The sequence below is a fragment of the Rhinichthys klamathensis genome, unplaced genomic scaffold, assembly GCF_029890125.1.
Source record: "Rhinichthys klamathensis goyatoka isolate OS25496 unplaced genomic scaffold, OSU_Roscu_1.1 h1tg000011l_1, whole genome shotgun sequence".
Taxonomy (NCBI): domain Eukaryota; kingdom Metazoa; phylum Chordata; class Actinopteri; order Cypriniformes; family Leuciscidae; genus Rhinichthys; species Rhinichthys klamathensis.
In genome coordinates this window covers 8189708-8261796 of record NW_026606564.1, presented here as the reverse complement: position 1 = coordinate 8261796, position 72089 = coordinate 8189708, and the positions used below count along the sequence as shown (strand labels likewise).

The 72089-nt window shown below is 39.4% G+C and overlaps 4 protein-coding genes across 6 annotated transcripts in view; 3 read left to right on the top strand and 1 right to left on the bottom strand.

The window, feature by feature from the left end:
* Positions 1-8260, top strand: part of serbp1b (SERPINE1 mRNA binding protein 1b) — a 20802-nt gene extending 12542 nt beyond the window's left edge. The window contains exon 9 of one of the 2 annotated variants that reach the window (XM_056264880.1): positions 8163-8260. In XM_056264880.1, the coding sequence (XP_056120855.1) occupies positions 8163-8222 (60 nt within the window). In that variant the 3' untranslated portion in view covers positions 8223-8260. Of the gene's footprint in view, positions 1-5990; positions 7375-8162 lie in introns of those variants that run through there. The other variant, XM_056264872.1, reaches the window with a different exon arrangement.
* A 3725-nt stretch (positions 8261-11985) lies between these two features.
* On the bottom strand, positions 11986-35184 carry zyg11l (zyg-11 family member, cell cycle regulator, like). Its single transcript, XM_056267447.1, has 16 exons — positions 34938-35184; positions 34283-34334; positions 33979-34072; positions 30328-30493; positions 28738-29510; positions 27318-27458; positions 26235-26411; positions 25076-25140; positions 24893-24992; positions 23853-23903; positions 20258-20419; positions 18410-18457; positions 16092-16295; positions 15742-15794; positions 13498-13595; positions 11986-12267 (listed from the first exon to the last, which is right to left on the bottom strand). The coding sequence occupies exons 1-16, from the start codon at positions 35182-35184 to the stop codon at positions 12086-12088; spliced, it is 2613 nt and encodes an 870-aa protein (XP_056123422.1). The 3' UTR covers positions 11986-12085.
* Positions 35185-44073: 8889 nt separating this feature from the next.
* pik3r3a (phosphoinositide-3-kinase, regulatory subunit 3a (gamma)) lies at positions 44074-51526 on the top strand. The gene is made up of 8 exons (XM_056265053.1): positions 44074-44501; positions 45704-45791; positions 45878-45976; positions 46593-46773; positions 46878-47000; positions 47111-47232; positions 49124-49300; positions 51050-51526. The coding sequence occupies exons 1-8, from the start codon at positions 44444-44446 to the stop codon at positions 51225-51227; spliced, it is 1026 nt and encodes a 341-aa protein (XP_056121028.1). The 5' UTR covers positions 44074-44443; the 3' UTR covers positions 51228-51526.
* Positions 51527-56610: 5084 nt separating this feature from the next.
* Positions 56611-71861, top strand: ipp (intracisternal A particle-promoted polypeptide). Of its 2 annotated transcripts, none has more exons than XM_056264810.1 (10): positions 56611-56709; positions 61680-62052; positions 64254-64465; positions 65157-65376; positions 66411-66566; positions 67134-67301; positions 69883-70038; positions 70280-70402; positions 71245-71465; positions 71556-71861. In XM_056264810.1, the coding sequence occupies exons 2-10, from the start codon at positions 61716-61718 to the stop codon at positions 71778-71780; spliced, it is 1818 nt and encodes a 605-aa protein (XP_056120785.1). In that variant the 5' UTR covers positions 56611-56709; positions 61680-61715; the 3' UTR covers positions 71781-71861. The 2 variants fall into 2 exon arrangements, with proteins under 2 accessions (XP_056120785.1, XP_056120786.1); XM_056264811.1 differs by having other exon boundaries at positions 56614-56709; positions 69901-70038.
* Positions 71862-72089: the final 228 nt, after the last annotated feature.

Sequence of the window (72089 nt, the reverse complement as noted above, 5' to 3'; positions counted from 1 at the left end):
CTATTCCGTCAAGATGGCTGCTCCAAATGGCGTGACGTCACGCGGGACGTCCCTATAGTCCAGTGCGACTTAAATGTTTGTTTTTATCCTCTTCATGACACATTTTTTGACTGATGGGACTTATACTCCGGAGCGATTTATAGTCTAGAAAATATGGTATATCAAATAAAACTCTAGTCTGCCCCGATAGCATTATCACTATGCATTATATAAATGTTTTACTTAGAAAATACATTGTTTTTAAATGAACTAAATTCACTTACACCCCAACACAAAACTTTGTATTATTACTATTATGGTTTAAACTAGGGATGCATCGATACCAGGATTGGAATCGGGCCCAATATTGCGCTCGCTCACTCTTAAAATACTCCGATACCGACAACCGATACCACGCAGCGTGTGTACAGTACAGTGCCTGTGACAAAGAAACACCAACATCAGCGCAAATAGAGAGCAGAATGGGTATATAATAGAGAAGGATGTATATGAAGTAAATGTATCTAATTGACAGATTATTAAACAAATTGAATATTCACTCTCTAGCTGCTAAGTCAAGTCATCTTCATTTATATAGCGCTTTTAACAATGGAGATTGTTTCAAAGCAGCTTTACAGATATAAACATACAATTTACGGTAACAGAGAAGCAAAACAGACACAGACATCGCTGGAAAAATTGTAGTTCGCTCGGATATGTCAATGGCAAAGACAGTAAAACAAAGAGCATATTACTAACGTTACCTTACGGTAAAGAGAGAGCGCTCTTCTGTTGCTCTTAAAGGGTTAGTTCACCCCAAAATGAAAATTCTGTCAGTAATTACTCACCCTCATGTTGTCCCAACCCCGTAAGACTTTCGTTCATCTTCGGAACACGAATAAAGATATTTTTGATGAAATCTGAGAGCTGGATCACTCCTCCATAGGCTTCTTAAGGGATCGAAACTGGCCGGCCCAAAAGTTATGAAGACATCGTTAAAATAGTCCGAGTGACTACAGTAGCTCAATCTTAAGTTTATCAAGCGACGAGAATACTTTTTGTGCGCAAAAAAACAAACAAAAATAACGACTTTATTCAACTATTCATTTCCTTCTCTGTCGGCCTCGAGATTTCACGTAGTGAAACTACGCAAAGCTTTTAGGTTGTACGTCACACGCAGGCTCACTATTGGCCGACGCTGGTCATGTGTGTGATGCGAAAAGAAATGACTTCTGTAATTTCAACAATGATTAATCTAGATTTATACAGTTAATACTTATTTTACATTTGATTACTTAAATCAATTTCAGTGCTTGAAAATTGTGATATTGTCTTGGAAAGTACTAAAAATGAAAGTATAGGTATAGGACTCCTGGGAAAAGTGGTGTCGGTTCTTCCCTAGTTTAGACATGCATCTTCTGATACTAGGACACGTCTTCACGCACTTCTGAACTTTATAGTCATTTGTGTGGGATGATTAACATTCACTCGTCGTCAGACCCGTGAATATTGCTGCAGTAGTGAACGCGCGCGCCTATATGGATTACATAATCAAACTATTTATTTTGAATTGTTTTGTTTAAAAGTAGACATATTTTGACCGTCTATAAGGCCTATTTCTCATGTCTGTGAGGCAAGTATCCTATACGCTGAGTTTCGGTTCATTTGTGACGCGCTCCAGTTCTTGCAGTCGAAGACGGATAAACTTTCTAGTCTCAAGTGTATTCTGTGCGCTGTTAAGTGCCTTGTCAGATTCATCGTGTTGCCGGTAGGGGTGTAACAATACATCGATATGGATCGATCTAACGATACGATGCATCGATACCACACATAAAATATCGATGTACGGTACCTTTTTCACACACTCCACATCCTCGCGTAACTTTTCTCCACTGAAATAGACGCCTGACAAGATTGACTGAACCCTTTGTCACAAAAGCCGGTATTTTCCACCGTCATCACGAGTTCATGTTTTACAGCAGAAACAACAAGTCTGTTTTAGCAAATCAGTGCGCAGTATTCAGGTCAGGTGACAAGGCTGCTTGTCACTTTGAAAAGACGTGCTAGCTGAGAGGAGTTTCGTCAAAGCTGACTAAAAGTGATCGAGGATGGATTTCAGTGAACTTGAACCCGTGATATCTTCTTCGGGGTGTAAAATAAAAGCTGAAACTTTTTCACGGAATCTTGCTAAAACGGCACGTTTAGTGGTGAGTGAAAAGCTCTCTGTATCGCGTGTACGTTAATCACAACAACAAAGTTTGACAGGCCTCTATGTCAGCTGAGGAGATTAACGTTACAAAGATTAACCAAGTGTTTTATTATGTATCATAGCAAATACTCTGAAACATGAAATGTGGAGTTATCTGCTTTTGCCACACAAATATATATTTTAAAAAAATCCTTTCAATGAACTTTAATATAACAGAAGAGTTCATTTTTAAAAACGGATAACTACGTTCTTGTTCATTTTCATATATCATTTTTTTTTTTTTTACTTGCAACAAACAACTTGTAAATGTCCCAATTGGGAGAGGGTGTGCAAGTTTCAGTAATATTTTTTAAAAAAATTGGATGTATTGTGAGTTAATAAACAACTGGTTGTGTACACTTGGCACATAATATCTAAATATCGATTAATCGATCGGTATAGCCCTGAATCGAATCGAATCGTAATGGTATCGTAGAATTTTTTTAGGTATCGGCAAATATCGTATCGCTGGCTGAGAGAATCGATATCGTATCGTATCGTGATTAACTGTCCGATTTACACCCCTAGTTGCCGGTCTTGGCAGCAATAATCTTGTCGAAAATATTAGCCCGTAGGCTAATATTAGCCCGTAGGCTAATAAAAGCCCGTTGGCTAATAAAATATTAGCCCGTAGGCTAATAAAATTTCGGTTCAATAGGTATACATGTACCATTCCAGTACCCCTATACAACGCTGTCATTAAGTTGAAGTTATCACATTATAAAGTACAGTCCTCGCTCCAGACCTGCTCACTCGCTCTGTTTGGTTTCATTACAGTGTGCTCCTTAGCACTGGAGCTCCCTCTGCTGCCCATAAGGTGCATCTGCACCAGCCATTTCAAACCCAGCCTCAAGTATTTGGGCCACGCCTCCTTATTTGCATATACTCCTCAATCCTCAAATGCCCAATCCTAAATGGCTAAATGATTAAATGACCAAATGCCCAATCCTAAATCCCTAAATGCCCAATCCTAAATCCTAAATGCCTAAAAGACCAAATGCCCAATCCTAAATACGAAATGCCCAATCCTAAATACGAAATGCCCAATCCTAAATACGAAATGCCCAATCCTAAATACCAAATGCCCTATCCTAAAAACCTAATGCCCAATCCTAAATACCAAATGCCCAATCCTAAATACCAAATGCCCAATCCTAAATACCAAATGCCCAACCCTAAATACCAAATGCCCAATCCTAAATACCAAATGCCCTATCCTAAATACCAAATGCCCTATCCTAAATACCAAATGCCCTATCCTAAATACCAAATGCCCTATCCTAAATACCAAATGCCCAATCCTAAATACCAAATGCCCAATCCTAAATACCAAATGCCCTATCTTAAATACCAAATGCCCTATCCTAAATACCAAATGCCCAATCCTAAATACCAAATGCCCAATCCTAAATACCAAATGCCCAATCCTAAATACCAAATGCCCTATCCTAAATACCAAATGCCCAATCCTAAATACCAAATGCCCAATCCTAAATACCAAATGCCCAATCCTAAATACCAAATACCAAATGCCCAATCCTAAATACCAAATGCTAGGGGTGTGACGAGATTTCTCGTCGAGTGAAAAAGCTGTCTCGCGATATCCCCATTAATATTCCACCGCTACACTCACATTCGCCTAAACTATCGTTTTGTTGTTTTTATAAAAAAATAAAAACCATTATAAACTAATGCAAAAGTCTGCTCTGCTCATCCAGCGCGAGTTGCCGTTGCAATCAGTGCAGCACGAATCACAGTTCACTGATCGCGTGACGATGGCGGAGGATTCGTTGCGCAACAGACTAAACATCTGGTAAATGTCTTATTTAGAATGCGCGCTCAGCACCGCTGCTCCCTATACGCGCGGTCACGAATTTGTAAGTGAAAGTAAAACACAAGCTCCCTGATGTGCATTGCGCACAAATTAGGCTGCATACATAAAATAATCCGTCTCCCAATACCCATCTCTGGACTGTTTATTTGCGGCTCTGGTCTCTGTTGGCACTGCGAATATTGAGAGAGCACTGTAACGTACAAAGGACAACAGACAAGGGAGGCTCCGTTTCTGAACTTATAATCGGAACGCAAGAACAACTGTAGAGACAAACAGCCTCGTTTCTCTCGACCTTTTCCGAACTCACCGCATTAACCCTATAACTGCCGGTGCAAAATAAAACCGCAATTTCACAACAATTATAAAGAGTCTGTGTGCTAACTTTGATTATGGTTGCACTCGCACTTATTGTTTGCACTTAATAAGACTAAGAGAAAACAGTTATTTATTTTTGTTATTTATACGGTTTTTATTTCTCTGTTAAATGTGTGTTAAAAGGAGTTCAGTTAGGAGGTCACACACAGCCTCAATCAGAAGTTCTGAAAGCTCTTAAATGTACAGTAAGGTCTGAAGAGACTAATGTGAAATTATACAGGAGAAAAGCCAGTCAATAAAAACCTTTTACAGTGCTTGAATATTGTTTTCTTTCAATGCATTTGATAATTCATACTCATAAAGTAGACCTGAAATGACATGCATTAGAAGATTATTAGTTAAAACATTGAAAAATGCACCTGCATTCTATTTTTCCAGCCATGAATTTTGTCATTGAGGATTTCTGAAAAATTGTGCAAAAATCTCGTCTCGTCTCGTTCTCGTGAACCCAATCTCGTGTCTAGTCTCGTCTCGTGAGATAAGCGTCTCGTCACACCCCTACCAAATGCCCTATCCTAAATACCAAATGCCCTATCCTAAATACCAAATGCCCTATCCTAAATACCAAATGCCCTATCCTAAATACCAAATGCCCAATCCTAAATACCAAATGCCCAATCCTAAATACCAAATGCCCAATCCTAAATACCAAATGCCCAATCCTAAATACCAAATGCCCAATCCTAAATACCAAATGCCCAATCCTAAATACCAAATGCCCAATCCTAAATACCAAATGCCCAATCCTAAATACCAAATGCCCAATCCTAAATACCAAATGCCCAATCCTAAATACCAAATGCCCAATCCTAAATACCAAATGCCCAATCTTAAATACCAAATGCCCAATCTTAAATACCAAATGCCCAATCCTAAATACCAAATGCCCTATCCTAAATACCAAATGCCCTATCCTAAATACCAAATGCCCTATCCTAAATACCAAATGCCCTATCCTAAATACCAAATGCCCTATCCTAAATACCAAATGCCCAATCCTAAATACCAAATGCCCTATCCTGAATTCCAAATGCCCAATCCTAAATACCAAATTCATTTTCGACTTAGACTTTTAGTTTTCGACTTAGACTTTGTTTCAAACTAGACTTTTGGACTTTTAGTTTTCAATCTGACCCAATAATCCCTCCATAGGTAGGTACACGTCTGATCTTTTCCACATATTTTCTATCTGGACGGTAGGGCGACGAGCCACGTGTCTGGACAGCCAGGTAAACTAGTGTTTTACCGCCACAGCCAATCATGCTGCATGCATGTTTCACTGACGTTGACGAGATTAACGCCTTAGGTATCGAAATTTGGTACCGAAAAACAAGACATGTTTCGATACTCTGTAGTATCGAGGCAATTCGGTCGGTACCTAAAAAGTATCAAACTCGATACCCAGCCCTACTGAATACATCTATTTTCCAGATTTCACAAGTTTAGTAGGTGTTTGATTTACAGGAAAAAGAGCAACACATGCACTACTAATAATAAATGATTGTTTTTCATTGCTGTGTAGTCCTGAAAGTGTGTTGCTTTTGAATTTGACAGGGTGGAGGCATTTCTGTTCCCAACGTGGACGATCCCGAGGCTTTTCCGGCCCTGGCTTAAACCTCAGCTCCGCCACCTAACCTTCCTCCAGGCTCCCCTCCTCTTTGACGCTTGCATGCTTATGGATCGTTCGACCATAGAAACCGGAAAATAGAAATACATGAGACTGTCATCCATACATACACTGAGAACTGACTTTTACCTGCGGAAAAACACAAAAAGGACTTCTTGTTACACTGAAGCAAATTATGGGTAGAGGTTTTGTATTTCGAGACATGATAGCAGGGATGTTCATACAGTATTTTTTTCCCTTTTTTCCAGAGATTATGCATTCGCCATAAATATTTTTTTATTGCTGCTTGAATGTATGCATTTTCAAGATAGAAGTTGAAGTGTGTTGTGAACGCTTAAGCTTCCCTCGGGACACGGCGGTGTCCGCGTGTAATTGAGTGCACTCACTCTCTCAATGGCTCTACCAAAAGCAGATTTTTCTTTCTTTCTTTTTTTTTCCATCTCTCACCACTAAGTGAGAATACAAGACTTGTAGTGATGATTTTACTATTAACATATACATGAGTAATGTATATTGACTATTTTAAATGTTTTGAAAGAAAGCTCCACGGTCAAGCTACCCTCTTGTTATTTGGATTTTTATTTGATTTTCTTGACCGGTAGCAAGAAGCAAATGCGTCGTCTTGATCTTGCTTTGGTGTTTTGTCGTCCTTTGCGGGACCTGTGATATTAGTATGCATAGTTGTCTTTGTTCCTCAAGAGAGATTACTTCCTTATCTTGTTAAATCACCCAGGGCTCAATGTAGATCCAGGCTGGTCCTCAAGTCATACAAGTTCATCTCTTAGAAACCTTAGGACCACTTTCAGAACTGTATACATAAGTGATGTGTTGTGCGTGCGTGCGTGTGTGTGTGTGTACGAGAGAAAGATAACCTGTTTTATTTCATCTGCCATAAGTTTATTTTCCTGAGCTTGGATGGTAAGTTTCAGCAAGTCATGTTCTTCTTAACATGAAGTTTCGTTTGACTTTAGTGAGTTTTCTCTAGCTAAGGTTGTTGACATATCTTGCACTTAGATTTTTGGTGACATTTGAAATATAGCTACTAAGCACGTGGTCTATTTGCATCAGTACCATTTGTTTTATTTTTATTCCCTCTGTGATCTTTGCTGTGTTTTTATTTTTAATTATTATTATGATGGCACTACTGCTTGCATTTTCTGAAAAATGTGTAATTCAGGGTGGGACAACAGTGTGCTGCAAAAGAAAAGTTGGAACCAGCTTCTTGTGTATGTGAAATAGCAAGACCTCCAAGTGTGATGGCCGATGTACTCTGTATTCGTAGGAGGGACAATAAAATGGAAGACGACACTATGTTTGAGTCCATGCTTCCGGTTTGTTAATACTCTGCTTTTGTCTCTCCTTCACCCCTCCCTCTGTTACCTGTTTGTCTGGTACCAAGAATATCCGCAGGATCTCCTGTTCTGCAGTAAAATTGGTGAATTAAGACCATATTCTGAATAACAAGCCTTTTCTTTATACATTTGTTCAATTTGTCCTTAGCAGCATTATACACGAGTCCCATTAATACACACTTTCTTAGTGTTGGATCCAGGAATATTTTTCCATAGTGTTTAGCTCCCAACTCTGCATTAAAACAAACGTTGTTTATATGTAGTTTGCAGATTATGTTTGATAATGGAGAGTGCAGTGAGTTCTAAAACATTGTAAGCAGCTTATGTGTGTTTTTATATCATAGCAGTAACGTGGCTTTAACAGTCACGAGTGTAGCGAGAGTAGGATTCAAATTGGTGACACTTGTATTGATAACACTGGGACTGGTTGTGAGGTACTGCTGTAGTTTACCCCATCCTAAGCAGACGGTAACGGTGTCAAATATCCATCTAAGGGGAATGGCAGATGGGAAGCTGGTGGAGGAGCTGCATAGTTTGATCGAGAGAGCTCGCATTAACTCCTGCACCCCCAAAGCAATGGGTTGGTGGACCGCATCAACGGCACTTTCACCACCAGCTTGTTATCTTGGCCAAGCAGCACCACATAGTCACCTGTGGATTTAGTGTTTTGGGTGCTACCAGAGGCCTTTTTTTTTACTTTTATGACTTCTGTGTAGTCCTGAAGTGTGTTGCTTTTGAATTTGACAGGGTGGAGGCGTTTCTGTTCCCAACGTGGACGATCCCGAGGCTTTTCCGGCCCTGGCTTGAACCTCAGCTCCGCCACCTAACCTTCCTCCAGGCTCCCCTCCTCTTTGACGCTTGCATGCTTATGGATCGTCCGAAAATAGAAATACATGAGACTGTCATCCATAAACAATTCTGACTGAATATTTTTGTGTTTACCGACTAAGTATGAACCACTTCATCTCCACGCCATGTAAATAAATACATTTAAAGCGACCCACGTATATTTAGGCGGTCACTCGCAGATACACTGAGACTGACTTGTACCTGTGGGAAACACAAAAAGGACCAGAGGTGCAGCAAAAATTGGGACTGTGTAATTTTGCCCTTCTTCAGGTTTCCAACTCCCAGCATGCACTACAGGACCCAGCACACCTAGTTGTACATTGTTGTTAAAAACATCAGATGCTGAAGATACTGTCCTTTTGGAAATAACAAAGTACAACGACAGAATTCACTTTAATGAATCTGTTTGAGATCGAATTAATGCTAGATTTTTTGCTATAAATTACGGACATGGCATCTGAGAACTAATTCTCATTTTTCTTAGTCATTTTGCTTTATTTCCAGATTCATCCATAGGCACGTTCTTACGTACTAGAGCATGTTCGCACATGTGCACTCTTCAAAAACTGCTTAAAATCTCTTGACAAACTAAGACGTAAATGACATTTTTTATATAAGATATGGATTGTGCTGAATTTCAACTTGCTTAATTTGCTTGAGATAAGGATTTATTGAGTCCACATGTCATGCAAACAAGAAACTGCTTCTAACCGCAGGTCGAGAGCTGTCGCTCCAAACACACAACTTTGTGATGCTGTTTGCGGATGTTCGTTGGATCTGTGGTTTCAGGAAACAGACTCTTTGAACTATAATGATAACGACAGAACTTGCGACCATAGTTGGCTAACGATGGTTTCAGGAAACACACCCCTGGATGGTCAGCCTCATGAAACAGTCGTTGAAAGCAGCAAACACAACCTGCAGGTGTGTTGGCAGTGTCGGCAGCGGAGGAAGTTGTCCGTCTGCAACCTCACTGGTTAAGGGCTACAGACGCTGTTGAACTCTGTTACCAGTTTTTAACTCTGGGTGTTTTATTGGGTGGAGTATGTCGCTGCATTTTAGAGCACAGGACGCCAAGCCTATGAAGACTGGAGGAGGGTCTCTGGAGGCTCAAACAAATTGCCTGGAGATGATGGTGGTATTTCTGACTTTGACTTTCAGACATTTGAGGCTCATGTGGTCATCAGAGCAGACACCATATCGGTTGTCTTGTACGCCAGGGGGGAATGCGATTACGCCCCACATGGAAGTTTCCGGCAGAACTTGCAAGAGTGCGTGAAGACTGTGTGTCTTCTCCTGGTAGCACTGTTTTGGCCTTCCAGCATTTGGTTATCGGATCTGAGTTGTCAAAAGTACCGACTTCGGTACCAAGTCGGTATTGAAATTTAAAAATGTGACGATACCAGCTTTTCCCTCTAGCAGAATCCGTTCAACAGCGCTCAAAATGCTAGAGGGAAATGCTGGCATCGTCACATTTTTAAATTTCAATACCGACTTGGTACCGAAGTCGGTACTTTTTGACAGCTCTACTCGGATCAGGTGCCAGTTTTCATTAGGAGATCCCAATCAGAGTAGATCTACTTTCCCAGGCTCGGGGCTCCGTGTGGCTTCCCTGGCCAGAAAACTTTTGGTTTTGGTCCTCTGACTATTTCTAGTTACAGCATCCATTTTGAATGTAAGAGCTCCTCCTACTCCTCCTTACTATGCTTTAAGCACTTTCCCCGCCATTTTTCAAGTTTTTCCGGCTTTCGTGTTTTCACTGTTATACGGTAGGATCCACTGCTACAGATCTTTTGAAAGAGTGCAGCATTCAAAACCAATTGAAGAAGATGAACTGCATAAACCAGGAGCGCACAGAAGAACGTGATCATCAAACATTCAACAGCACACATAAATCATAACTACCTAACGAAATGTCGAACCCACAAAGCAGTGTAAGAGATGTGCAAGCTTTGGGGGTGTTGATGAACTCGATAAACTCATCATTCTGAATCTGAGCCAGACAAAGAGTTAAACAAAAATGCGATTTTCTTAAGAGTTTTGCTCAAAATGTTTTATTAATGACACTTTCCACATGTTGATTAAAAAAATATTCTAACTTTATTCATTCTTTTTAAAGCAAAGGCTCTGTTCTTTCTTTTGATATAGTGACATATTCTTAAATATTCTTGGGTCCATGAAAGTTTTATGAATATGATTAAAAAAAAAGTAAAAGTTATCAGCATTTTTTTAAAGTTAAGTCATGGTGCAGAGAGTGCAATTTTGGACATGGTTCACTGCCCTGTTGATTCAGTGCTGGCATTCCTTTCAGTGTTTCTCTGCGGGCCACACTTTAGGAGTATGTGGCGCTGATTGCAGCTGAACACACCAGGTGATGGAGCTTCTTACTTGAGATTTGCAGCCTTGCTTCTATTTTTGGGAAGAAGGAAGAATCTGGGCTGAATCTGGGCACCGAATGAGCCACCATGCTGTCAGGTCGCTGGAAATGTCAGCTTGACGTCATTCGTCTTTGCGTGGTTACATCTCATCCGTAAACAGAAGGATGACCTGGCTACTATATGCCATAATCTGAAGATTCATTTGCTTTGAATTTAACCTTGTCATCTAGATGGCTGCTTTTATATCTGGAAAGGTCTTAACAGCAATCATCGTTGACTTCTGGTGAATCACCTGTTGCCAAAACCAAGAAACCTCAAACTACGGAGAGCCTTGCAGTCAAAAAGGGAAAGCGACTAGCGCCAAGCTTTGGTTGCAACTTTGTTCAACTGCAGCCTGCAAGGAGAGATTCTTGGGTCTCCAGAGACACTTTATTTTTTAAAGCTGCCCATTTTTTATACAATTAATTTGTTCGTCAGATAAAGGCTCAAGAAAGATTCTGTCAGAGTTCTTCTGTGCTCTAAATCACTCACAAATCTTGACAGTTTTATCATCTCTATGCAACATAGTTCTGCAAGACTGCATTATTTCATGCTTTTCATCTTCAGAAAGATCTTTCTTCCTCCCTATATTGCATGAGAAATGTGACTTGCTTAATAATGTGGAACAACCTTTTTAAGTAGGTTTTCCATTTATCTAAGGAGACCTGGAAAACTATTCAACAAACTTGTCTGAGATTAATACCAGTTATCTAAACAAGATATGAGAAATAAAACAAACTAAAATCTGAATGTTTATTTTACTTAAATCCTGATGTCACTTGCATAATAATTTGAAACAGTATAAACCAATATCTGCTAATTGTTTTTGAGTATTTTATTTTGCTTGTGTTTATATATTTTTTGTATTACTGATTAAGTGCTCACTGACCAGCTTTGACCATTCCAACATGGGGGACGGCTTATGGCGGCCCATAGAAACGGTCACTAATGAGGCATCTGTGTATACATAGATTATGGTAGTGTAGTTTTTCATCAAGAAACATGAATTTTAAAGGCTTGAAGAAGTTTAAACCAACAGTACAACTTCTGTATCAAATGCACGTTTTGCTTTTCATATGCTGGTTGTTTGAGCATCCGGGTCAACCTACACAGCAAGACTGGCTCCACCAATGGTGTGAGTTTGGGGCGGGAATATGTGTTTCCCAAGTTCATAAATGAAACACTTTAATAACAAACTATAAAAAAAAAAACACTTAGTTTAGGCAGAAAAAAAAATATATATATATATTTTTTTATCTTCAACCACCAGATAAGTGCTTGTGCTCTACTGTTGAATCTCATTTGTATTAACATGAGTGTTTTAAATTCTGACAATACAGACATTTAAAGAGTTATTCCTAAAATGATTAAATCACAAGTAATGACAACATTAACAGAACATGTTCATTGCAGAGAGATGTTAGCACATTTTGAACCTGGGCTGGCGGAATGAAGGTTTCGCTCCAGGATCTTAAGGATGTTTTCTACCAGACACTTCACGTCACTGTGGGTGTCTGGATGGGTGCTCAGGACTCTCAGTAGGTCTGTTCCTCCCTCCGTCTGGAGCATACTGCAGTACTGAGGGGCTACAACAGGAGAACAAGAGATCAAAATTTCACCACTAAGAAAGATGACATTTATTCAGGACATGCTCAGTAAGGTTCTCAAAGTGTATAGGCACTCCCCTATTCCAAAACCATACAACATACACGCATACATCATACAACCACATCACATGGGCTACTACCAACCCTAGCGGGCACATAAGTGCTAGTGTGTGTTAATCGGAATGACCATGCTGAATCGTCTTTTTATTTATTCATTTATTTCCTATCTGAAGCTATAGCAGCAACATTAGCTATGTTTCCATCCTAACTTGCGAATTTAACTTTTGCACATAATTGGAATGTCACATAAAACATTTGTGAATAAAGTAGTGTTTCCATCCCATCAAAATCACCACTTTATGAAAAATTGCCACAAATGATCTGTAATAAAAAATGTTGTACATCATAAATGACTTGCGTCTTAGAGCGTGCAGACGAAATGCTGTCATGTTCTTTTGCATTCGGATTTCCTTCCCTCGGCGTGAGGACGCACCTTTCCCGAGGGTGGGCGTACTGCTGGCAGGATTATGTTCTGTTTATTGTATTTGGTTCTGTCATTCTAAGTTGTCCTAATTTCCATGTCTGTTTCATTCTGTTCACCTGTTGTTAATTAATTAACTCATTAGTTACCTCGTTTAGTCGGAGTATTTATACTCCCTGTGTTTTCAGTTCTTTGTCCGATCTTGTCTGTTTAGTGGTTGTGTTTTCTATGTTTATCTCCTGATTTTCCTTGTGGATCTAAAATAAAGACTATTGGTTTGTTTCTCTTTCGCTGTGCACTCATTACAGCCACCGTTACGTGACAAAGAGCTTCTGAGTGTCTAAACTCACACGGTGTACGCCCAGCCTTAGGTACACTTATTGCAGATAATTGACTTTACTTTTAATTCGGATTCCTTAAATTGGAATTACAAAGATACCTCCAATTTCCAACATCAATTGAAATTTTAAAGGAATTCCGGTTCAGTTTTGAACGGAGCCTGGTAAGGAAAAAGACTTTGTGTAAATGTACTCTGAAATGGTCTAAATGTGTATAATGGGCCAGTAGTGAATGTCGCTATAATCAAACTAAACTACATTAAACCATTATCTTTTCTTTGTTTTCCTTTTTTTTTTAAACTTAGTTCTGTGAAAAGCAAGGGATTTCAGGGATTTGCTGTGTATCTCAATGAACTTGCCGTTTATTAGTCTCTCGGGCTTTTTTCTTACCGTTCTGAGAGCAGACAAATTGAATGGCCCAGAGAGCCCACAGCTGAACACCAGAACACTGAGAGATGTGTAGCAAAGGGTAGAAGGGCTGGAGCGTCCTGGAAGACAGAGCGAAAGAAAGACATCAAAAGTAGGGGTGTGCAAAAAAATCGATTCACATTTGAATCGCGATTCAATCTTTACCGATTCAGAATCGATTCATAGAATTCCAAAAATCGATTCATATTTTTTTTTTTTTTTTTTTATGGCGTGCACGGGCGGAGTGGCAATCGGGTGAGTCGGGACTTTTACCGGTGGTTCGGTAGTGTTTCGAGGCTGCGAGGGCCGGTCTGATAAATAGTTACATTGCAAGTTCTTGCCGCCCGCTGGTCAAACTGTGCAGCCTCTCTGCTCAACCCGTGAATAAATGCATCGATCCGCTGCATGTTTGAGTTCTTAATGGTCTGTAGATCTTTTGCCAAGCGTGTCAGAGGTTACGGGTTCTAAACCGCACTCGTATAGTTTTTTCTCTCTCTCATCAAAACCGAATATGTTCATCACGTTTGTGTGCATTTTATTTTGAGATTTCACCAGAACCACAACGGCGATATGAAGCGCGCGTCCGAGTGAAGACAGCGCGAGCCACAGAGAACACTGTATCCATGACACTGATAGCAGCGGCAACGAGCGCTCAGCTTGATTTCAAAAACAACAGATCTCTTATTTAATAGCGAACTAAATAAATGCTCTGCTAGTTAACTGGAGATACCCGCAAATTACGCCTATGAACGACTTCACTGGATCTAAAGAAATCAATCTAACCATAGATGTTACCAGTAGCGGTGGCTTTTTAAAATCTATTTAAAATTATTTCGCAAGGGTTCTATGACATTAGTATATTTTTAGGAAGTTCAATGTGCCCAGTCGAGTTCACATTTCAACAGTCAGCCTGCTGAAGTAGTCCTTAAACCACATTTAGCATAATTGTTTGTTTGATCTGACTACAGCACTTTAAAGCTAAATGTAAAAGCTTTTTATTTAAGTTTTATTTTAAACTTGAATTAAATGTATTTGAAAGCTGGCCAAAGCTTGGCACTTTGCACTTTTTAGTTGCAAAAGTTTTTATTTTTGTTTGAAGACAAAGTAATATCAAACTACATTTAATTTGTTGTGTTTTTCTTTTCTTTTAAATTGTGTCTACTGCAATCAATCACATAGGAAAAAGTAAACTACATTTATATACTGCGAATCGTTTTTTGAATCGAGAATCGTTTTTGAATCGAAAATCGATTTTGAATCGAATCTTGAGACAAAAAATCGGTATCGAATCGAATCGTGACATTTTCTGAATCGTGCACCCCTAATCAAAAGCTTTCTGTGCCTCTGCAATGTTAAATTAACAGTTCCATTACAAATTTGTATGATTGTGTTGAATTTTGAAAACTGTTCCTAGACTGTTTTCCATTTAAATACGATAAACAGTGTGGAAACAAGTGACCAGCTCATTCTTTGGATTTTCTCCTCCTTTCTTCAGGACAAAGTCTTTCTTGTTTGAAAGAAATAGAAAAGAAGATTTTAATTAATAGATGGTTGGGTGAATTTAACACAATGGCTGCACATCACGACTCACTAATAATAAAAATGGCTTGCTGATTATTTTTCAAGTGCATCTATTGTTTTGGTGAAAAACAACTTGATATTTAAAGGGATAGTTAATTTAAAAAATAGTAATACATACAGGGTTGGAATGACAAGAGAGTGAGTAAATGAAGACAGAATTTAAATTTTTGGCCAAACTATCCCATAATTGTACATGTAAATGGTGACTTCAGCCGTTGTTCTCCTGTGCACCATTTAGCGCTACACACTCCAGTCCAGTAGGTGGCGTGAGTAAATGATGGCAGAATTTACTACTACTTGCCAGTAAAGTTTCTTATAATATACAGTTGTATGCTTCTGATCAAAAAGCTTGCAATGGCTGTATATCATGGCTTTAATTAATGTGAAAGTAAGCAAAAAATTGCAGCTCTGGTTATTTTTCAAGGGCTTTAATAGTTTTGGTGAAAATCTTTGGTCACGTCATAATTCCCATATTTCCATTTGTGTAATATTATAGTTACACTATGTCTGAAATTTTATACATAATAATAATAATGATAATAATAATATGGAATGATTAGGCGTGTCCTGTCCTTTGACTGATTATTGTATAATATTACATAAATACAGAATAATCAATAAAAAAGTAAATATTAGAACACTTACCGGTAGGAAACCATTGCATGGTCAGGAGAACTCCATGATAGGATAGAGGAGTGCTAAAAGTGAGAGATTTAAGGTACAGAGTTGAGGATATAAAAAAACATACATTTGAACTAATGCGCACACACACACACGGTTTACAGGGACTCTCCATAGGCGTAATAGTTTTTATGCTGTACAAACTGTATATTCTATCCCCTAACCCTAAACCTACCCATCAAAGAAAACTTTCTACATTTTTTTTTTATTTCTACATGTTTTTTAAGCCAGTTGGTTTACGAGGACACAGGAAGTGTCATTATACACATTTCCATCCTCATAAACCATATATCCACAAGAACACACACACACACCAGTTTCTCCTGCACTGTGCAGTGCAGCTCAGCATCCAGACCCCACTCAGGCCCCCTGACTGAGGTGAGATGTGCCAGGATCCCTCCAGCAAAGTAACGGACATCCACCTCCATCTCTGGGTTGATTAAGAGTGAGAGAATGTGCTCCACCAGGTCCTCATCCATCAGCTCCGTCCGCAGCTCCTCCACCTCTGCTATATTATTCTGGAGCACAGAGGAGATTCGCTGATATCAATGTTGAGCAAGCTATTCGTCATTTGAAGTAGATACGCTTCTAGAACAGAATATAAAACCCACACGATTCCACATGGTGAAGGTTGAATAAGGACATGATCTGATTTTCCTTGCAGGATAACAAACTGCATGAAGATTTCTAAGATTTCAAGGAGTCCAACGAGTCCAAAGTTGATTTCATCACCATTAGTTCATGCATTAGGTATCATCAACTAACAACGAACAATTGCATTAGTCTAGGTTAATGTTCATTTATAAATATACTGTTCATTGTTTAAGGGATAGTTTACCCAAAAATTAAAATTCTGTCATCATTTTCTCACCCTCAAGTTGTTCCAAACCTGTATGATTTTTTTTACTTCTGCTGAACACAAGAAGATATTTTGTCTGTAACCAAACAGTTGATGGGCCCCATTGACTTCCTGACTGAAAGACACACAGGCTGAATCCGAAATCGCCCCATATATCCTCAATTAGGGCGTTATTTGAGGGGAAAGCCATTTGTAGTGTTGTCCGAATCCATAGTGGACGTTATTGAGTGCACTTATTCAATCCCACATTGCACTGCAATAACGAGTGTACTGTACAACCGATGTACGCTCAACGGCTGTCCGAATTCGTTCACTCCTCTTCATTCACTCCTTCAAGTGAACAGTATTAGTGGACTAACATAGGGAATAGTGAATGAGGGTTTAAGCAATCGATATCCATAATAAAGGCTAGATGTCTTACGGCGGAGTCTCTATCGTCATCACTGGCGGCCATCTTGTCACAGGCAAGCTTTCTGGCGGGCTCTGTGGTGCCTGATGTAAGATGAGTGATCAGCACGAACACAAATACTCTTATCTCGTTGAAATCTTGACGGAATTACAAACGGTTTGGTTTCTTACAAACGTTATTAACGTGGCTATAATTCTGGATGATTATTTATTTATACACTTATTATTCATAAGTGTGCAGTGTCATAACTGAAAATTGAGCAAGTTATGGTTATTTAAAAAGTACATGCTCTATCAAAACACAATGTTACGAGTGAGCGAGCTGCCTGTGACAAGATGGCCACCAGGTGTGGACGTCGACTTCCATTGGCCAGCAGCGCGGACGAGACATCTAGCCTTTATTATGGATATCTATGGGTTTAAGGGGCGATTTCAGGTTCAGCCGGGTTAACAAGGTAATGATGCACAGGTGGATGCAATCACACAATATTGAGTCCAGGCAAAGGTTTATGGGAAACGTAGTTTGTGAAGCAATGGTAAAGGACTAGGAAGGATTGCCCTCTGGTGGAGATTAAGGGCACTTCAGCTGGTGGATATGATGCTTTCATAGTATAGAAAAAAATACTATGGAAGTCAATGGGGTCCATCAACTGTTTGGTTACCGACATTCTTCAAAATATCTTCTTTTGTCTTCAACAGAAGGAGGAAATTCATACAGGTTTGGGACAACTTAAATTCTTTGTGTGAACTATCCCTTTAAGTCATGTTTGAATCATAATACATTAACTAGTGTTTTCAATTGAACACCTATACATTTTAAAATGTATTTGTAAATGTAAAAATTATCATTAACTTTTTACTTTTCATTGTTACCTAATGATAATGTATAGAACCTTAATTTAAAGTGTAAACCAGCCAGAAATTTCGAGAATGGATAAAAAATCCTTCACAGGAGTTTGAATCAAAATCTCCCACTAAGAGATACAGAGGAAAGCATATCGAATACCATTTACTTACACTATCAACAAGCAGCCAACGCTATAATATTAACATACTATACATTTAAACCAAATCATATTAAAGCCTCTTCACATTTATGCATTTCTGAACATTTTTAAAATTACTTCAAGAATATTAACTACAATAAAAAAGTAAAAATCATATTGTGAATAGTTTATGGTAGTTTATTTGTTACAAAATATTATTCCTAATAAAAAAAAAAAATGTATTCCTAATATTCTCTTTTGAGTTAATTTAGATTCTTGCGTGACCAAAAGTGATCATGTCAGAGTGGGTGAGTTGTTTGCTTTGTAATTAATCCATTCACTTCCAACTATTTTTACATGACATATACAATATATTTACCAAAAGGCCCAGGAGCTTCTGCTGGATGGAGAACTCGGAATAATACGACTGTGGAGGAGAGGAGAGAGTGATGAGAAGATACAGAAAATTAAAGGGATACTCCACCCAAAAATGGAAAAATTCTGTCATCATTTACTCACCCTCAAGTTGTTGCAAACCTGTATGAGTTTCTTTCTTCTGCTGAACACAAAGGAAGATATTTTGAAGAACGATTGGAACCAAACAGTTGTTTGGCACCATTGATTTCCATTGTAGAAAAAAAAATACTATGGAAGTCAATGGTGCCAAAGTTCCAATCGTTCTTCAAAATATCTTGTGTTCAGCAGAAGAAAGAAACTCATACAGGTTTGCAACAACTTGAGGGTGAGTAAATGATGACAGAATTTTCATTTTTGGGTGGAGTATCCCTTTAACAACCATTTAAAAGCCATTTTTCTCCCAAAAATTAAAATTATTTTACTCATAATTAACTCAAACTTATGTCATTCCAAAACTGTTTTAATTTCTGTATTCTGTGGAACACAAAAATAAGATATTTTGAGAAATGTCTCCGTGATTTTTTGTCGATAGAATGGAAGTCAATGGTAACAAAAATGGTTTGGTCATCAACATTATTTAAAGCATCTTCTTTTGTGTCTCACAGAAGAAAGAAAGTCATACTAGTTTGAATTGGATCAGCAAGAGGGTGAGAGAATGGTCACAGGTTTATTTTTGGGAGAAGTATTACTAAGTTCAAGAATCTATGTCATTGTTGTAAACAACTTGTTATGATATCAATCTATAATCTGACTTGTGATGCAGCCTGTAATTAAACCACACCATGTTCGTTCATTTGGCGAGAGGAGAACTGGCCCCCGACTGAGCCTGGTTTCTCCCAAGGTTTTTTCTCCATTTCTCTCAACGATGGAGTCTAGGATCCTTGCCACTGTTGCCTAGAGTTTTCCGTTTCCCCACTGGTCCCACCCCCCCAGCCTAGAGTTTTCCGTTTCCCCACTGGTCCCACCCCCCCAGCCTAGAGTTTTCCGTTTCCCCACTGGTCCCCCACCCCCCCCCCCCTAGAGTTTTCCGTTTCCCCACTGGCCCCCCCCTTCAGCCTAGAGTTTTCCGTTTCCCCACTGGTCCCACCCCCCCAACTTAGAGTTTTCCGTTTCCCCACTGGTCCCACCCCCCCAGCCTAGAGTTTTCCGTTTCCCCACTGGTCCCACCCCCCCAGCCAGGAGTTTTCCGTTTCCCCACTGGTCCCACCCCCCCCAGCCTAGAGTTTTCCGTTTCCCCACTGGTCCCACCCCCCCAGCCTGGAGTTTTCTGTTTCCCCACTGGTCCCCCCCCCAGCCTAGAGTTTTCTGTTTCCCCACTGGTCCCACCCAGCCTAGAGTTTTCCGTTTCCCCACTGGTCCCGCCCAGCCTAGAGTTTTCTGTTTCCCCACTGGTCCCACCCAGCCTAGAGTTTTCAGTTTCCCCACTGGTCCCACCCTGCCTAGAGTTTTCTGTTTCCCCACTGGTCACCCCAAGCCTAGAGTTTTCCGTTTCCCCACTGGTTCCCCCCCCCCCCAGCCTAGAGTTTTCCGTTTCCCCACTGGTCCCACCCAGCCTAGAGTTTTCTGTTTCCCCACTGGTCCCACCCTGCCTAGAGTTTTCTGTTTCCCCACTGGTCACCCCAAGCCTAGAGTTTTCCGTTTCCCCACTGGTTCCCCCCCCCCCAGCCTAGAGTTTTCCGTTTCCCCACTGGTCCCACCCAGCCTAGAGTTTTCTGTTTCCCCACTGGTCCCACCCAGCCTAGAGTTTTCTGTTGACTTCAAATGTGTCCAACTGTGCATGTTAGTTGTGCATGAGTGCGTGTCTGTGTACCTCTAGCAATTCCATGTAGAGTTCCAGTCCTTGGCACTGAATGAAATGGCGACAAGCAGTGGGTGTCTCATCTGTCAAGTTCCACAAAGCACTTAATGCAAACTTCAGAGTTGAATCCACTACACCCAGTGAGGCCTTCTGTTGAACGATGCTCAGCAACTGCTGAAGTTCCACAGAAAGGGGAATAAATCTATTGTTTTGGTCTATTCATGTAGTCATCTGTCCATTCAGGCATTTGCAATAGAAGCTTAAGAATTTAGCCATTTACATATACTGTAGTACTTTAGGGGAACAGTATGGTTAGTGTAAAAGACCCCATTAAATGTTCTGAAGAATTTGTCTTTCCTGTGCTGACGTATTTGCTATTGAAACAGAAGGGGTGGGACATATTAAAGGCCTGTCTTTTTTAATAACTAACATCCACAATAACTAACAAATAGCAGACTCGAGAGAGATGGATCAGTAGCCTGGTTAAAACCAGACCATTCTCAGTTGTAACTGAGTTATGGTCTGGCAAAGCGTCATAGACAAATCATTTCCAGAGGGGCATCACCAACGGACGTCTCAGATAGACCTAAAACCAATCAGAGCGATGAAGGAGATGACGTATGCAGAGCGGCGAGTGTTGTTCTTTGCTCGGTTTTTAACAAAAAGGAAACGTTAAAATCGCTTAAAACAGACGCAATAGCTGATTCGAATGAGTGATGTTCGACGGCAGCATCCATATTTGTAATGTAGGCTACAAAATCTGCTTCAAAATCCCAGCGCTGTCGTCATCGTGTAAAGCCCGCCCCAATGTTTCTGATTGGTGCCTCGATTTCGGCAGATTGGAAATGGGCTTGACAGAGCTCTTTGCCAGACTAACTTTCAGAGCAAATCTAAATTTGCCGGAAGTTGTCTGGGTTTTCCCAGGCTAATGGATCAGTGAAAAAACAGTGCTTTATTTGAGCAAATTCCAAACACGGGAGTAATGACAACCCAGCGATGATGAAGCAGGTATTAAACTTCAGTTCTTAGGTTTTGCAAGTGAAGATAGAGATTGTGACTTCAACAGGTGAGTAAATCCACACACACACACACCTTAAGTTGCTGTTAAGCAGACTTAATAGTAATCAAAGTTTTTGTCTTACAGATCTTGAGGAAATGCTGAAGGTAATGCTGGAGAAGACAGAACAGACGCAGGAGCAAGGAGACAGGAACTTAGGAATCGGTAATATTCGCAGGTAGGGAATACAGGTAATATTTGCAGGTAGGGAATACAGGTAATATTCGCAGGTAGGGAATACAGGTAAGTAATCAGTGCAGGTGCAGGTGATGGCTGAGTAAGTACAGATGAGAAAGAGGGATGCTGGAAAATGTAGTGTGCTAAGGTGATTGGGATGGTGGTGGGACTTTGTGACAGCCCAACACACTAGCAGACAGTTGCCATCACAGACAAAGAACATAACCGTGGCATTAACTCTGGGCCTAACTGATTCTGATGTGTTGAGACTATTGGGTTAAGTAGCTCGGAAACCACTGGACTGGACAGCGCTGTAACCATTTGACTTGGCAGCACGGAGATCACCGGACTGGCTAGCGCTGAGACCATTTGATTTGGCAGCACAGAGCATTGGGCTTGAGTGTGCAGAAACCTCTGGAATAAAAATTCCCTCAGGATCCTTATGCTCCTTCTTTGCGGGGCTCAATGTGGTGTTCAAATTGGAGGATGCAGGGGATACTGGTCTGGACTCTTGGTGAAGCTCCGTATTTGGAGCGAATTCTGGAGATTCATGGGCCGGAACGGCTTCGGGAGAAGACTCCTAGACAAGCACAAACTCTGGGGCACACTCGGGCCGGAGCGGAGCTTGGGCTGGAGAGGGCTCTGGGGCGGACTCGTGGGCTGGAGAGGGCTCTGGGGCGGACACGTGGGCTGGAGAGGGCTCTGGGGCGGACTCGTGGGCTGGAGAGGGCTCTGGGGCGGACACGTGGGCTGGAGAGGGCTCTGGGGCGGACTCGTGGGCTGGAGAGGGCTCTGGAACGGACTCGTGGGCTGGAGAGGACCAAGGACTCGTTTTTCCTAACTGGCTCGCTGTAGATGTCACGAAACAGAACACTAAAATGCAGTTGGTTCACGCCTTCTCTTCATCTGACGGTATCCGCTTTGAAATCAACGGACGGTGTCCGCAATCTTCAGCTCCGGTGTGGGAACATTTTGGCTTTAAGCCGAATGAGAGAGGAGAGCTAATTAACGTGAACGAGCCGGTATGTCGACTGTGTTTTAAAACAGTAGCAACAAAAAGAGGCAACACAACAAACTTAAAATCGCACCTAAAACATAACCATCCCACCCAGTTTTTCAACCTGGGAACAACAACTGCAGCTGGAGAGGGGCCTTCTTCCAGACAGTTATCTGTTGCAGATGCCTTTTCCCGACAGTGCAAATATAAACGTGACAGCGCGAAATGGTGCACACGGATAGCGTAACTCGCTATATAGCCAAAGAAATGCAGCCATTATACACGGTCGAAAAACCAGCATTTGTGTGAGACACTTTAAAAGTTTAAATTGACATATTACTTTGTTTTGATCTAGTTCTTGATACCTTGCACTTTTTTGTTACCGAAAGTGTATTTATTTAGGCTACTTGTTTTATTTATTTGGGATATATTTTGTTCACATTTCACAATGTCTAAATATTGAATAGAATAAGAATAAAATGTTCTTTGTAACAGTGTACTTGCATTATTATGCTATTATATTTTCATTATGTAATCAGTGGCATAAAATGGTCTGAAAATTACAATAATATCGTTTATCCCAATTAATTTTGGTGCAATATATCGCACAACAAAATGTAGTTATCGTGACAGCTCTAAACACAGCAGTCATTTTAATGTTCCCAAATCCGAACCGCTGAAGACGCAGTGGCTGAGTTTTGTTTTCGAAGGGAATATTCCCCATGAGCAACGTCAATGCTTTCATGTTTGCCGTTTGCGCGAATCATTTCTCACCAGACTGCTTTATAAAGGAGGAGGGTCAGTATAAAGCTGGTTTTGCTAAGAAGCTGCTCCTGAATAAAGGATCGGTACCAACTATTCGTGTTCCTGCTGAACCTCCAGAAGAACTGAAGTGAGTGTAACGTTTTATTAACCTTTATATTAATATTTATATTAATCTTTGCAAATTGCTAGCTGCTAGCTTCACGATGAATGCGGCTAAGGTTTACACTTAGGGTACATTACGGCATGTTTTCTATGTACGACGTTCTCAATATAATTCATAATCCCCCGTTTATAATGAACAACGTGTTATGGTTATATTGTGTTATTGTGTTACAAACGGTGTACGCACAGAACAGAGGGGCGGAGTGAGCAAAGCTCATTATCATTTAAAGTCATATGCACTGAAACAGCGTGCTGAAAACAGAGCTGTTTTTGACCAGGTAAAATAAGTGTTTTCGTACAATACTAATGATAATTTTTTTAATTAAAGTATATTACAAACTTTTAATTTAGACCCTAATGAATCATATTAGCTTGTACAAAAATGGCATTATATGACCCCTTTAAAACAGCAACAGCAAATAAAGGCACCTGTGAAGGAAAACATTTACCTTCATTATAAATGCCTCTGCACCCAGTTCTGAGATCTCCTCTGTACTCAACTGCAATGAAGTGTGAAAGAGTTAAATTCTCCAGCCTCAAAACCTTTTACACATTAATAATGTCCCAGAGATTAAAATTATTTGATAATGATTTTTGTTCATATAAGCAGATCTCAAAATCTATGGCAATATGTTTTTCAGCGGCGATGGTTCCAAAAGTATTTTTCCCAGTTATTTTTCCCATAGGGATTTTAAAAGTCGCATGACCATATTGTATAACTAATAGACCATTAATTAATGTTTTCCCTCAATAAAGTCTGAATGACTGCTTATTGATAGTATAATAAACAGTCAATAATATGCATGCTAATAAGCAACTTGTTAATAGTGAATGTGTACCTCAATATAAACTATATAAAATAATGCAACAGAATCTGACAGATAGCATCAACAAGCATACCATACCTTGGAGCTCATAACAGGTCTGTCTTTAAGGGTTTACAAGTCATTGTTACAAATCAATTTTACCATGGAGAAAATGAATGGAGTTTTTACTTCCAGAACCTGACTAAGCACTCTATACGCCACTCACTACTTTTTACTGCCTTCATTTTTTTCTTTTACTTTTGAATCTACTATTATTAAAAAACACCGCAAAATTATTATATATGTTCTTTAAAGTCTTCAAAATAACGTTCATAAAGTTTAAAATGACTTCCCCTCCCCCTTGCAACGACATCTCTTCTCTGATGATGCGTTTACTGGTGCAAGTGCGGGACAACCAGTCACTTACATGAGATCCGCCAATAGCAGACCACAACCATCCAACCAACTCCCCATGGACAAAATCAAGTACCGTCCTAGATTTTTTTCTTGCTTGACAAATCGTTTCAGTCAGATATACGTCACAACAGAGAAAAAATAGCTAGCGCAACTTCCATTTCATGCTGACTTTAATAATACTAAACATCTCTGAACTTAACAGCTCAGCACAGCATCATATCTTCTCCTGGTGGTATTGAACAGAATGCTGGTGGTGATGTAATTACCTTAGACACCAGTATGGAGACTACAGCCACCGCCATTCTTTGCACCGTCTGATCTCCGTGATTCCCCAGCAACATCATTATCAGCTTAGCAGCTTCGTATCTATCCGGGAACAGGGGTCAAGACTAAGTTAAGCCACATCGACAACAAGCTGAAGTGCGCTGAGGAAATGTGTATGGACTGACCTGTCAAATGGGACAACCTGTAAGATATGGTCACTGCAAAGGGTAAGCAGGCAATTCTTCTGCAACTAAAAGCAGACAAAAATTAGACATTGATAGTCAATAAAGGGTGAATCTTACAAAAATTGCCAAGAATAATCTTAGGTCATATTTAATGGCAGAATATAAATAAAGAAATAAAAAAATTATATTTTACTGATTCCAAAAATATATTACATATACATGATTTAAAATGTATTTATACGTCATCATGGTAGTAAATGTTGTACTTGCTTAAAGGTGCAGTGTGTAGATTTTAGCGACATCTAGCGGTTCGGATGCAAATTGCAACCAACGGCTCAGCCCACCGCTCACCCCTCCCTTTTAAAGAAGCTACGGTGGCCAAAACAGGACAAACATGTCGCCGTCTGAGACACAAGAGAGTAGCCAGTCAAGCAACGAGGTTTTCTTTTCTTTGCCAACGAAGATTGACGCTCTGTCGGCTCTTGTGCAAAATAATACGTGTGGTCCTCCATTTGTTCAAAATTTACTACTAACGTTACTTCTACTACTACTACTACTACTTCGTGCTAATTCAACATAGTGACGGTGCAAGTTGCCTCTAAAAACACCAAAGAAGAAGAAAAACAAAAAAGAAGAAAAACAACAGTGACGAAACGCGTTCTGTAGAGAAGTTTGTCCGTTTAGGGCTACTGTAGAAACATGGCGGCACAAAATAGCAACTTTTTTTTTTTTATATACTTTTGCCTATGCCAGTTTAAAACACAGAGGAGAAGCAACTATAAAAGTAATCCATTATGTAGGTTATAAAAACTGTGGCGCTGTTAAAACCACGCTCTGTTTGACTAGGCTGAAACTGTCTGCAACATTGGCTCAATCAATGGCTTGGGCAGGACTGCAGACGGGAAGGGGGCTTTTGGGGAAAACCAGTTCGAAAAACTGGAAGACCAGCTCGAACCAACTAAGACCAGCTTAAGCCAGCTAAGACAAGCAAATCAGAACCGGTGATTCATGGCACTTTTTCTCAGCAGGGCCAAAAGGGCCTGTGGGCAACATTGACCCCCAATGCATGGATGGATACAATACTATCTGGGTGGGTATCATACAAACCGTTGGATGATGGATAAGATGAATATCGAATGCAGCCTGAGTGTGTTTATACCTGCTCGTGGTTTGGGAAGTTCTTCATGGCTGTGAGAAGCTGTTGAACTACAGTTCCCGCCAGGTGTAAGGACATTCCCAGCACCAGCTCCTGTACGGTCAGGTTAAACACGCATGCAGTGGCCACAAGCTGAACATGGAGAGAATCGGTGTGGTGTTGCATTCCAGCCAATACCAGCTGCAACAGGAAGAGCCACATGTACATCGGCTGTAAATGCCATTTAGCACACTAGAAAAATTAGTTTTTAAACATGAGTCAAGATCCTTTACAGTAAAGGGAGGTTTTAAGGGATTGTTTCTTTTATTAAGCTATGATATCATTATATAATTTCTGCCATCTTAAAAAACTGCCCTTACACTCGTTTAAAAATTAAAATAAAAAAATTAAATGTATGCATAACAATGACTTTTCTATGACACACCTCTTCTATGATGACGTAAATGATCTATATTCTATAGCATTCTATGATTATACAGAAAATTAATTTCTGAAGAAAAAAACAATTCAGAAGCATAAAGTAAAAAATCTCACGGAGATACAACTCTCCTGACATCATCGTAAAACTAATCCATATGAATTGAGTGGTTTAGTCAAAATCTTCTGAAGAGACAATCTTCTAAAAAATTCAATCCGTACATCATATAAAGCGATTGAATCTCTTCAGAAAATTTGGAGTAAATTGCTCGATTCATATGGATTAGTTTACGATCTCTTTATGAATTTTTCGGAACGTCAAAATGGTATTTGCTTGGACTGTCAATGGAGGAACAAAAATATCTCCATTTGTTTTTCAAAGATGAACAAAAGACCTACAGGTTTGGAACGACACGAGGGTGAGTAAATGATGACAGAATTTACATTTTTTGGGTGCATTATCCCTTTAAAATCTCAATTTGAACTTTTTATAACAAGGCAAGGTTGGTTCAGGCTGTAAAATGTGATATGGTGCGATTCCTCAAAACTTAAAAAGGATATTTATGAAACTTATTTACTGATCCTGGTAAGAAACCAGCTTAACATATTTTGTTCACAAATACAGATGATGAGACAACAGAAGAACTGCTAAAGAAGAATTGTTTGTACCTTTAATATGTTTGGCTGAGGTCCTTCCATGTTGTTGGTGTGACTGTAAAGATGTGTAAGAACCTCCCGCATGAAACTCTCTCGGTCGCTGTATCTCCTCAAGGCTTCACACAGTTGGGTCAAATTGGACTCTCCAGCCACCTGGATGTGTTCACACATATCTTATCTTCTAAGAATTTGCAGGTCCTGCCAAAATCTGCTATTAATTCTGATTTTTACATTATGTATTATTTGTCACATGCTCAATGAGATGGCAGTCAAATGTAATTTTCTGCAAGCTATCATGTTGTTTCTAGTCTCTCATAGACAAACCTTTGAATAGCAGCATAAAGTCTGGCCCACTTTGCTGCTTATTCTGGTCAGGAACTGTCAGGAATTATTGATGTGCCGTTCAGACTCCGGCTAAAACTAACAGTAACGCTAGAGGATCATGTGAGCTTCACTGTCTGCTCTCCTATCAACAGCTGCCGCATCATGCCACTGACTGCATATTAGATTAAAGGGGTCTTGAATTGCATTTTTGTTTTATTTTATGTTTCCAGATGTGCTGAATTCAAACGTGATGGACGATTTCAAGTTAACTAAGGATGAGGAAGTACCGATGTGCATTTTTAGCGATCGAAATAAGCCTGTTGAAAGTATGACGTGAAACAGTGTGTATTGTCAAAAATAAAATGTAATGGAACACCAGCGTTTTCATATTTTTATAACGTCCACTGTGCGCTTGAATTAATGATCTCATGCCAGGCTTTTGTCTTGTCCGCAAGAGTGACTGTTTATTGCGGCAGGCTTGGCTGTTTCCTCCCATCTTTCAAAAGAATAGCTTTTTTTTGTCCTTGGTCCGTGTTGGTTTAGATTTCTTGTTTTCGGTACAGTAAAGTATTTTACTACATTTTGTGTTGTGTACTTTGGTTTTGTTATTTATTTGTGGATTAAAGTTTATGTTGAACGTTTTTGTGGCAAGCAGGGCGAGGCTGAGAGCCTTGGGAACGGAGCGGGATTTCAATAAAAGCTGTTTTGGACTAACAAGCAAGTTTTTTTCAATTATAAAATTACCTCTTATATGTCAAACGATCAAGGGAAATTCAATTTCTCAATTCCCCTTTAAGATTTTTTTAGTCAGTCAATGCTACGTTTACATGCAACCAAACAATCCGTTAGTAATCGGATTGACGGCTCAATCGGACTGAAAAAACTTCATATAAACACCTTAATCGATCCGATCGAGCTCGATCCGAATGAAGCTTGTGACATAAACGCGCACATCAATCCGATCACTTTATTTAGTGTTCATGTAAACACAACGTTCGGATTCATTAATCGGAATGAATTCAGTCCGATTGAAACAAAAGGTGTGCATGTAAACATAGTCAGTGTGAACAAAGACACCTTAGCTTCTTAGACACCTTAGACACCTTACCTTCAGGTGTCCATCTCCACACAGCAGCTCAGAGCCACCTGCACCCGTGGCCAGCAGCCCAATGAACCTCATCCCAGGCCGCACCTCCACAAAGGCTTGGACGGTAGCATCGCTTACACCTCTCCAGCCCGACACATCCAGGGACACAAGATGCAGAAGGATCCCTGGGCGCTCGAGCAGTTGCTGCACTAAGTTGTCTCCATCCATTACCAGCTTGTCATTAGAGATGTCCAGGTGCCTCAGCAACTGCAGCTTGGAGAGCACTAAGATGAGGCTGGAGGTCGGCATCTCTAACTTCTGAAGCCCATGCGTAGTTAGAGACCTTAGCCGAGACTCACAGTTCAACAGAGGTCTTAGATCTGTGATGTTAGTACCAGAGATATCCAAGCTCTCCAGCATGGGCATTGTGCAGATATCCTCCAGACCTCTGTCCTCCAGGTCCGTCCAGGCCAGAGAGAGCTTCTTTAAGCCCCGCAGCGTGCTGAAGGAGGCCTGCAGGGACTCCTCACCTGCTTCCCCATACAGATGCAGGCCATTCATCAGCAGTGTCTGAAGGCCCTGTCTGCACGCTTTGCTGGAGGAAATGCTGTGGAGAATATCTGAGATTGTGAGGTCACTGTGTATATGTGAAGCATTCAGTTCTTGAAGCTTGTGAGGGCAGAGAGCCCGTCTGAAGGCCTCGGCCGAGAGGTGCGAGGACTGGATGTGCGCTCGCCGCAGACGCAGGTGCTCCAGGTTCTGGAAAATGCCGACGGTTCTGTCGTTGAGGACCCCTGAGTGGAGCAGGAGAACAGATCACAACATCATGACACAGATCTACATACACAGATCTTTGTTCACTTGATAAACTGTGAATTAATTAAGTGAATAATTTATATGTATATATTCATTTTATAACTGATTTGTATAACTTTTTATAATCTTTATTTGTTTAAATTTTATAACTGAAATATTTGGACATTTAACACTTAATTTAACACATCTGTCCAAACTTTGTTTCATTATCTTCCTGTTATCTCTGTAAAGCTGCTTTGAGACAATCTGTATGTAAAAAGCGCAATAGAAATAAAGGTGACTTGACACACAGTATACACTACCAGTCAAAAGTTTTGGATCGGTAAGATTTTTTAATGTATTCAAAAGAAGTCTCTCATGTGCTCACCGAGGCTGCATTTATTTAATAAAAAATAAAAAATAAAACAGTAATATTGTGAAATATTATAACAAATTTAAACAGCTGTTTTCTATGTGAATATATAGTAAAGTTTAATTTATTCATATGATCAAAGCTGAATTTTCAGCATCATTCTCCAGTCTTCAGTGTCACATGATCCTTCAGAAATCACTCTAATATGATGATTTGATGCTCAGGAAACATTTCTCATTATTATACAGTACATTTGAATATTGTTCCTTTGTGTACAAAATGTTCCTTTTGTGTTTAAAAAAGAAGAAGCAAGTGGTCACTTTATTAAAACACATTTTTCCCTATAATATATATATATATATATATATATATATCACACATATCATCAAATAAAATATAATAAAATATTGAGATTTTTGGAAAAATATTGAATTGCTAGCTACCCTCATGAGCCATCGTGTGCAGCAGCTGATCAGCCAACTCTTGAGGAAATAAAGGACAGTGGCGGAGCTGCAGCGATCCATTGTCTTGTTCAACACAAAGCACTTCCACGTTGTGACACAGCCAGGCCAAACTAATGTCAGTCAGGGACGAGGGACTCTCTTCATCCTGAAACAAAAATACCACCGTATAATTCTTGTTAGAGTTATGAATTCTTGTTAGAATTATCTAATGAAGTAGATGGTTACATATGAGTTTAATGAATCATATAAAACCATCAGTAAAATATTTTATTATGCAATGCAAATTTAGAAACATTTGTCATGTCTACTTTTGAGGAAATTGTATTCAAACCATTACCATGTTAAACAAGTATTTAAATGTGTTTATAAACTGACAGGACAAGATGAACACAATCTAATCAAATTTGGTGTCTGTTAAAAAATTATCTGTGAAACTGAATTATGATGAATACAAGTGTTTTTGTGTCTATTTGTAAATGTTTTTAGATTTTTTGAGTAAAAAATACTGCTTTTTTCTTTTGAAGTGAGAAGTTAGACCATTGTGGTAAGATCCAGGGTGGCATGTTGTTAATATTGTAAGTATTTTTTAAATTTAATACTGTAATTCATGGGGTTATTACTCTACTTTGCTATTCATTAAAACCTATCTAATTGAGTGAAATCATTCAATTTGAATTCACAATGTTGTTAAGACATGGCTTTGATTGATTTATGGGCCGTTACAAATATTTATATAAATACCTGTAAATAAGTCATATAATAAACTTACCTTTCCGATTAATCTATTTTACTGGGATTCTGCGTTGTCTGTTATTGTTTATTCAATTAAATTGTCAGTTTCAACTGAATTTTACAATATCCACAACAAAATGTTTATAGATAATTTGATGTGTTCTTTGATGCAGTCAAATGATAAAATGACATGCATGATATCAAATACATGGTATGTGTATGTCAACTAACTATTTGCAGATATGATGATTAGGGTATTTGGCACTTTTAAGTTGTTTTTTTAACTGTGTACAGTTTACAAAAAATATAAAACGCTGTAAAAAAAAAACTTAAAAGATTACACGTAAAAAATGCACGAAATATTCACTCTTTTTTATTTGAGAATTATAATAACTTACCCAGATAACACTTAAGGCTCATACTACAATTTTGTTGTTGTTGTTGTTTTTGTAGTTGAGATAGAAAGAGATAGTTTAGTTAGTGAGCAGTAAATAGAGTAACTCACCATTATAGTGTGCTGCTGCAACAGGTGCCAATGTTCAGTTAGCTTCTCTAGTCTAATGCATATGGGCCTAGATTTCTCTCTGTACAGGACTAATCTTATTACTGCAGCTAACGTCGAGCTCTTAAAGAGAAACTACTCTTGGAAGAGGAACACAGTATCTACTGTTGGTCCAGTTTGCGTACAGGTGCGTTTTCCATACAGCGCAACGGTCGCTTTCAGTTTGTTTGTCATTAAAAACTAACGAGCAACGTGAAATAATCTTGCACGCCGTGGTGGGCGTGTCTTCAGTGACGTCGGATTATTGTGGTGGGCGTGTCTTCAGTGACAGACGACCTTAGCACAGACTTTTGATTGGTTGCTTGTTAAACGTCGTCAAAACAGCACTTCGTAAGGACAGCAGGCAAAATGAATGGACAACCGTAATGTGGTTGCTTAAAACTTTTAAAAATATATTTATTTTTGCTTGTAGGCTACGTTACAAAATTTTACCATATCATAATTCCTACAAAATACTATGGTTACTTACAACAGTGTTAGAAAACTACAGAACAAAAGGCACATTTTAAAAAGGGATTAATCGCCCTGGTGGAATAATAAAAATATGCAAAATTTACTTGCAGTCAGACTAGTTATCAGTATAATTCAAGTGTGTTAATGGTTAGTTAACTTGAAGTGTGCATTTTGAAACAACTAATTTTGTACTAGTTGTAATTAAATTGTAGTAGCCTAAAGCATAACTAATTACATGCTTGATTAGTGATATAAAAGTGTACTTTATTTGTGTTACAAAACATTACAAATGTATTACGAGTGTTTTCGAAACATACAAGCAATATACCATAAGTGTAGTATATTTGAGTAAAAAGTATGCTCAATAATACCTTTGGCTTATTCGAAATACTACAAATGGCACACTTTGTCTTCAATAACAAATCCACATTAATAAACAAATATTACTTAGCTATACTTTGTACAATATACTATTATACTATAACGTATTTTGAAAGTATACTTTCAATGCATTGTTAAAATGATCATTTTCAGCACACAGTTAAAAATATAGCATACCTAAAAATATATTTTAAAGTAAAGTGCAAATGAATGCACTTTTAAAAAATAAACTGAATTTTCACTTTAAGTATATTTTTCTAAAATATACTAACGTACAATTATTTTAAAGTGTGTTAAAAGTTGTATTGTGAAAATAGGTAAAAGCATGATGCTAATAATTGTAATATATTTAAAGATAGAAAAAAAGTACTATTGAAAAAGGGAATATATTTCAAATACAATAAAGTATACTTTTTTCACTAGGGTCTCCAATGTCATAAAAAATTATATTAAAAGAATAATATTTTAAAACCTCTTGGATTTCCTACATTCATTCATTATGAATTTATGGAAGAAACAACAACACACACACACACATTTCATTGTAGTATAAACTCTCAAGTATCTATCCGTGTCAGGGAATGTAGATATAAATGCATAATTTAAGCTGTTGTTTGTTTTCAGGTCATCACATTCTGTCCCAGTGTTTCTGTATAGACTTGGAATGTTTATAAAATTCTGGAGCTTTGTTTGCATCTTCTTCTGTTATGCACTTGTGTCAGATTGAGTTGTGTATAGTGTATTTTTAATTATCAGAACAATTTCCTTTGCTGGCTCTGCATCAATCCTAAAACTATGATTTGAGGAATGAAATAAATGGTAAAAAGTATTCTTAAACATACAATTGGTCCCCTCACTTTTGGGTAAGTGTATTCAATAATGGACCATTTATTCCACTTACATCACAAACCACAAAAAGATACTAATCATACAGTGATTCCAAAAGTGTTTTAAAAACAGCAATGCTGCCAAAATAAAGTGTATCTAAGGCATAAGACGCCCAGTATTGTATTTAGGTTTAGGATCCTTGAGCAATATCAGTAGAGAGCAAGTCACATGCTTTCCTAACAAAGGACCTCTACTTACGTCAGAATGAACCACAAACAAAGCCCCCGTACAGTTATTTTACCCTAAATAATTTGTATTGGAATAACTTGTTCTCATTTAAAGACTATGACCTGTGCTAGAGACATTACTTTATCAAACACACTACAAACGCACATCCCATCTCAGAATGCAGCTTGCTCTTGGAGCAGATGTAAAAAAAAAAAATCATATCTCAGTTCTGTGTATTTGCTGAAAAGTTTAAATTGCTGGCTGTGATGAGGTTCAGGGTTGGAAGGAAGAAGACAGGTCGGCATGACGGGGACTGGTACGTTTTTATTAGGATAACTTCAAAATAACAACAAACAAAAGCGCATTCACCGTAGACTCGCTACAGCACAGACAGTAGTTCACAAAACGGGCTCTGTCCCTCTGTCCAGCAGGTTATCTCATGATACTCTTTCCCCAGCGATATTGTACGAGTCCTCAGTCCTTCTCTCTCTTCCGTTCTCTTTCCAGAGCGGCTTATATCCGGTCTCTCCACACCAATTACTGCAACAAGACACAGGTGTTCGTCATCTGCACTTGACCTACTGCTCGTCTCCTTTCTCTCTCTCCCGTTACAGACTTTGCTGAACCACGCCCCCCTTGCCACATACCCCCACCGCCCGACTCAGGCCGGGGAGCCATCCGGCCTGCAGACACCGCTCGTCTCTCTCTTCGAGAGCTTACGACTGATGTACAGCACCAGCCAGTCCTCACCCTCTATCTTCTGGGACAGGACCGCTCCAAGCCCCCTGTCCGATGCGTCCGTCTGTAACAAAAAGGGGAGAGAAAAGACAGGGGAATGTAAGAGCGGTCCGCCACACAGAGCAGCCTTTATCTGGGTGAAAGCCTGCTGGCACTGCTCCGTCCACTGGACCGGGTCTGGTGCTTCCTTTTTAGTGAGGTCGGTCAGCGGGCTGGTGAGGTCCGAATAATTAGGTAAACCTTCAAGTCACCTTCGTTTATATAGATTGTTTCAAAGCAGCTTTACAGTGATGATATTAAATTAAAGTAACAGAGATTGTTTTGGCTTTACAGCAGCTCTAGAATAGAGTTATTATAGCTAAAGTTAGTTTTGATTGATTCACTTCCGTCACAATGATCATTAGTTATTAACTTAGGGGCCGCTAACACGACACCGTTCTAACAGAAAACTCTTAATGCGATCCAGCCGCTCATTTGCACAAAACAGTGCCTGGTGGCTCAAGAACGTAGGCCATGAAATAGGTTCCAAGGTACAAGTCTTGAAAAATCTATAATACAGAATTTTTTATCGCTTCTGCGTAGCCACGTGAACCGGAATTATCCTGACAACGATTTATCTGTACAGAGGTAAAGGGAAGGAGGCCTTCACAGGGAGAGACTAGTTCACATTTCAGGACTGTGTTGTCGTTGCGTCCAGGCGCAGGTGGATCTGGATACGGCGGACTGCGGTAAACCTCGGGATAAACAGGCCCAACCGGACACTTCTTCGGGTTGGCCGTTAGTCCAGCCCCTCTCAGCGAACTCAGGACAGCCCGCAAGTGCTGCATATGATGCTGCCAGTCATTGCTATAGATGATAATGTCATCCAGATAGGCCGCAGCATATGCAGCATGCGGACGGAGAATTTTGTCCATGAGACGCTGAAAAGTGTCCGGAGCCCCGAACAACCCGAAAGGAAGAGTGACAATTTGGTGTAATCCAAACGCCGTTGTGAAAGCTGTCTTTTCTTTGGATATAGGAGATCTGCCAATACCCTTTCGTTAAATCCAGCGTCAAATAAAATCGAGTATTACCCAGGTGATCAAGCAATTCGTCAACCGGCGGCATTGGAAATGCATCGGATTTCAATACAGTGTTCACCTTGCAATAATCCACGCAGAACCGAACCGTCCGTTTTAAGCCCCGTTCACACTACAAGCGACTTTGTCGCTGCATGTCGCCAGTGGCTGGCGATGAGGTCGCTAGTGGGAGTTCCCACTACTGGTTGCCTTTATGAATGACATCCAATGATGTGGAGAAGGATCATACGCGCTCCGCTCCTATTGGTTGTCGCTCTCGAAAGTCGCTCCTCATTTGCATAAAGTTAAACAGATCTCAACTTTGTCGCGTCGCCAGGAAATCGCCAGCTCCCCATTTAAATGAATGGTATCGCGTCGCTTGGTCGCGTGTAGTGTGAACGGGGCTTAAGGCACCAAAACTATCGGGCTCGCCCAATCACTGCTGGATTCCTCTATTACTCCCATGTCTAGCATCGCCTCTAATTCGCTCTGAATTACCTTTTTTTTGTGTTCAGGCAAGCGATGTGGCCGGCTGCGCACTACCACGCCCGGCTCAGTCTCAATGTGGTGCTGGATAAGGTCTGTTCGACCAGGCAGGGATGAGAACACATCAGCAAATTCTGCTTGTAAATTGGCCACATCAGTGAGCTGGGAGGGTGTGAGGTGATCTCCTCCTGGGGCCAGCGCGAGAGATTGCCTTTTTATGTTCGCTTCTGGCCCGAGATCCTCCTCTCCGCTCACCACCGTCGCCAGCATCACTGACTCCCTCCACTGTTTAAGGAGGTTGAGATGGTAAATCTGATGTTACTCGTTCCTGTCTGTTCGTATTACCTCAAAATTAAGATCCCAGTCTCGCCGTGTGACCTCAAAGGGTCCATGCCACTTCGCGAGTAATTTAGAGCTAGAAGTTGGGAGCAATACAAGCACTTTATCTCCCAGTGCAAATTCACGTAGTCTAGTTCCCCTGTTGTTTGTCCTGAGCCTGTAACAAATTCTCCATAGAGAGCCACCCCAAAGTGTGGAGTTTTGTTCTCAGGTCCAGTACATATTGAATTTTGTTCTTACTGTTCGAAGGTCCCTCCTCCCAAGTCTCTCTAGCACCACATGGGGTTGACGCCCATAGAGAAGCTTGAAAGGAAAAAAGTGGACCGTAGACTCGCTACAGCACAGACAGTAGTTCACAAAACGGGCTCTATCCAGCAGGTTATCTCACGATACTCTTTCCCCAGCGATCTTGTACGAGTCCTCAGTCCTTCTCTCTATTCCGTTCTCTTTCCAGAGCGGCTTATATCCGGTCTCTCCACACCAATTACTGCAACAAGACACAGGTGTTCGTCATCTGCACTTGACCTACTGCTCGTCTCCTTTCTCTCTCTCCCATTACAGACTTCGCTGAACCACACCCCCCTTGCCACACTGGCATTTTAAGGAAATATTAATACATATCGATGCTTGTTTTCTAATTTGTTCAGCATAATAACTGCAGCTCATCTCAATTTGCACAGGTAAACTAAGCAGCAGATTTTGTGCCCTATTATCAGTGTCATTCCATATCAATTAGAAAATAAACCAGAAGTCCAAACATCATTTTGGAACTTCACTAATTAAAAAATAAAGCAGAGTACTGGCAACTCTCCTATGATCCTGTAAAATAACTCAATTTAACCATGTCATCTGTTAACTGTGAGTTTGTGATGGACAGGGAAACACTATAGGGATTTCACTAAACGAGATAATTAACAAGACACAGGTGTAATATCAGAAACCATGGCAACTAATGAACAAAGAAAACATGAAATAAGGGTACGTTTATACGACAATGATATGCTTAAAACAGAGAGGTTTTTCCTTTGAGTTTTCGCGTACAGACAAAACGATCTTCATTTACAAGAATCCGTAAAACCGACTAAAAATGCTGTATTCTGCTGCCAGGCCATTATATGGCGATGAAACACTATAGACTGAACACGTAATACGCATGTACATGACGTCATCGTTTTCAGAGATTCACATTTGTAATTTAACGGCCAAAACCCATAAAAAGTTGTATGTTTTTAGTTGAAAATGGTGTCGTGTAAACAGCCCCCGAAGGGGCAAACTTGCAAACTTTTGAAAACAGGGTTCAAAGTGCAAGTTAAAAAATAATTAAATAATACCATTATTGTCTCTGTGTAAACATCAATGTGTGTTTCTCAAACGGAAGGCTGCATATCTCGGCGGCCACGTCATCAAACGTCGCTGAAGGCCGTCTCAATTTGAAGGATCCTTGGAAGGCCGCCTTCGTTTCGCCTCCTTCTTTCGGCCTGTTTTGAAGGATGCATCGGATGTATCCTTTGTGGTTTTAAATCACCCACAATCCTTTGCACACATTTTAATACACAAAAATAAACTGACGGAAAAGAAGTCGGTACTGAGCTTGTCTGAGTTTATTATGAAATGTAAGACAAAAAATGTTCAGACATAAAAGTATAGATGTTATCTTTTGTTTTGGTGTAATCACTTAAAGCGTTTTTAGGATCCGTGTGAATCCCATCCGGGATTGTTTTGACAACGTTGTTGTCTCTACTCGAAAAACGCAAACTTTTCCGTCGTGTAAACCTAACACTGGAACCTGAAAATAATGCAAAACCAAACAAGAACTCATCTCAAACAAAAACTCAAACCCAGATCAAACGTAACATTAATAAACAGTTATAGTAACATTATAGATTTACTGCAGTTGTGCTCGATCGCTTGGAGAGTTGGTTTTGATTATGTTTGATCTACAGCCCTTTTCTTTTTTTGTGAGTAATAAATTGCTTCCTGTGAACAGAGGAATTACATTCCAGAGAAAGAAGTTTTAAATTGCTCAGAACCAGAGAAAAGGAAAGTTTTGCAAAAAACAAACAAACAAAAAAGCGTAAGAATGATTACATGAATTGAATCAGCTCAGATCATTGTCAGAAAATAGTGGAGACAATCCCACTGACTGGGGTTGTCACAGTGAAATCCTGTTGTTTATTGACATTGACTTTGCAGTAAAATCCACACAGTGAAACAATTATGAAACACAAAATATTTAATGAAAGTGTCCCTATTATGCTTTTTCGAATATTACCTTTCATGCCGTGTGTAATAAAGCTGTTTGTGAATGTCAAATATCTGCAAAGTTTTAAAGATTAAAGTGCACGATAAATAAAGTTTTTGTCTCCTAAAAGAAAGAATCGATTCTGAACTGCCGAAATGAGTCGTCAGGAGTTCCAGTCTCCTTTCCTGTCACAAACCTATACGTAACAATGTAACAAATTTGCATAATGCCAGTCTATGGTCTTCACTGGCTGCCCTCGAACAACTTTGACCCTCAAACACTGTATTTGTAGCTGAGACTGGAAGAGTTTGGTTTGAGTTGCCGACATGTCAAGAAGCCGTTTTCAGCGCTGCAATCAACTTTCATGCATTTCCAAAGGATGAGGACTTTATACGTCCGATAAAACCGACGGCATCATTACTGTTCGTATCACTGTATATAAAGCGCTGAGGAAGAGCTGAAATTCAGATATGGCAATAGTCCTTTTGTTTTCGACTCGTGGTCGACCAATCATAACAGAGACTGGGCCATCTGACCAATCAGAGCAGGCTGGCAGAAAGGAGGGATTTAGAGAAACTGAATCTTTTATCGAACCGTTTCAGACACTGTGAGAAAAAAAGGTGATGATGCAGAATTATGGATTCATGTAAAGCAATTTTAGGAGACCTCCAAAACAAAATGATGAGCCTTTAGAATAGCATTCTAGGGGCACTTTAATGAAACAGCTAAAACATGTCAAACAAATTCAAAATATTTTTTTAATCAACTATTTACAGCACAGAAACCACAAATCATTAAAAATCAACATTGAACCACAGCAAGAGAAAACTTTGCACTGTTTAACTGAGGTTTGCTCTTAAAACCAACCAAATGCAGTGCACTGGAAGCCATAGCACATAATAAATGATTCATATTCTCTAATCTTTGTTTGCTAACAGAGACAGAATGAAGTTGTGATGCTGGAAACACAATGGCCATGGCTCTGTATACGCACATCTTGATCTTGGCATAGTTTTTCCTAACATAAACGACCAGAAATAGACACTGTATCTCTTGTGGAAAAGTGCAATGTGATCTGGCCACAAGCAAATTATATTTTGTTCTATTTTAAGTGGATTGTTTGTATTAGACACCAAGAGATCTGACTATTTGAAAAGGATATGAAATGGAAATGTTTATTGTTTCAGTGACGTGTTTGGAAATTGTGTTGTCAGTGGACAGAAAACCAGTATACAGCACATATTATATAAACATCTATTCTGACTTCTCAATATGTCAAGATGTTTATTAACATGAATTGCCACATTACTGAAAATGGGAGTTTATGAGCAATCACATTCCAAACATAACAAAATGTCTTTACTTGATTCTATAGAGCGGGTCAACTTTTGTTTGTGATGAATTAACTGTAAATTAAAACAAGCGGTTGAAACAATATTGGTTTGGTCTGAATGATAGAGATGCCAATTATGTATTTCTGCCCAGAGACTATTCCATACAGAATAGACACAGATCTCAAAATTAACAAATATTTATTTGTATATATTATTATTGTCATTGTTGTAACACTTGCAAAGAGCAATAAAGAACAGAAAACTGGCAAGTTGTGAGGCAAATTCATATATTATCAATATCTGAAGCAGTACCTCATATGTAGGCCTATGGCAGACCTTGCAAATCTGTTATATTAAAACTTTATGTAAAGTTATATTAAATGCACAACACTATGCAGTGATTCAGACGAAAAGTGAATAATAAACTAAGACTGTGTTTTTTATGATTTCAATATAGGGTTTGTCAAAAACATGTTAATTTTTGCAATTTTAATCTGTATCATGATAAAATATTGAACGCAATTAACGGGTAGGTGATTTGTTCCAGATTTTTTTTTGTTATGCTGGTTGAAAGTCTCTTCACATCCTGATAGCAATCACTAAGTTAAGTGGTCTAATGTAATCATATGTATATATACAGGTCCTTCTAAAAAAATTAGCATATTGTGATAAAGTTCATTATTTTCCATAATGTAATGATAAAGATTAAACTTTCATATATTTTAGATTCATTGCACACCAACTGAAATATTTCAGGTCTTTTATTGTTTTAATACTGATGATTTTGGCATACAGCTCATGAAAACCCAAAATTCCTGTCTCAAAAAATTTGCATATCATGAAAAGGGTCTCTAAACGAGCTATTAACCTAATCATCTGAATCAACTAATTAACTCTAAACACCTGCATAAGATTCCTGAGGCTTTTAAAAACTCCCAGCCTGTTTCATAACTCAAAACCGCAATCATGGGTAAGACTGCCGACCTGACTGCTGTCCAGAAGGCCATCATTGACACCCTCAAGCAAGAGGGTAAGACAGAAAGAAATTTCTGAACAAATAGGCTGTTCCCAGAGTGCTGTATCAAGGCACCTCAGTGGGAAGTCTGTGGGAAGGAAAAAGTGTGGTAAAAAACGCTGCACAACGAGAAGAGGTGACCGGACCCTGAGGAAGATTGTGGAGAAGGACCGATTCCAGACCTTGGGGGACCTGCGGAAGCAGTGGACTGAGTCTGGAGTAGAAACATCCAGAGCCACCGTGCACAGGCGTGTGCAGGAAATGGGCTACAGGTGCCGCATTCCCCAGGTCAAGCCACTTTTGAACCAGAAATAGCAGCAGAAGCGCCTGACCTGGGCTACAGAGAAGCAGCACTGGACTGTTGCTCAGTTTTGCATGTCATTCGGAAATCAAGGTGCCAGAGTCTGGAGGAAGACTGGGGAGAAGGAAATGCCAAAATGCATGAAGTCCAGTGTCAAGTACCCACAGTCAGTGATGGTCTGGGGTGCCATGTCAGCTGCTGCTGTTGGTGCACTGTGTTTTATCAAGGGCAGGGTCAATGCAGCTAGCTATCAGGAGATTTTGGAGCACTTCATGCTTCCATCTGCTGAAAAGCTTTATGGAAATGAAGATTTCATTTTTCAGCTCGACCTGGCACCTGCTCACAGTGCCAAAACCACTGGTAAATGGTTTACTGACCATGGTATTACTGTGCTCAATTGGCCTGCCAACTCTCCTGACCTGAACCCCATAGAGAATCTGTGGTATATTGTGAGAGAAAGTTGAGAGACGCAAGACCCAACACTCTGGATGAGCTTAAGGCCGCTATCGAAGCATCGTGGGCCTCCATAACACCTCAGCAGTGCCACAGGCTGATTGCCTCCATGCCACGCCGCATTGAAGCAGTCATTTCTGCAAAAGGATTCCCGGCCAAGTATTGACTATTGAGTGCATAACTGAACATAATTATTTGAAGGTTGACTTTTTTTTTTTGTATTAAAAACACTTCTTTTATTGGTCGGATGAAATATGCTAATTTTTTTAGACAGGAATTTTGGGGGAATTTTCATGAGCTGTATGCCAAAATCATCAGTATTAAAACAATAAAAGACCTGAAATATTTCAGTTGGTGTGCAATGAATCTAAAATATATGAAAGTTTAATTTTTATCATTACATTATGGAAAATAATGAACTTTATCACAATATGCTAATTTTTTGAGAAGGACCTGTATATATAAATATTCAGTCCGAATGCAATGATACGATGTCCTCCCTGCCTGTCAACACATGTATTTTTAAACCTCCACGTACCCTGCTCACTTAGACATCACACGTCATCAGCGCATTTCATGCTATGCAGATTTAGACAGACGTCAGTCACCGAGCGCCGCAAACGAACAGCAGCCATCTTTTACAGTATCTCCTGAACCAAACAACCAGCTTATGCTGCGTTCATGCCATAACTACTGTAATCTCGAAGAGATGGAAACCCGTGACGTTATACCCGGAGCGGTTTGTGTCTCATATTTATGTGTTTCAAAGGCAACACTATCAACTTGCAGCAGTCAGGTGGAAGAGGTCAGTGTCCTTTAAGTTGTTTACATTCATTAGTATTGTAATTTAATGTGCTTTGAGACATGAGGTAATTTAACGCTGTCTCTTGTGACGCTTTTGTTTGCTGCCTGCTGTACGTGACTATGTGTTTTGGAGGAGGTGTGGCTTTGGAGACGCTCTGAAGGGAGGGTGGGATCTTAAGCTTTCAAAGCTAACTCGCTATTGCTAGCCTCTCTGAAAATTGCCCACCCAACCTTTAACCCAACGCAGCCTCAATATTCCCTTCCTGGCATGATCAAGCTATCTAGGGTGTCATGCTCACCAGCACCGGGAAGCACTGCATGGCCTTCAAGGGCGTAGATTTGGTTTGAACATTGGGGGGGTTGAAGTTTGGGTATGCCTCCTGATATTGTGATCATGGTATAAATAATGGGGGGGTTGTAATTCATAGATTTAAATATTGGGGGGGGTTATATCCCCCCCATCCCCCCCACAAATTACGCCCCTGATGGCCTTTAATCATTGTACCATGGTAAAAAATATATATATTCTTGAAAAAGCTTTTTTTAATTAAACAACTATTTAAAATATACCGTCTTTATGTTGTTTTGGAGATTCAATGTGAAATTATGTATTATAATATCAAAACCTGTATTTTTTTGTGTCGGGTGTAATTAATAACTAAGTAATCTAATAAGTGTAATTTACTTTCCCTTTGAAAAAGTAAAGTAAGGGACTACTCATAATTTTTCTGTAATTTAATTACAGTTATAGCCTACTTCTGATGTAGAGATTATAGAACAATTATCAAACAAAAATAAAACAATAGGGGATTTAAACATCAAGGTTTTATGTTAAAATAGAAAGTGCCGTTTCTATCATTGTATTGTTCAACTGGTCGAGGTTGATATGGGATTTAGAAAGTAATTAGTAATAAGTATCCAGTATAGAGAATAATTAGTAGCCTACAGTAACCTAATTACAGTGTTTAAGGTGTTTAATTAGTAGCTAGTAATTCATTATTTAACTTTTTTTAGAGTAACTTTCTCATTTTAATGTTGTTTGATCAATCGCGATATATTGTCTTATTTAATAGACTTATTTCATCGTTAATATGTAGCCTTAAATAATCGCACTTAAAATTGGCTTTTTTTATGCTTTCTGTCATCGACTTCCTCGAGATGTTATATCAAAAGCATGCAAAAGCAATTCACATGTCTTCATGTATCTGAAAAGCATGCTGCTTTGCAAGCTCAAACGAACTAGTGTTTGAGTGCACACTGTTTAGGAGTGAAACGTTCACTGTCTCATAGGCTCAAGGCAGACAATGCCAACAGTACACAATGTTCCCTTCCCCGAAGGAACTCCCCCTATGTGCAGACCTTCATAATATTTAGGTTACAAAACCTCATGCCATATTTTATTCATTTAAACAGATTCATTTTTCTTAAAAAAAAATATACATACAATGTCCGTGTGCAGAAAACTCCGACTTTAGACTTTTAACAAGTTAAAGAAAAGTATCAATTGGCACAATGCGATATATGTGCAGGACAAAAACGGACCGTGACATAGTTGCGGGGAAAAGGGGTAATACCTCCGAACATTAACACAACAGTGGCTTTAAATAAGAGCATACAACTAATACTCCGTTTCTAAAATGTATTTCCAGCATTTTGATAAAAGCAATGGCAATTTAAAATGACAACAAAATAATACAAACAACAACACAGCGACATCCTGTATAAAGTGTTCCCTATGCAGATCGATGGTATCGTCCTCAGACACTTACATCGTCCCAAACCTTATAAGAGTTTGATTCACTCCAGACACTCTGTTCATTTGGGTATTTAGATCAATACTTAGCGTTATGAACGTGATGATGGTGTATGTTATTCTGGTACATGACCATAAGCTTTATTGCTAAGTTTTATTTTGAATGACTGGCTGCCAATTTTTTTTTTTTTTTTTTTACAACCGGACACTTGGATTAAGAAGTGGAAAACCTGGCTTTTTTCGGATTTTTAACATTGTTCTGCCGTTGTTTTCTTCGTTATCGTAGATATAAGAATTAGACAAACGTTCACAGTTGTTTGACGGTCCGATTTACAGTATTTAAAGGGCTTAATTCACTTCGCGAACACGATCCATTGTTGAATAAAGGATGTCTGCTGAACCATTTTCCTACATCGAAATGAGTCGTGTCAGCGCAGCAAGCACTGGTTCGTAACTATATTTCTTTATTGTTTTCCTTCTCATCTTTTTATATTTGGTGTGTTTTCTGTTTAAATGACACTGTCTTTGTTCTCGTTCAAACACAATCCCAAGTGTCAAGCGTTAATCTTGGGAACTATAATACAGCCGTATTCATGAAGATAACAATTGTGAAAGTTAGTTAATATTACATAAAAGTGAGTTAGCCCCGTTTCGGGCTTTTTATTCGTTGAGTCTTGCATGTCTCAACATGTCATCGCTGAGTTCATTGAGGTCAGCAGTGCAGGAGTATCGGGCCACGAAACTACCAATCCTACTATGGCGAAGCGGGAGCTCATGAATATTAATTAGGCAATGGTGACGTCGCTTGGTAACAGTCTTTGAGCGTCCAATCACGTAACTTGATTAGTATTCATGAGCCCAGTGCCTTGTTCAACGGTTAGGCAAAGTCTTAATTTAAGCCAATCACAGAGACCCGCTGAATAACGTCACGTCACGGACTGAATGTTCACAGACCGTCACCTCTTCCATAGTGGGATTGTTGAATTCGCGAGCGGGGATCCCAGGGAAATCCCGAGCGCTGTTCTGTCCACAGCTGTCACTTCAGGCACACAGTTCAAGACAGGCGTCTTTACACAGACATGCGGTGTCTTGTTAACAGTATTACTGATAGGTTAATAAGATAATTTAAGTTTCTGTCTGCTGGCCATCTGCTTGTCGTGCTCCGCAAAACCCCCTCATACACGTCTAGATAATTTGCTTTCTTACATTGCTTGTATTGTACTCTATATTTTCTGTCCAATTTGTCACTCGTGTTTGTATTAAAATTGTTATATGTAGTAATGTGAACTGATATTGCCGGAAATGTTATGTTTTCTGCGTAAAATAGATTAAACATTATATGTATCAATTCATTTTACAATCTAATTATTAAATGTCAATATATGTTATATCATTACTTATGTTAAAATATGTAGGAAAAAATTGTCATGGCAGTCATAGACATTATCGATAAATGCATTTATACAAAACAATCTATGTAAAGATCTGTTTATATTATTTTTCAAATAAAATAGGTAAAATAGTGGATTGAGTTTTCTTCATTATCTGAGACCAAAACCTGACAAATTGACAATTTCTTGCTGGAGGTTTTCCTGTAGAAATGGAACTGTTCAATAAAAGGTTGTCTCATATTATGTTTCTTCATCAGTCATCGGTAGCGACGATCATCTACCAGGAGAAACGGAGCCCAGCGATTCATTACAGGAGGCCGGGTGGTACTGGGCTGACATATCAAGGTGAACTATTTAGCCGGAATAAGTCTTAGTATTTCTGTCTTTATCAATTTGTCTGCATATTATTGAATTTATACCACTTGCATTAGGGAGGAGGTGAACGAAATCCTCCACGGCTTGCCTGACGGTGCTTTCCTGGTCCGAAATGCCTCTTGCAGGGTGCAGGGAGAATACACATTAACTGTGAGGTAAGGATTGCATGGTTCAGGATTCCTCTTTTAGGGAAGCAGATTTGTGACTCGACGGGTACTGACAGTGGACAACTAATCATCATTTGCCACTCTCACACATAAAACAGTCTTATGTGTGATTGGTAGCAATACAGACAATAGTTCACAAATCAGTGTCATTACAACTCTGTGATGTGATTTGCTAGTACTTTTAGCATCTGTCTAAAGGTACGTTTACACAACTATGATGTACTGAAAGCGGAAAGGTTTTTCCTTTATGATTTTTGCGTACAGACGACAACGTTGTCAAAACGATCCACGAAAATGACTAAAAACACTGTATTCTGCTAACACTCCCCAGTAGTTGGCGATAAAGACACCGTTCTTGTAGACTGAACCACTGTTTTCACAATTTTTAAAAAAAAAAATCGTATCGTTTTCAGAAACTTTCAAACCTGTTTTCAAAGTTAATTTCTTAAAGGATTAGTTTAAGGATTAAGACAGCAAATTGTCCGATTTGATTGGTTGGGATTTCAACAATGGGCTCTTTTCACACATGACCTCTGGAGAAATGCATTGTGCCATTGAATTTACAGAAAAAAGGCTGTATGTCTGAAAGCACTTCTCTCCACAGGAACAATGGCACCAACAAACTCATCAGGATCCAACACCGAGATGGAAAATTTGGATTCTCGGAGCCTCTGACCTTCAGCTCGGTGCCGGATCTGATATCTTACTACAGGCAAAGGAGCTTAGTCCAGTACAACACTTCCCTGGATGTCACACTGGCTTATCCCGTGTCCCACTGTCACACGGTCGGTATACCTTTCACTGAATTTCATTGTGATCCTAGTTGAAAGGAAACTTTAGTCAGTGTGTTTTTGTGTCAATAAGCAAATGCCTTGTATTGCATGTTCAGGATCTACCTGTGAAGGAAGAGTTTTTGAGCGCAACCAGAGAGAAACTTCAAGAATGTTTAAGACTGTTTCAGAAGACGGCAGAGTATGACCAGCTATATGATGCTTGCAACACTTTATTACAGGTAAGCTTTTCAGGATCAAATATGCGCTGATATAATAGTGTTTGAAAAATGTTAAGGAATGTATGTCAAATACATTGCTTTTCTAAGAAATTTTCCCTGTTGCTTTACAGGAAATCCAAAGGACAAATACTTTAGAGCCCGTCAGTATGACAGAGATCTCAAAAGACCAGTGTTATTCTCAAGAGAACTCTTGCCAGGATTTCCCCGTCTCAGTCCACAGTCATCTGACAAAGTGAGTGCTCATATGCAATACCAGGACTGAAAGAGCACCAGTGTTTCCCTAGCAGTTAAAGGGACCGTTCACACATCGTTTACGTCCTTTACTCAAGTTGGTCCAAACCTGTAGGAATTTCTTTATTCTGTTGAACACAAAAGAAGATATTTTGAGGAATGTCGGTAACCGAACAGTTGATGGACCCCATTGACTTCCACAGTATAGAGCAGGGGTAGGCAAGTTCGGTCCTAGAGAGCCGCTGTCCTGCAGAGTTTGGCTCCAACACTGAAAAAAACCTCTCCTGCCTATAGCCTTAGTAATCCTGAAGACATTGATTAGCTTGTTCAGGTGTGTTTGATTAGGGTTGGAACTAGATTCTGCAGGACAGCAGCTCTCTAGGACCGAACTTGCCTACCCCTGGTATAGAGGAAAAGAAAATACTATGGAAGTCAATGGGGTCCATCAACTGTTCGGTTACCGACATTCCTCAAAATATCTTCTTTTGTGTTCACTTCATCAGTATTTTATTAAAACTATCATAAATACACACAGAAACTCAAGACAACCTGTCAAAATAAATAAAAGTTTGGTTTGATTTGAAGAAATTGTGACAGAAATATTTTACTGATATTAAGATGATGGAACTAATCAAAGTAATAGGGATTTTTTTTTTAATGAATATTAAAAATACATTCTTGTTTTTGGTATAAGTGTTGTGCAGAACTTTGTTTACCTAAAATAAAAGAAAGTGTTAGTTTCGTTTGACTACATTTTAAATGACTAATTAAACTGTTAATGCGTTATGCCTTCATTTGATCACAAAGTGTATTAAATCACAAATACTGAAAAATGAAAACAAGACCACAGAATTTCTGAAAAATAAAACATTTTTATTATTGTAAAAATGTTAATAAATGAATTATGAATTCAATTGATTTAGACATGCTTTTTGATAATTAAACTGAATTGAACCTTAACAGCATAATCCAGAAAATAATGAAACATCTCAACATTTCATTTATTTTGATAAACTTGTAAAGAATTAAGTTTCATTTAATTAGACAATCAGACTATTAAAACAAAATCCATAAAAAAAAAAATTAACTGAAAAATACAAACCGATTTCATAAGTTTCAAGTTTAATACTTGGATTTGGGGTTTTAGACTTTCATTCATCATCATCATCACAACTGAGGATGTTTTTAATGAAACCTGAGAGATTTCTGTTCCTCCATCGCAAGTCCATTCAACCATAAATTTGACGCTTCATAAAGTTAATAAAGAGATCATAAAACTAATCCATATGAATTGAATGGTTTAATCCAAGTCTTTTGAAGAGTGTGCTTTATTTGATGAACGGGTTTAATTTAAGCTTTTATTCCTATATAAACACACACACACACACACACACACACACATTGAGCACTTCAAAAATGGTAAACGGAAGCTGAACTGTACTTCCTGAAGCGGCAACGTTTTGGGTGAATGGCCTTTTAATGGAGGGACCGAATTCTCTCCGGTTTCATTAAAATATATTCATTGTGTTTCGGTTCATGAACTATCCCTTAATGTGTGATACTTGACTTTGCGAACACCAGTTATTATGATTTTTATTGTATTTCTAAATAATCTACACGTCACCACTGATTTGATTAAAAAAATCTTGTATTACTTCAAGTCTCTCAATATTATGGCACCTTTTAAAGCGGTTAAATTTCCCATCTGTATTAACGAAGTGAAAGGCAGCGAGTGGGAACGCGTCTGATGCAATAGATCAGAAAGGTCCGTAGGAGACAAAGGGACAATGGCAGGTAAACAGGAACTGGACTGTAGAGGACGGAGGTGCTCTTGGAGCTGCATGAGGCGTTTCCAGAGCTTTTTGCTTATCAACGAGTGTTTATTTCCTCAGGTCTCCATACGAGGTAAAAGAGGAGCGAGAGGAGAGCGTGGAGCTCCTGGAGGAAGAGCGATGGTTTGTGGGAGATCTCGGGCGAGGTCAGGCGGAGGAGCTTCTCCACGGGAAACCGTCCGGTGCTTTCCTCATCCGAAACAGCAGCTCGAAGGATTGCTACGCCTGCTCTGTGGTGTAAGTCATCCATCTTTGTCCTGTTTGTTTCTTAATTAGCACAAGATAGAAACGTCCCGTAGCTTCGTGTGAATCTGTTGTCTTCAGAGGCCGTAGTCCCGTATAAGGCAGACATTTTACTGTCTGTATAAAGACTGATCCTCATTGGATCTTTTTCTGGCCATGAACGATATAACAAAAGATACATTTTCTGCCCGGTGTTTTACTTAATATTTGCAATCTGGCAATCATGCGCACAAGCTCTTTCTATAATGCTCTGAAACCGGCAAACAAGTAAACTGTAGTTCAGCGATCTCCATTTGAGATATTCTGAACGCGTCAGTCTGTCTGCTAAATCTGCGATCTTCTCTAAATCTTCTCAGTGATGAACTGCAATAAATCCAAACATGGATCTCGACTATTGTTTGCCATTGTGGGCGAATAAATGCACTTATGCAACCTCTGTGTGACCATATAAATGTTGCTTTAATAGAAAAACATTGATGAAATTTGAAATTATAACTATAACTATTAGGAATTTCACCGTTTTTCGTTTTTGAGAGAAGTTTCTTGTTAATAATAATAATAAATCAAGCCGGAACGGTTTAGCAACAAGATCGGTTTGGCCTGATGGTGGAAAAGCAGCTAAAATCATACAGTTTTGGCATGACATGAGGGAGTAAATGATGACAGAAATTTTATTTGTGGGCAAACTATCCCTTTAAGGGTACGTTTACACGACAACGATATGATTAAAACTGAGAAGTTTTTCCTTTGAGTTTTCCGCGTACATACGACACCATTGTCAAAACGATCCCCATTCACACGGATCCGTGAAAACGACTAAAAACGCGGTGTTTGCTGCCAGGCCATTAGATGGCGATGAAACGCTATAGACTGAACACGTAACACGCATGTGCATGACGTCATCGTCTTCAGAGATTCACGTTTTTATAGTTTACGCAGAGACCGTTTTCAAAAACTTGCACTTTGAAGCCCGTTTTCAGAAGTTTGCGTTTTCAGGCGGCCAAACCGCCGTTGTCATGTAAACGAAAAGCACAAGTTTTACGTTTTTAGTTGAAACCGGTGTCGTGTAAAACTGCCCCTAAGTTTTCAAATGAATTGAAATGAATGAATTTTAGAGTTTCTTTTTGTAGACATTTTAATCAGAGATGCTATTAAAACATCAAACAAACATCTTAACACTCAGTCGTTCAAGTCACAAGATAATTAAAGGGATAGTCCACCCAAAAATGAAAATTCTGTCATCATTTACTCACCCTTATGTTGTTCCAAACCTGTATGAGTTTCTTTGTTCTTGACCTTGAAGAAGCATTGCAAAACTAGTCTAATGACTCTTCAGGAAACCTGCTTTTTTGCCTTTATTTATAGTACAATAGAGTGCAGACGGATAAGTAATGGTGTGTTCACACCGAATGCGAATTTAATTATTTGCGCGAGTGGATTACATGCAAAGACGCGAATAGACGCATCATTCGCGCCGGGCGTTGCGAATTGGGCGACGCGTTTGCCGCGAACGTCTTCCGCTCAAGTTGAAAAATTTGAACTCGAGCGAATGTTCAAGCGTCTAACTAGACGGGTATTTGACGCTCTATTCGCGTTCGGTGTGAACACACCATAAGGCTATTAAATCATCGTTCATAGGTTCAACTTTGAAAGTTTTCTAAATGTATCTGCTAGATGAACCTTTGTTTCCAGCTTGACCCGATTCGGGTCCGCTAACCCCGCTCTGCATGTCTTTAACCACAGGGTGGGCAGCCAGGTGAGGCACTGTGTGATTCGCCATACCGAGCGCGGCTACGGATTCGTCGAGCCGTTCGATCTCCACAAGTCTTTGAAGGATCTCGTTCTGCACTACCATCACACCTCGCTGGCACAGCACAACCAGGCTCTGGACGTCCGGCTGGCGTATCCGGTCCACAGCTGAGTCCACTGGCGTCCCGGTGAAGGTTACTGCACTAAGACTGAAGAAGATGTGCCACTCGTTGGCGTTGTCCCTTCATTTTACATTGTGCGAAGGGTGGAACCAACTGTGTATGTATATTGCACTTTCCAAAGCATTCCTCACGGTCATAATGAAACTCCAGTACTTGAACAAGTATTTCGATGAGCCCTTTGTAGACATGTTTACAGATAGTCACAAAAACAACAGAATTTGTAATACGATCACGCTTTTTAAGTGGGGATGAATGCATATAGCCTTTTTATTAAAGTTTTATTAAAACATTTTAAAGTGTATTTTGTGAATGTAACACAGTGGGTGCATTTATTATTGAATGGCAAACTTTTTAAATCTTGCTTTATTGTCTAAAACAAGATGCCTGCGATTCTTTTATTTTATTTTCTTGCACCCAAGCAAGGACGTTCTTGACGCTTGGTTTATTAGACATCCAAAAAATGTTTCAGAAGCGGTTTTTAGTTTATAAATATTGAGCAACACTTTAAGGACAGCTTGAATATTTTGTGCACAATACAAGTATCCATTTTGCACCTGTTAAAAAGTAACAGGAAATGTATTTGTTGAATTTAAGTTCTACTAATGTTTACTTGTTTTTAGGAAAGCCAGGACAGTGTAGTTGTCTTATGGGACACTTCATTGAGTTTGATAAATGAGCGTGTCTATGGTGAACGACACGATGCCAAACTGCTCATACTTGAGATGAACAACTCTCTGTAAAATGATTTTTTTTTGTCATTTGTCAGCAGCAGACGGGGAACATTTACCCTTATTTGCAGAGCTTATTTTTTTGCTACGGTTTTCCCTTGCATGCTTCTTTTAAAAACAAAACAAATAAAAGAACAGATTGTGAATAAATCCAGAGCCCATGTCTGATGTATTTATTAATGAAATGAATTTCTTGTAAATGTGCTGCCGACACGTGAAGTGTAAGCCAGGCCTGAGCTGTCTAAAATATGAAGTTAATAACATTACATAACAGTTTTATGAACATTAAACCCTGTTGTAACAAGTGTGCAGGTACTATAAGTAAACCCTGATTACTGTATCGCTCTGTCCTGTCCCTACGCTGTCATTTAAGGACATTTGTAGATATCCAATCCTATTGTGGCTTATGTTCATAATACATACAGTATAGACTGATTCACTATTACATCACATGAAAATACCCACACACATACTGTCATTTGTACACAATATTCCATTTCTTTTTGAGCAATGCATGCTTTTTTTAATTTAAAATATAACAATAGTTTTGAAATATAGCTGCCAGCATCAATAATGGGGCCGAACCCCTCCATCAGTTCCATGAGTTCATTCAAAAAGTAGCTAAAAAAAGAAAGAAAATGGGAAGAAATATAACCACTTTGGTTTTTAAAGTTAGCGTTCTATACAGGATTGGTGTGGTTATAAAAAATATGTTTTAACAGAACATGTAAAATGGTTCGGGTGAAAATGGTTCTGATTTTGTCAAACTGGATTTATGTAAATACAAACTTTCCTTTGGAAATTCTGTTGCTTAACATTAAGTATCACAGAGAGGGCAGATTTTTGTTCTGATATTAAGATTCAAGGTGAGAATCTTTTAATACAAATAAACCCTTGAATGTACTTGCAGATCAGTAGCAATTTGGACATTAGTCTTATGAGATAGATTCGGACCACAGGGTTCAGTGTTGGGGCCATTATTTTTTAACCTCTATATAAATAATATATGTGATATATTATTCTTTTTGCTGATGACACAAACCTACTATGCTGTGGTGAAAATTTGGAGAAGCTACTGGATACCATGGAAAAGGAAGTGAGTAGGATTTGGTTTGATGAAAATAGACTAACGCTGAATTTGAGTAAAACAAAATGTATAATATTTGGGAACCGACTAACCGATACAGATAAGAAAATAATGATGCTTAAGTTATAAGCGCTTGTGCAAAAATCCTTCTATCTCTGGAACACTAGGTTGCGCTGTGTTCAGATTTTCCCGATCCTGGAAAAATCCACGGATTCGTCATGACCCAAGGACCCATAGACACAGATCATGATTTCTGACAAATTATTCAAAAGTGAAAAAACCCCGTAGGTGGACCCAAAGTTGGTCAGATTGCTATTCATTACCATCACTACAAGAGTGACAATTTTCATAATTTTCCTATGTACCGTTCTTAGGGCTGCCATTGTCTCCCATTCGGGAGTAATAATAATAAAGAAAACCAACAATTACAGTAGGGGCTACAACACCTACAGTGAGATATTGGCATAGTTTTATTTCAGTTAGCCTAATAGCTGTATTGATTAGCATTGAGAGATGATCTTATGGAAAGTACCCTGTATGGTGAAGGGTGTGTGATGATGTGGGGCTATTTTAATTCCAGAGGCCAAGGGAACTTTATCAGGATGCACACTATTCTGGATCCATGAAATAACTGGCCTTTAAAAATAAAAATCTGCCTGTCTCTTTGGGAATTTAACATAGGGGTGTCCTGACTTATGCACCCTATATTTTAAGGAAGAACATTTATTTATTTACGATACATTATTCATTCACAAAGAAAATTGGTGTCCTTAAAGGTTGGAGTTTTCCTAATTCTTTTTAATTAAGGCATTAAGATCAATTTCCAAAAGATGATTTTTTATTCCTCTTTTTAGTCAACTTTAGCATGGGTGTGTTCACTTATTCCTCACTGTATCAAGTAGTGCTGATAGTGACAGCACTGTTTGTAAATGGTGTAGGGGATGATTTGTAGATCATTTATAACATAAATGTGGGAAAATTTAAACAGCACACGATGCTCCACTTTGGCTTCCTTGATTCTTTCTTCGGTTAATAAATTATGAAACATTTTCTAACTCCATTTTCTAAACGGTCTATTGAATGAGGAGTTCTTCAACACAACAGCATCAAGTCTGGAAAGCCACTGGCTGCTAATCATAAACACAGTGGTTTCAAAAAGTTAATAATAGTAATAATTTGTTACATTTATAGCACTTTTCTGTGTCGCATGTACCTGGATGAACTGAACATTTTTTAATCTAAATCTAAAGGACTTATATCTAAAGAAGAGTTTCTTCAAGTTCACACAGGTGTCTCACACACCAAACTATCCATAGACACTTGGGATAATTTGTATGATTTCCTACTTAAATAATACAACGTTTCTCTTCATTTAAATGCATAAGAATGAGTAAACACTGTGCTTTTCACTCTACTAAAGCATAAAAATACCATAATATGTTTGCAAATATTGAGAAAACATGCTGAGTTCACACACTCGTTTCTCTGAAAAACACTTCTACAGCCAGTTATTTGAAATGTGCGTTTCCAGGCTGGAATGTTTGTTATTGTTTTGGTCTGTGATACTGCCTGTTGCCAATTTTCATTGTCTATTGCGCTCGTTCCTGTTGCGTGTCTCAAACTGGCGACCCGTGTCGAGTCCGAGTCCGAGTCCGAGAGTCCGAGGAGGAGGGGGCGAAACCACGATCCGATATCTTGAATTGGACTGCAGCAGTAGGCCTACCTATTACACCACTAGTGTCATTCTTACAGACTGCACCTAATTCATATTTCCTGTAACTATATAGTGATATCTGCTCAGTTATTCTTGCTTTTTTCTTTGAGCAAAACATAGTTCTTTAGTTGGTGCATTTAATTTACTTCTACCTGTAATTATTATAAAACTGCTGTTGAGTCTTATTTATATATGAGGTTTATATAATCTTATCTATGTCCTTCTGTCCCAAATATTTCATTTTACATTAAAATCGACTAAGTGATATCGAACGTTTAATGTACCAAAAGATAAATGCAGATATATTAAAAATGTATTAAAGAGAAATTATTTGCCATGTTCACCAGTGTTTTTTGGTCATCTAAATATGAAATCATTCGGTGGGAAAAAATATGGTCAATAACAAAGAAGTTTTTAATAATGTAAGAGAGGTTTCCTTTAAAATGTTACACAGAATTGACCCTGTTAAGAGTTACTTGAGCATTTCAATTTGGTTATGCAAGACTCGTGTGAATTTTGTGTTGTTGCTAAATAATCTGTGATCCATCTTTTCTTTCAATGTGTAGGCCAATGTTCGAGAATTTTTGGGTTGGATGTCCCTAACTTCATTTCTAGGCTGTTTAGAATATTAATACACATTTATCTGTATGATGTTATATATATATATATATACACTACCGTTCAAAAGTTTGGGGTCGGTACGATTTTAAATACTTTTAAAAGAATTCTCTTCTGCTAACCATGACTGCGCTTATTTGATTAAAAATACAACAAAAATCAGTTATAGTAGTAAATATTATTCCAGTGTAAATCAGCTGTTTTCTGTGTGAATATATAGTAAAGTGTAATTTATTCCTGTGATCAAAGCTGAATTTTCAGCATCACCAGTGTCAGTGTCTTCAGTGTCAAATGATCCTTCACAAATCAGTATAATATGAGGATTTGATGCTCAAGAAACATTTATTATTATTATCAATGTTGAAACAGTTGTTGGTCTGTCAGTTGTACAGTTTTTTTTTTTTTTTTTGGATTCTTTGATGAATAGGAAGTTCAAAAGAACAGCATTTGTTTGAAATATAATCTTTTGTAACATTATAAATGTCTTTACTGTCCTTGATAAATAAAAGTATTGATTTCTTTCCTCCAAAAAATAAAAATAAAATTCTCACTGACCCCAAACTTTTGAACGGTAGTGTGTATATATATATATATATATATATATATATATATATATATATATATATATATATATATATATATATATATATTTACAGATATTGATTCCAAAATAATTTTTTCCTCATACAACTTTTTTACTTGGAAAATATCAAATTCATGTGAAGAAATGGGCTAAAGCTAAGCCAAATTGTGAACATTTTATAAAAGAAATTAAACTAGACTAACGTTACTAGATAATATTAAAAACAAAAAGCAAAAAAGAAACTACGAAGCATTGCGTCACTTTAACTTATTGTAATTTTTTACTCCTGGCATAAATAGTTTTCTCTTATATATTTGTTGCGAGTTGTATATGTTTGTGCAAGTTTTGTATATTTTTCTGTAATAGAAAAGAACGTTACAGTATTTTAAGTTCATGGTCGTGTATCGATTACTTCGGTCTGACAGATTAGTTCTTCTTCAGATTGAACGTCATTCGGCGCATTACCGCCACCAACAGGACTGTTAAAACGGCTGAGAATCTCTATGCTGAGAACACAATAAAAAAGTAATAATTTAAACGAATAAATATAAAAAGGCAAATAATAATAACACTAATAATCGTGAAATCCTGGCACACAGTCCAGAAGTCTTTAAAAATTCCTGAACATATTTGGATCGGTTTGACAGACTGAAATGCCGATGCAGGAAAACTCGATGCCCATGCGGAAGTCGGTCTATGATCTTATGGATAAACGAAGTGGAGAAAATAACGAAATTAAAATGTAAGTAGGCTTATACGTCCATTGAGCAGAGAAACTCGACCTGCACTTGTAACTGTTCTACCTGTTGAATGAGCTTTTGGGATGTGTTGCAGTGTGAGCATCTAATGTTGATGTTTGTTGTGGTTTTGGGCTGGGCTGTAACGTTATGTGTTTTAGATGTCAAGCTGCTGTAAATCTATCACAGGAACATGGACATTTCAGTCCACACCGGAGTCCAGGATGATGCTAGCTTTCAGGATCTCACGGAGGAGGTGTGGCTCATCTGTTAAACACCTGGTCTGAGCACCTGAAGGTTGCAGGTTCGACAGGTTGTTCCTGTGATCAGTTCACAGCAGCACGACAGCTAAAACACAACACAGCCAAGCCCAAACTAAACTACAACAGGTTGGGGTTTCTTTGGTTACACCCATCAAATGAGCTTTTTATTTAGCCATAGAACACCACAAAATGTCCACCTCATTTTTTTTTTAGATAATGTTAATAACAATACAGTTCTACACGTAAATGTACATACTCATATGCAGAATATGCCCCCTTAATGCATTAATGCACTGTGTTGCCTTCTTGAACACCAGGGAATGTTTTTACCTTTTGTAAAAGTTGTGTTTGAGTCCCTCAGTTGTCCACATTATGAAAGGTATCACAAAAACATAAAAATGAATGAATAAAAAAGCATTTCTAATCCAAGACAGAAAAATATGAGTACAATGCTTATCTGGATTACAAAGGAGTCGAAATGACAACAATACACTCACTTTTTTAATGTTGCACCACGCAGGAATCGAACCCACAATTTTCAGATCAGGTGAATGTTACTTACCACCACGCTCCACTTGGAAGACACATATTCACCTACCGAGCCTCAGTAGTTCAGGTGAGAATGAATTTAAAATGAAAAGAAGTTTATATGACAGTGATCACAGAATTACCAAAAAAACAAAAACAAAAACATTAATCTGTTAATCCAAAGATTAGTACAATGCTTACCCAGATAACAAAGGAATTGAAGTGACATAACAATACAATCTTTTATAAAGTTTCACCACGCAGGAATCGAACCCACAATCTTTAGTTCACGCACGGGGAAACCAGCCATACACCGTAATCATTTCACCACCGTAATTCTGTTATAATCGCTTACACACAGCACAGGGAGGCTTTATTTGAATCTTTGAACTAGATTTACAAAAAAAAAAGACAGCAATAAATAAGAACAGATAAACAAATTGCAAACGGTAGCACAAATAAATCCAATAGAATAAAGAGATAAATGAAATAAACATGAAATAAACCCCAAATAAACATTTTCAGTTGGGTCTAACAGTAGTATTCAAGTAAGAAATACTACAGAAATTTAAATAAATTAAAGTAATCAAATGTAAACTAACACTGGATAGTTTCCATTGTAAAAATTAAATACAGACTATTGCTTACAATTAAAGTTACAAAAGTTATTCAGTCAAGAGCAGCGAATGATTTTCTGTTTTGCTCTTTGATGAACATGACAGACAGTAGCAGGTTTATTCGGCTGCTGTCACTTTAAGAGCTTATTCACAGGTTCACAGATTTACTATTGCACAACATGCGTTTTCTCTCAAATATTTACGTTCTACAACTGGCTGTATTTACCTGAATATTCGGCAAGGCGGGCATTTTGACATAATTTTGTATGTATTTGATAGTTTAAGCACAATAAGCCATGAAAAAGAAGTCAATTTGGTACTCGCAAGCTGTTTCAGATGCAGTTTTATGTGCGTGCCACTTATAGACCTGTGGTGTACGCGCTTTTGGTGTGAGCACAAAAACTATTACATGATGAATGACTAAAATTATGCGCAATACAAGCACCATTCAACTGGCGCGAATGAGACAAGTGAGTGAGAGGAGGTGGGTGTGTGCAATTCACTTTCGGAGAGAAGAGATGGCGAGAACGTGGGGATGGTATTGGTGTAACGATACTGCAGAAAAGGAACCGTTTCAGATATTTCAGTATTGATACTTATCGAAATATCGATATTTTTGACAACACTAAGTCAAATAAACAAAACATACAAGGGGTGGCACTCTTTCATAAACCTGGTGTGTCTAATACAACCGGTCGTTCCTATGTGGTGCACAATGTACGACGCTTGACTTCCTTACTCCTTCCCAGCCTTACACACAATGTGACGACTTAAGAAGAGAGACAGAACTAACGCAACTGTACACTTTACATAAAAAATAATAACACAGAATGTATCGGTCAAGTATTGGACTCACATACACATACACATACATAAAGGATTATTAGGAACACCTGTTAAATTTCTCATTAATGCAATTATCTAATCAACCAATCACATGGCAGTTGCTTCAATGCATTTTGGGGTGTGGTCCTGGTCAAGACAATCTCCTGAACTCCAAACTGAATGTCAGAATGGGAAAGAAAGGTGATTTAAGCAATTTTGAGAGTGGCATGGTTGTTGGTGCCAGACGGGCCGGTCTGAGTATTTCACAATCTGCTCAGTTACTGGGATTTTCACGCACAACCATTTCTAGGGTTTACAAAGAATGGTGTGAAAAGGGAAAAACATCCAGTATGCGGCAGTCCTGTGGGCGAAAATGCCTTGTTGATGCTAGAGGTCAGAGGAGAATGGGCCGACTGATTCAAGCTGATAGAAGAGCAACTTTGACTGAAATAACCACTCGTTACAACCAAGGTATGCAGCAAAGCATTTGTGAAGCCACAACACGCACAACCGTGAGGCGGATGGGCTACAACAGCAGAAGACCCCACCGGGTACCACTCATCTCCACTACAAATAGGAAAAAGAGGCTACAATTTGCAAGAGCTCACCAAAATTGGACAGTTGAAGACTGGAAAAATGTTGCCTGGTCTTATGAGTCTCTATTTCTGTTGAGACATTCATATGGTAGAGTCAGAATTTGGCGTAAACAGAATAAGAACATGGATCCATCATGCCTTGTTACCACTGTGCAGGCTGGTGGTGGTGGTGTAATGGTGTGGGGGATGTTTTCTTGGCACACTTTAGGCCCCTTAGTGCCAATTGGGCATCGTTTAAATGCCACGGCCTACCTGAGCATTGTTTCTGACCATGTCCATCCCTTTATGGCCACCATGTACCCATCCTCTGATGGCTACTTCCAGCAGGATAATGCACCATGTCACAAAGCTCGAATCATTTTAAATTGGTTTCTTGAACATGACAATGAGTTCACTGTACTAAAATGGCCCCCACAGTCACCAGATCTCAACCCAATAGAGCATCTTTGGGATGTGGTGGAACGGGAGCTTCGTGCCCTGGATGTGCATCCCACAAATCTCCATCAGCTGCAAGATGCTATCCTATCAATATGGGCCAACATTTCTAAAGAATGCTTTCAGCACCTTGTTGAATCAATGCCACGTAGAATTAAGGTAGTTCTGAAGGCGAAAGGGGGTCAAACACAGTATTAGTATGGTGTTCCTAATAATCTTTTAGGTGAGTGTATATAACAAACTCGAGCTATAGCATGTTGTCAAACAACAAATCGAGCAAAAAGCTGCCGCAATGGAGGGATACAGGTATTTAAACGGGTATGGTGAAAGGCAGCGTGAACCGGAGCATCATCTTCCATGATGAAGAAAGACAGCTGTTCGTCCAATGGAATCTGAAACACTAAACAGACTAACCCATACACACATTCCTCCATGTACTTTAGTGTACGTAACAATCCTTATATCTCTGAAACATTATGTGGCGCTGAGTTCAAACTTCTAAGTTACCTTCTGGACATGCTGTTGATGATATGTGAAATCGTTTAAAAGATAATTAAATTTACAACAAATATAACAAAAGTACTGTATTCAAAAATGGTGGAGTGATGGTTTGTCCGGTTCTGGCAAAATCTGTATCCACTGATTCGGCATGACACAAATAATCTTTTGTTTTATTTGAATATATGTAACTATTCAAAAGTTATGAGCAAAAATAGGCATTTTTCAAACCTCATGACCTGTAGGTGGCGCTGATCCCAAATTTCGCATGGACCCTCAGATCATGGCTCTGATGAAGCTTACCGAGTTTCGTTTCGATTGATCAAAGTTTTGCAGAGATACAACCTCTGATTCAATTTTGGGTCAACATCGTTTAGTTCGTTTATTAATCATAATTTTTGAACAAAGATAAATATTAAAAATCTGTTCAGTTATTTCTGTGCTGCTTGGTTCAAAGATCAGATCAGATTTTTGACAAAATTTAACAACATTTGTTGGTGGAGTAGTGAAAAAATAAAAAAACTGGCCACCACTGTAATGGGTGGAGTCTTAATGTTAGATATTGAATGTGTTCAGCATGAAGAGAGTAATCAGGTAATCAACTAAATCACATTTTTCTAGAACCAGGGGTTCCAAAGTTATAACCTTTTGAAAAGTACATTTTTGAACTGGTGGTAGTGCTGTAGACCCCAAAGCTGGTCAGATTACTATTCATTATCCTCACAATAAATGTGCCAATTTTCATCATTTTCCTATGTTCCGTTCATAAGGCAGCCATAAGGGAAGAAATAATAATAAAGATGAAGAGAACTAACAATTACAATTGGGGCTACAGCCACTTCGGGACTTGGGCCCTAAAAATAACTCAATTTTATAATAATAATAATAATAATTCGTTACATTTATATAGCGCTTTTTCTGAGACCTCAAAGCGCTTCACATATGGAAGGGGGACTCTCCTCAACCACCATCAATGTGCAGCATCCACCTGGATGATGCGACGGCAGCCATATTGTGCCAGAACGCCCACCACACACCAGGCTATTGGTGGAGAGGAGACAGAGTGATCAAATACAATATACAAAGTAAATCAACTTAGGCATTTTCTGTTTAATTGTGTCTTTAAGTGACTCTGTAATAAGGGCACTGTAAGGGGTTTTGGATGAGAAAGTCAGCTACAGCGTTATTAAAAGTGTCTGTGTGTGTGCTTTAGGTAAAAGCATTGCTGTGGTGCCCAGCTGGAATCATCATGTCCTCCGCTGGTCCGTCTCTTCCATCTACTCGCCGCTCTGTGGCTGGAGACGAGACCGGGGCAGCGAGTGAGCGTGGGATTTACTCCTCAGACAGACATGCTGGTCTCCTGCTAGCCCAGATGAACAAGATGCGTCTGCTTTCTGACTTCTGCGACGTGCGACTGCTGGTGGGCGGACGGGTGTTCGGGGTCCACAAGCTGGTGCTGGCTGCCAGCGGCCCGTACTTCACTGCTCTGTTCTCTGGAGGCATGAGCGAAGCCCGCGAGGAGGAGGTTCGCATTGCTGGAGTGGAGGCTGACGTCTTTGAAATTCTCCTGGGATTTATTTACACTGGTATGTTTGAATCATATATTTGTTGTATGTTTGCTAATGACCATCGTCACTATTAATATTACTAATTTGAACAAACCTCTACTACCCAGAAGGATTAAACTCAAGCTGTAACGTGAACGATACCACAAATCATCCAACTTTTTGAGGAGAGGTGTGCTATTATTGACGTGTGCCGGGTACGCACTGCATGATTTTCAAAGTCGCTGTTCTCTCACACTACACAACTGTCTTGGGGTACCATTTAGTTGCTGTTGAATGAACGAATCGCCAAAAACTCTGGTTGTGAAACGTAGTTTGTAGAAGAGACAGAGTTGTTGGCGATTCTTTCAGGCGTTATTTTCTCACACTTCTCACATGTGTTTGGTTGTGAAACGTAGTTTGTAGAAGAGACAAACACATGTGAGAAGTGACACAGAAAATAACGTGAAATCACGCGTGATATTTGAGTTCTCGTGCGAGACTGGATTTCTTTCTGTTAAAAACGATAGCCCACAAGCAGCTTGCGGTCCAAGTTGTCTGTGAAAAAAAAAAAAATGAATATGAAGGATAAGCCATGCTTGCTGATGTTCAGTTTCAGGTTTATGACTCCTCCCCCTGAACTTTTCCTTGTCCTGGATCTTGCTCTCTCATTGGCTGCTGATCGTCGCCGATGGAATTTCCAGTCAAAACCAAGCGGCAACCTTCCCGTCATGGAAATGACTTAAACTGCAATTCATCGACTGGCCACTAGAGACAGGCTCCAAAAGAGAGTCAATCCCATAAACCCCCATGTTAAAATGCCCAACTTTACAGTAGAAAAATATATGTTTACAGCCTGGTGCAAAAAGTGGCTTTGGTCTGTATAGCTAATTTTGCCATTCATGACAACTGTGAGGAGAGTGAATTATTTTATAGCTCATCCGTTTAAATTTTATTAAGCCTTAAAGTTGTGCATAATTAAGGGCGTGGCCACTTGAGTGACAGGTGGATTGTCGCTGATGTCACTAGCTGTTTGTCTGCTGTCTGTTAGCGTCACGTCACCTCAGCTAATCCTGCCTCTTTGCCCATTTTTGTTTATCCGGGAGTGACACGCGGTGAGGCGCTGCCAAGATGGCGACGGCCGGCTCCGCCCACTTTGGGCTTAAAAAATGCTCTTCAGAAACCTATGGGTGACGTCACGGACACTACGTCCATATATTTTTTACGGTAAACGGTCAAAACACATTTCACACTGCAATCGCTGCATCTGAAATCGAATACTACTTCCCTACTATAAACAGTACGCCAAAAGAGTAGTATCTCCAAATACGTCAAATTCGAAAAAGAGTAGGCGAAAAGTTCCCGGACGACCTACTACTTCCCCCGAGATTCTGATGTGTCCTGGACACTTTACTATCCCATGAGGCCACGGGAGGGGATTTACGAATGGAAGTGAAGCGGCCTAACTGACGCTGGTAGTTCATGTGACGGACACTTCATGCACTCGACTGCCGCAGCTTTAATTACGCAGCGGACTCCGATGTTGAAAGACACGGTTGAATAGTACATAAGTACATAGTGTATAAGTGCATAGTGCGTCATTTGGGACACAGCTATAATCTCGTTCATCAGGGTTCCTTAAATCCTCGAAGCCCTCAAACCCTGATCAAACTCAGCGACCTGTAATATGATGACCTTGATTATCTTGCTCGGGTGTCTTTGGGTTGGGCAGTGGCCCTCCGGGTGCCAGATATGAGGAATCCTGTCGCACATAATCAATGAATGGCACAATGAATGAGATCGATGCATTCCAAACAAACTACATGAAAAAGACACATTTCTACATCCAATAATCACTGGAACCAGATCACACACCCAGCGGACATTACAAAGGATTACACATACATTTTTTTAATATCAGGCAATTGTATGCTTCATTATGCCCGCTGTCTTTGAAGAACAGTTTATTATATTTTGCTGGTTTTAATCATTGAAAAGTTAATCCATTTTAAAACCTTACATAAGTGTTATGTCCATGGGGACTGGACCTGTAAAACGTACACTGTAAGTTTCTTTGGATAAAAACTTTTCTGTTAAATAGTGTGTAATAGTCTAATGTAAAAACTCAATTTGAACAAACAAACTATTTGTGATATCCTCTGTAGTCTAGCTAATTTCACACAGTTTTCCAAGTATATGAATGCTAAAGATATTTGAAGAAGGCCTTCGTCTGCTCCTGACAGGCTCTATCGACGTGACGGTGGACACGGTGCAGGAGCTGATGGTGGCGGCAGACATGCTGCAGTTGAGTGAGGTGGTGGACATCTGTGGAGAATTCCTCCGGGCTCACATGGACCCGTCCAACTGTGTGGGGATCTATCGCTTTCTGGAGCAGATCGCCTGCACGGAGCTGTTAAAGTTTACTGAGGACTACATCCACTGCCACTTTCTAGAGGTGGGTTTATTGACTCAAGGTTTCGGTTTTAAATATTCTCAGCATTGTGTTCTTTCTTCTGTGTCTTTTGACCCTGATTCAAAGGTTTAAACCTGAGACTGAAAAGAGAGGGTTTTTTGTAATGGTAGAGTTGATTCTGGATGAGTATTGTAAGGACTCAGTGGGTATCTCCTTGAATGAATCACAATATGAGACTTACATTTTGAGAGTAAATTCATTATTTCTCATGTATATTAATTTTTTTGACATGCTACATGAAAGATGATCTTTTCCCCCTTTTTCTGTTAGGGTTTCTTTATTCAAAGTGTTGATTTTTGGCAAATTGAATGGAGTAGTCAACTACTGGTGGACCAATTTGACCCCCGAAAACAATTGATGTTGCCAACATTTATTCAGCCTTTCCAAAACACATCTTATGTGTTAAAAATGCACATTCATGACCCTAAATGTGAAAAAGTCCCAAAATTACCAGTGTTTCCAGCAGTTGGAAAATTGAATGCTGGTCAAACTGTCCCCAACAGCATAGGAGGGTTTTTAACGTATAGTAAGTCACCCAGTAAAATGACTTACTATTGTAAGTTCTGTCCACTGTAGTTCTCCAAATACCAGCTTCCATGACTGTTTTGAGAACCAATCAAAAGCTCATGTGTTGTTAAAATAATCCCGTGCTCGGTCATGTGTGTGGTGTCAGGTTCGCTCCTCAGAAGAGTTCTCCAGCTTGTCTAAAGATCAGCTGGTGAAGTTGCTCCGCAGTGAGGAGCTGAGGATTGAAGACGAGTATCAAGTGTTCACGGCGGCGATGGACTGGCTGCACCACAACGTGCCCCACCGCAAGAAGCACGTGGTGGAGGTTCTGGAGCCTGTGCGCTTCGCTCTGCTGTCTCCTCAGAGACTCTACAAGTACATCGAGGGTGAGCTAGAGAGGCTGGGATTCAGATGAGTGCGACACACTGATGAATGAAACTCATTTTTCTCTCACAATTCTGACTTATTTTCTCAGAATTGCGTGATATAAACTTTTGATTTTTTTTTATTCCGTGGCAGAAACAAGCCTCCATAGGTTTCTTATTAGATATAATAGGAAGAAACTTTCACATCGTCTGACATAGGCAAAGGTTATAATTTACAGAAAGACATTTCAATTTAAACAGATGAGAGATGTCTTTGCTCGTTTCCGCCACTGAAAAAAAAAGTAATCTTTTACTTTTTAAAATTGCGATTTTTAATCTCACAATTCTGACTTCTTCTCTCAGAATTGTGATAAACTTGCAATTGTGAGTTATAAAGTCCAATTCTGAGGAAAAAAAGATCTCTCACAATTCGGACTTTTTAACACCAAATTGCGACTTTATATAATAATAATAATTCATTACATTTATATAGCGCTTTTCTAGGCACTCAAAGCGCTTCACATAGATGGGGGACTCTCCTCAACCACCACCAATGTGCAGCATCCACTTGGATGATGCGACGGCAGCCATAGTGCGCCAGAACGCCCACCACACACCAGCTTACTGGTGGAGAGGAGACAGAGTGATGAAGCCAATCAGTGTATATATATATATATTTGGGGATGATTAGGAGGCCATGATGGACAGAGGCCACTGGGCAAATTTGGCCAGTTTCGAATTTGTTTCTCGAATCTGACTGGCCGAGAGCCTTTTCCAGCTGTGCGATATTCCCATATCGCACAGCTGGAAAAGGCTCTCGGCCAGTCAGATTCGAGAAACAAAACGAACTGTTGTATAAACGGAAATAAAATAATGCAATGCAATATATAAAGTGAAGTTCATTATCGATACAGAATTGAATGAATGTGCAGGTGTGCGTATCTTGTTTATTTTACTACAAATGTGGCTCATCCAGTCATACTTTAGAGCTGTAATTATTTATTTCATTATGTTTGTTTTTGTGTACACATTGGTGATGAGACTTTCCCTCACAGGTATTTCTGACTTCAGTTTGCGGGTTGCATTGCAAACCCTTCTGAGAGAGTACACTGAAGTCAACAAGTCCCCTAAAGAGAGCAAACATTTCAGCCTTCTGCAAACGGCCAAGACCCGGCCCAGGAGAAAAGCCCGCAAGTACCTCTATGCCATTGGTACGTAAACTCTTCTGCCGGCGTGCAGCGGTGATATTCGTCTTATGGCTGGAGTACACTACAGAGTTTTCAAATCAAAACTGATTTTAACCTGTTAACTGTCTATTGAGTATGAACTATTGTTTTTTTTATTATGATTTATTTTGTAATTCATGAATGTTTTGGAATACAGACCTAAAGCTATTTTTTTATGTACTAAACTCAACTTAGTATACAAAATATGTATTTTACTAAATAATTTGGACTCTAGAAAAACAAAGTAAAGTCTTACCAAGTTCCAAAGTTGGTATTACAAAAATGAAGTCTGGTTAAGTAAAAGTATTGTCTTCATGACAACGCAAGGTCCAGTTTTAACCTGGTTTTCATGGGAGGAATTTTGAGTGTTTAAGGGTCCACAAATGATAACAAATTTTTTATTAAAATAAGTGCTGGGAAAAAAGCATGCCAAATGTCCTGCTACCAGGACACTGACAGCTAACTGTCGTTGACTCTTCCAGACTGTAAATCTGGGCAAAAGTCCTTTAGTCATGGTCATCCGATTCATCTTCTTCCTCCTCCTGTCTATAGGTGGTTACACGCGCCTGCAGGGCGGCCGATGGAGTGACAGTCGGGCTTTGAGCTGTGTTGAACGCTTCGATTCGTTCAGCCAGTACTGGACCACCGTGTCTTCCCTGCATCAGGCCCGCAGTGGACTTGGGGTGGCGGTACTGGAAGGCATGATATATGTAGTTGGGGGTAAGTGTGGGTTTATTCTATTGTGTTGCCTCATACAAAAATGTCTTGTGTGGGTTTATATTTTGTGTTTTTTCTATTGTGTTGCCTCATCAATCAATATTAGGGCCCATGCAAAAATAACTTCTTGGCTGCACCCCCTATGAAATACACTAAATGGACAAAAGTATTGGGACACCTGACCATTATACCAACAGGGACTGTAATGACATTGCATTCTAAATACTGAAAAAAAAAAAAGAAGTGACATGACATTAATATGGAGATTAATATGGAGTTGGTCTTTTGCAACTATAACAGCTTCCACTCTTCTAGAAAGGCTTTCCACAAGATGTTGCCCATTCATCCAGTATTGAGCATTAGTGAGGTCAGGCACTGATGTAGGACGAGAAGGCCTGGCCTGCAATCCTGTTCCAGCTCCTCCCAAAGATGTACGATGGGTTTGAGGTCTGGGTGACCCTGTCAAGTTCTTCCAACCCAAACTCATCCAACCATGTCTTTATGGACCTTGCTTTGGGCACTGGGACACAGTCATGCTGGAATAGAAAACAGCCTTTCCCAAACCATTCCCACAAAGTTGGAAGCATAGCGTTTTCCAAAATGTCTTGGTTTGCTGAAGCATTACAATTTCCCTTCACTGGAACTAAGGGGCCAAGCCCAACCCCTGAGAAACAACCCCACACCGTAATCCCCCCTCCACCAAACCGTAACAGTTGGCTCAATGCAGTCCGGCAGGTAACGTTCCTCTGGCATCGCCACACCCAGACTCGCCCATCATCAGACCGCATGATTCATCACTCCACAGAACAGGTTTCCACTGCTCCCGAGTCCAGTCCACTCCTTCTGACACTTGGCATTGTACTTGGAGATGTGAGGCTTGCACACGCCGCTGCTCAGCCATGGAAACCCATTCCATGAAAATCCCTCAGCACAGTTTTTGATATTTTCTGTTATTAATGCCAGTAGAAGTTTGGAACGTCCCGAGTTGGTGACTTAAACGTACCATTCGCCACTTTACATGGTCTTCCGCTTCGTAGCTGAGTTGCTGCTGTTTCTAAACGCTTCCACTTTCCAATTATACCACTTTCAGTTGACCGTGGAATATCTAGCAGGGATGACATTTCACTAACTGACTTATTGCAAAGGTGACATCCTATCACAGTACCACACTTGAATTCACTGAGCTCTTCAGAAAGACCCATTTTTTTCATAAATGTTTGTAAATGCAGACAGCATGCCTACGTGCTGTGGCAATGGGTCTGATTGAAACTCCTGTGCCCCAATACTTTTGTCCATATAGTGTGTATCATTCCTAAAGTCCCCCTTAGTCAATAATTGTATCACTTAAAACTCATCTTTGATCACCAAAATGACAAAATCACGTCAAATACCGCTTTTTTGAGGCTGTCTTTGATTCACTGCAGTTTTAAGGAGAAAATACTCTGCAATGGTGTTGACATGAATTTACACATGGCTTCTCTTAAAGCATATTCAAAACATCATATAGACTGCCGGATCCAGGCAGTGTCCAGATCTGACGAGGGAGCTTTGCCTGGACCCGATGACAATGCAGTGCTGAAGTATCCACTATCCTCTCCCTATGGAGGATCCCTTTCCCACTCTACAGATAAAGCGTTGGGAATTCCGGTTCGCGTACCCCGAAGTGATAAAATAAAACAAAATTTTGTATCAAAATGTATAGGCAAGAAAAGTAGTTTGTTTAGGCTGGGTTGTATGAATTACAAACCTGCGCACATATTTTAAAAAGCACATAACTACAGAATTCTGAATGAGCATGTGAACGCCGTCAGCGTTAATCACAGGTTCGCGTTTTAAGTCTGATCATTTCGACGGAGGTGAATCAATCAAAGTTAACTTTAGCTGGAAGTAACATTATTCAAGAACCGCTATAACGCCAAAACAATCTGTTACCTTAAATTATATGTTTATCTCTGTAAAGCTGCTTTGAAACAATCCATTGTTAAAAGCGCTATATAAATGAAGATGACTTGACTTGACTTATAAACAACATTAAATACTTGGTTTTCACCACAGGGGGACTTTAAAAGCAAGCATCAGTATCTCGAATAAAATTTCAAACATCAATATTACTACTACTAACTTGTACTTGAGGAACCAAATAAAAAAACTTAAGGCCCGTTCACACCAAAACAATAACTATAACATTCTGTATATTATAAGCATGTGCTGCGATTATGTTGTCTGTCATTTAAAATGCTCAATCTCTTTTAAGTAAGGTGGATTCTGATTGGCCGTCAGTGATGTTATCGTTTATCAGCTGGGGAAAAAAATTGTTTTGAAAGTGATTCCAATAAAATCATTCCTTCCTGTTGTTATCGTTATAAATGTAGTGTGGACTTCAATATTCTCATAGATTTAGAATGATTTATAGGTATCATTAAATGCCTACATACTGAAAACGAGATCAGGAATATGAGAATATGGGCGTACGGCCGCTGTTTGGCTATTAAGTCATCACATAAAGCAACCTAGCGTAACCACATAGCAATCTACTAAAATTGTATTTAGAATGTAATTTTAGGAGACAATGGTAAACATCCAGCCATCTTGTATTGCACAGGAGAAAAAGACTCGATGATCTTCGACTGCACGGAGCGGTACGACCCAGTGACCAAGCAGTGGGCGGCAGTGGCGTCTCTGACCTATCCACGCTGTGGGGTTGGAGTCTGTTCCTGTCATGGAGCGCTTTATGCACTCGGTATGCAAATCTATACGCTTTCTGGCAGGGCGAGTCTGCTGCTCTCTTCAGGGTTTTGTTCGGTTTCACTATAACACCATGTGATTTGCATGAAGGTGTCTAGCAACATTCCTGTAGTTCTTCTTAGCTCTGGCAACTCCAAGGTCATGGGTTCCCTAGCAATGCATGAACTGATGAAATGGACACACTGGGTGATAAAAGTGTCTGCCAAATGCATACATGTAAATGTTTATTGTTTCAGGAGGCTGGATTGGCTCGGAAATTGGGAAGACCATGGAACGATATGACCCAGCAGAAAACAAATGGGAGATTATTGGGAGCTTGGCTGTTCCTCGATATTACTTTGGCTGCTGTGAGCTGCAAGGTACGTCCCTCGTGGATAACTGAACCATATTGATGACCAATCAATTACTTTTAAAGGTTTAATATATTTGACTTGAACATCCACTTTGTTTCATAAACACATTTATTTTAAATAGTGTAGCATCAAATGAAATGGGAACACATTTACCTTGCTTAATTGTGCATGAGTCTTCACTTCTACTTTATACCTCTCCTTTCATGAGAAAGGCTTTTCACTCTGTTCTTCACAGCAGGGTTAGCACAGCTTTTGCTCATTGCGGTGCCAAACCTGTGTGAACAGTGTTACAGTGTGTGAAACGATGCAGTGTTAGAATGTTACGGATAGAAACAGAAACCCAAACACGTGCTTCGGTCCGTCACAGAAACACTGCACATTGTATGACCAGATGTTTCAGAGTTTGAGGGGAGAGATGTCAAATGATGATGGAAAAAAATGTGAATTGTGACCTACAAACTGTTTAAAATGAAAAAGTCCACTAACAGAACGGATAGAAAAGAATGATACATTCACAAACTGGACATAAATCTAAAGTTTGGAAGCTTGTTTCCACCACAGAATAAAAAAATAGGAAAGGTAATTGCGACTTTTTATCTCACAATTCTGACTTTTTATCTCAGAATTACGTGATATACTGTAAAGTCGCAATTGCGAGTTTTATAGTCAGAATTGCGTGATATAAAGTCGCAATTCTGAGGGAATAAGTCAGTTTATATCTCGCAATACTGACTTTATATCTCACAATTCTGATGTAAATGTAAACCCGCAATTGTGAGTTAAAAAAGTCGCAATTATCTTTTAAAATATGCAGCTCTAGTCTTCAGCATGGTGTGTGAATGTCCCAGGCTTCATCTATGTGATTGGTGGCATCAGTGATGAGGGAACGGAGCTGCGCTCGGCCGAGGTGTACGACCCAATCTCTCGGCGCTGGAGCGCCCTGCCTGTCATGGTGACCCGACGGGCGTACGTGGGCGTAGCCAGTCTCAATAACTGCATATACGCTGTCGGAGGCTGGAACGAGGCCCTGGGGTCACTGGACACTGTGGAAAAGTATTGCCTTGAGGAGGTTAGGATTCCATGAAGTCTGGTTTATCAAGTCTCGAGCCTTTATGCAAATGCTTCTCCTTTTAATGCGGTGTATGGCTCTGTTCTGTAGGAGAAATGGGTGGAGGTGGCGCCGATGGCCGTCCCGCGCGCTGGGGTCACAGTGGCGGCTGTTAATGGTTTGTTATATGCGGTGGGTGGTCGGACCACTAGCCGGGACTTTTCAGCACCGGTTACTGTAGACTCGGTGGAAATCTACGACCCGCACCTGGACACATGGACCGAGATCGGTAACATGATCACCAGCCGCTGTGATGGAGGTGTAGCCGTGCTCTGATATTCACAACCAGCAATATCACCCCACTCCACTCTTCTAACTGATTTTACAGTCTAATTTATTACACTTTTTAAACCTGGTATAGATCTCATGTGTAAACCTGTGAACTTGAGAAGGCATGTTTGGGAGTGAAGCATCAAGGTGTATCTTTTAGTTTTATTTTTTTGTATGGAAGCTTGTTTCCGCCACAGAATAAAACATTTTAAAAGATAATTGCGACTTTTAATCTCACAATTGTGAGTTTACATCTCGCAATTCTGACTTTATTTCTCAGAATTGCGAGATATAAACTCTCAATTGCATGTTATA

Bases quoted from the DNA above. Each gene is read 5' to 3' on its own strand.
- zyg11l (XM_056267447.1), bottom strand. From the start codon at position 35,184: ATGGACAAAATTCTCCGTCCGCATGCTGCATATGCTGCGGCCTATCTG. The intron at 18,458-20,257 runs GTACACAGACAC...TCTCCTCCACAG, and splicing joins TCTACATGGAATTGCTAGAG to TCGTATTATTCCGAGTTCTC. The intron at 16,296-18,409 runs GTAAATATATTG...TCTGTGCTCCAG, and splicing joins AGAAGCTCCTGGGCCTTTTG to AATAATATAGCAGAGGTGGA.
- pik3r3a (XM_056265053.1), top strand. From the start codon at position 44,444: ATGTCTGCTGAACCATTTTCCTACATCGAAATGAGTCGTGTCAGCGCA. The intron at 44,502-45,703 runs GTTCGTAACTAT...TTTCTTCATCAG, and splicing joins TGTCAGCGCAGCAAGCACTG to TCATCGGTAGCGACGATCAT. The intron at 46,774-46,877 runs GTCGGTATACCT...TTGCATGTTCAG, and splicing joins CCGTGTCCCACTGTCACACG to GATCTACCTGTGAAGGAAGA.
- ipp (XM_056264810.1), top strand. From the start codon at position 61,716: ATGTCCTCCGCTGGTCCGTCTCTTCCATCTACTCGCCGCTCTGTGGCT. The intron at 64,466-65,156 runs GTGGGTTTATTG...GTGTGGTGTCAG, and splicing joins TCCACTGCCACTTTCTAGAG to GTTCGCTCCTCAGAAGAGTT. The intron at 71,466-71,555 runs GTTAGGATTCCA...TCTGTTCTGTAG, and splicing joins AAAAGTATTGCCTTGAGGAG to GAGAAATGGGTGGAGGTGGC.